At 40.8% G+C, this 72,089-nt stretch overlaps 4 protein-coding genes and 1 non-coding gene across 5 annotated transcripts; 1 reads left to right on the plus strand and 4 right to left on the minus strand.

Moving 5' to 3' along the window:
- Nucleotides 1-30,895: 30,895 nt before the first annotated feature.
- Nucleotides 30,896-31,678, minus strand: LOC145619816 (uncharacterized). Its single transcript, XM_081674509.1, has one exon. The coding sequence runs from the start codon at nucleotides 31,676-31,678 to the stop codon at nucleotides 30,896-30,898; it is 783 nt and encodes a 260-aa protein (XP_081530635.1).
- Nucleotides 31,679-33,799: 2,121 nt separating this feature from the next.
- LOC145621817 (small nucleolar RNA R71) lies at nucleotides 33,800-33,906 on the plus strand. The gene has a single exon (XR_014108612.1). It is a non-coding gene; the product is annotated as a small nucleolar RNA R71 (small nucleolar RNA).
- Nucleotides 33,907-47,198: 13,292 nt separating this feature from the next.
- LOC145619817 (uncharacterized) lies at nucleotides 47,199-47,615 on the minus strand. Its single transcript, XM_081674510.1, has one exon. The coding sequence runs from the start codon at nucleotides 47,613-47,615 to the stop codon at nucleotides 47,199-47,201; it is 417 nt and encodes a 138-aa protein (XP_081530636.1).
- A 572-nt stretch (nucleotides 47,616-48,187) lies between these two features.
- On the minus strand, nucleotides 48,188-48,817 carry LOC145619818 (uncharacterized). Its single transcript, XM_081674511.1, has one exon. The coding sequence runs from the start codon at nucleotides 48,815-48,817 to the stop codon at nucleotides 48,188-48,190; it is 630 nt and encodes a 209-aa protein (XP_081530637.1).
- Nucleotides 48,818-50,550: 1,733 nt separating this feature from the next.
- LOC145619820 (uncharacterized) lies at nucleotides 50,551-51,945 on the minus strand. Its single transcript, XM_081674512.1, has 2 exons — nucleotides 51,569-51,945; nucleotides 50,551-51,448 (listed from the first exon to the last, which is right to left on the minus strand). The coding sequence occupies exons 1-2, from the start codon at nucleotides 51,943-51,945 to the stop codon at nucleotides 50,551-50,553; spliced, it is 1,275 nt and encodes a 424-aa protein (XP_081530638.1).
- Between the last annotated feature and the right edge of the window lie 20,144 nt (nucleotides 51,946-72,089).

A 72,089-nucleotide genomic window follows, 5' to 3' on the forward strand; every position in this document is an offset into this window, starting at 1 on the left:
TTTCTGTAATTAAAAGTATTAATTTTCTACCTGTAATAAAATTTGAGAACCTCGAAGAGGTGCTTTTGGATTCCTTTTTTATTCATCTAAACCAAGCATGGTTTCTCCGACAATCAAAGGCATTGGATTTCTACCTGATTCAATTTGCTCCATGACAGGTGCTAAAATCTCTTGGCCCTCCTGAATATTACCACTTGTGAGCAGATATTGATTTAACATGCAAAAAAGGAAGGCTCTTCTCCTATAAACATGGAAAGACTAAGAGCGTAGTCTGTCAAAATAAAAACATGCAAATTCTTTCAAATTAACTACATTCCCATGCCTTATATCTTTTAAGTCCTTATCCCTAAGGTTATAAAAACGCTCAAAATCTTTTGTAAGAATACTCGCTTGCTTTAGGAATTACCGCAAGAATTAGGGAAGGGAAGCCTAGAATGGCACCAAATTCTTCCGGTAAAGGACAAATTTCGTCATAACCTAGTCTAAAGTAATGAGTATCTGAATCCTAATACTCTAAGGCTGTATGAATAAAGTCTGTGTCAAGATCTACCCCCATAATACCATATATACCCCCCAAGTGAAAAAAGTCAAGCTCTTTTCTCTCCTTAGCAGTCAAAGACCTACACCACTCACGAGTAAAATTGCTGAAACTCTTAGACAGGATTACTTGATGAGAAATAAAGCTAGAATTATTTTTAATCTGTTCGACTATACATAATCGACAGATTTGGGGGTTATTTATGCACAAAACTGACGTAAACCGAATCCTGAAAGGGTTCGGAAAAACGTCACCAGCGCTGTGCGACAGAAATCACGCACTGCGTGATGTTTGTCGCATCGCGAAAGCCAGGCACGTGCCACGCTAGCCTCACGCGCTACACTAATCAACTTTTTTTCGACTTCGACTCAGTTTTGTACTACGATTTTACGGTTTAACCTTTTTCAAAGCCTTATCCACTCAAATTCAACCTTCTCTCAAACACTTGTCCCATATTTGGTTATTTTGAGTTTAATTAATAAATTTAAGCTTATCTTAGTCAAACTCAATTTTTATTTTTTTTTCTTTTGGGGGAGAAAGTAGGATACCCTCCATTAATAATAAAAATGACGGATATTTTTGCGCTAATTTTTCACGCACTCACATACACATAAAATGAAAAATAAAAAATGCAAAGTGCTAAAATAAACATAGTAATCATAAGATATATATACAAAAGTGTCTAACACAAGTGATAAGTAAAATAAAAGTAAAGTCCTACAAAGTCAAAATAAAAATATACACAGGTACAACTATGATGGCGGAGAACGCAAAATGTGGAGGAACATCAAACATGTCAAAAAACTGTATAGTCCGAGGAGTCAAACCCTCGCCTGCAGCCTGATCAGTAGTAGCCGGGATCGAGAGAGTAGGGTCTGCCCATCTAGGCTCACCCTGCTGCTGGGCTCCCAAATGCTGAGGCTGATGTGGCTGTTGTGACGACGAGCCAACCTCGTATGTCCCACCACCCGCGGTGCCTCCTTGGCCGGTCGGCCTCCCTGATGCACCCTCAGACGAAGAGCCAGAGCCCTCTAGTCTAGCAGTATGGTCCGAATCTGCTCGACCGCCCTAACTACCAGCTGAGGTACGGCGACACCTCGAGTTAGACCCCGATCTCTCCCTCCTAGCCTCGAGTCTCGTATGGGTGTGCATCGGAGGAACAGACTGAAATAGAAAAAGCAAACTAAGTCAAGTACTGAAAGATAAATACAAACAAACATAAGAGGAGGTAAAGAAAAATACCTCTATGTCGTCACCACGACGACGACACATAGCTCGGTGGCTCAACCTCACGAGCTGGTAATGGAAGGCATCCATGCCTCTCGCCATCCTCGTCAACACCTCGCGAGAAAACTGTCAAGGTCGCAAAATCAGAGATAATCAAAGTATATATGCAAATAAGATGACAAATAAAGCGACTTACCGAAGTCTGGTGTCGAGGTATCGACTCCTCTATGAAACGCCATGGCTCAGGAGCCAGGGGAATCATCTCCTTAACAGGACCAAAGGTGCCCTGGTAGACAATGGATATCGGCAGAGGCAAAAACACTACAGTCGAAGCCTGTCAAAATAGATCTAAGTGATTAGAATTTGTTAGGGGGCTATCAAAGGAATGAATAAAAGGATACAAAAGGTACCTCTGCCCTCTCTGGCAAGCAAGGTGGTGGGGCCAAATGCGGCAAAAGCCTCTCCCCATAACTCCGGTTCGGATGGACATGACTCCGCCAGTCCGTACCTGCTGGCGTCCTAGCCGCCCGAGCCCTCAGCCTCGTCTAATCGAACATGTGTCGTGGAGGGCGAGAAGGAACAACAAGGGACTCTAAAGAGTGCTGAATCGCAACTCTCTCACCCTGGTACCACAGCGTCGTATGTCTACAAAAAATATCGACGCTGGGCGGTGTACTGAACGACCAACGCAGGTAAATCGAAATCAACCCATGAACGAAACTGAACGTCAGGCTCCTACATAACGAACATCCGTGAGATCAAATCCTACTAAGGGGTAACACAAACACGAGTGTTAAGAAAACATAACGAGAAAATCGACTCTCTAACACGAGCAGTAGCAGTCTGGTCACTATAGCGGCCTGAAAGGAATGGTGTCCTTCGAACAAGTTTATTATTCCGATAGAGGGTTCGGAATTATTAGAAAGCTAATTATTCAGTGAGGTCAAGTGATCAGAATGCCTGGGTGGAGGCCTCTTTCGATCAGTAATATTAATGTATAATTAATATTACAGCTTAATCTTGACTGAACCCTTCGGGTCACACCCAAGCAACTAACGAACCGACGCGGCGAATTAATTCGGAAGGAATTAATGAGTCGCCCGAGTAATTAATATTTAGACGTCGGAAATTTGAGCTTGAAGCGTTAGACGAGTCAAATAATAAAAGACGAGACGAGAAAATTACTAATAAATCAACAAAATTACCAAAATACCCCTAGCATCGGAATGCCCCGAGCAAACCGAGTGCTAGGGGCATATGGCCTAGCAAGGTGGCAAGCAATGTGTGCTAGCGCACCTTGCCTAGAATGGCCAGCTAGCAGCCCGCACCATGTGCGTGGCATGCTAGCAGCTGGCCGAGGCAGGCAGCCCGCACAAGGTGTGTGGCATGCCAGCAAACCGAGGCTAGCAGCCCGCACCAAGTGCAAGGCTTGCTAGCAACCTACAGCTAGCATCCCGCACAAGGTGTGTAGATTGCTAGCAGCAGGCTTCGGCCATAGCAGCCTGCACACTTGGTGCGTGGCCTGCTGGGCCGAAGGAGCAAAGCAGCGCTTGGCAACCCACCTAAGGTGCCTTGGTGCCCAAGTGGTGGGGTGCCACGTGGCGCAAAGTAATTGGCTTGAGGGTGGTGTGTTGGCCGGCTATGGGAGAGGAGTGGGGAGCAAGTTTGGTCCCCCTTTCTCTAGTCCTCACCTAACCTCTCTTGTGAGCATGCCACTTGTGGATTTATTAATAGCTTGGTTATTAATTTTATTTTTGATTTAAAATAAAATGGAAAAATCAATTCTCCCACATTGAATGATGGGAGAGCTTTTCTCTCTATTGTCTTTCCCTATAAATACCCAAGTTGGGGTATTGGGAAAAGCACTTGAGTAAGTGTTGAAAAAGGCATCACCATTGTGAAAACCTTTGAACACAATTAATTACTCAGGTTTAGGTCAGGCTAAGCTAACTCCTAAGCATTGGACCATTTTCGGTGCTCGGGTTGTGGGTGGACTTCGTTGGAGGTCCTCGTGTGAGCGAGGCTTAGAGATTTCGAAGTAAGAGCTCTTTTAGTGAGCGAAGCACGCGCCAAAGGTATTAATCTCTTTCTTAATCTTGTTGTTCAAGTTAATTATGCTTTATGGTTGAAATTATTGTGAGTGTGGTCTTTACTCGGGTTTTCTTCCGCGGTAAGTCGGACTCATCGAAACCCAACAGTGGTATCAGAGCCTTGCTCATTTATTTTTATAATCATAATTTTCAAGGTGTTTTTATGGCTTATTTTTTCTGGTTTTATGTTTCTAATTAGATTAGTAGCTTAGTTTTATTAATTTTAAGCTCGTATTATAGTTGTCTTCAGCCCAGAACCTAGATTTTCGCCTAAAAATAGTGAATTTTGGGTGGAAAAGGTGTTCTGGAGATGGTTTTATCTTTTTGGGATTGTGTTTTTAGCCAAAAAACGACCAGAAATGCCTTTTTCCAAGGATTTTTCGTTTTGACGAAAAATTTAAAGTCTTTCTAACCTTGAATCTTAATGGCATATTTATGGTGGTTATGTATTTGGTTCTTTCCTTAATTTATATGCAATTTTAAACATCTTTAAGCATGGTTACTTGGTAGTAATTGGTGCTTGAAAGTTTGGTTTGTATTTTCACATAATTGCAAATCCATTGCATTAAAGTGTGGAAAATTTGTTCTTTGTTGCTTCTAAGTACCAAAAATTCAATCTTTAATAGTTTTAAGTGATTGAAATTTGAGTTACTAAATTCCATGAATTTTTGGTTGAACTTTTGATTTAATCATGTATTAAGTAGATTGGAATCATAAAGTTTGAATCTTGTGATATAATTTTCATTTATCTTCATATTGGAAGATACAATTTTTCAAGGATTCACAAGTGTTAAAGTTGGAATCTTTAAATTGAACTTTGTGTTCATATTTCCAACTCCCCTTTTATTTAGTCAAAATCTCATGATTAATTTAAATTAATTAAATTAATAGTGAGTTATTGCCCTTATTATTTTTAATGCACCAAGTTAAACCAATTTTATAAAAGAATGGTTTCTTAGAAATAATTCTTGTTACATGCACCTTAATGAATTTTTTTAAATAAGTTGGACTTGTTTAATTTTTCACTTTGCTCATTGAATTAGTTCTAAAATTAATTTAGAATTAATTATATTTAACGCAAAAATCAGGTTGGAAACCCAAGGCTATGGCATGCAAATCGAGGCAAGAGCCTCACTTGGCATAGCAGCCCACATGTGGCTGCCAAGTGGGCTGCCTGAGCTTGCGTGCGGCCATATATGCATGGCTGCTGCTTGTGTCGGCATCGTGGTGCGCCATGGCAGCCAAGAGCAGTTGCATGGTGTTGTGCGCGCGCACCGTGCGTGCTATGTGGCTGGTCGTGGCTGGTGCGTGCATTGAGCATGGTGGGTGTGCGTTGCTTGGTGCGAAGGGGCAAGCAGCCTTAGTGCGTGAGCCCACTTGAATGCGGTTGGCTTCATGTTTGCTTATTTTTCCGTTTTAATAATTTTATTAATTTAATTTGGTTTTAATTATTTTAATAAATGTTGGAGGCTAGGCCTCGGTTTTTTGAGCGGCATTTGCAAAATTTAATTTTGGCCAATATTTGGGTTTACCAACTTATTTAATTGGATTAATTATGATGGATGCGGAATTTAATGGGTGCTTCAATTATTAATTGCGCTAAATTACATAATCAATTAAACAACTTTGACTTGTTTTAATTAGGCATGTTAATTGGATTAACAACCTAAATTAGTTACTAGTTTACGCGCGTTTTATGCATTATTACTTGTTTTTATCATTGTAAAACGCATGGGTCATTCACAATTAGTGAATGGATGAATGGAATGTATATTATTCTCTCACAGGTTTTATAAAATGGCAACTAGTAGGGCTTGATTAGGATAGAAAATACGGATTGCGATCCGTGATGTATATTTAAAATCTAAATACGGTCTGCGAACTGTTGAGTATATTTGTACCTTAATATATAGATTAGTCCTAATCGTAGATACTAGTATTTGCATAATTATGGTCATGTCTTGAAGACGGAGGTTCTTGGAAGACGAAGCCATGAAGTTGCAAAAGTCGTCCCTTGAAGACTTGAAGACTCAAGGGGTCATGCTAGTTGCCTAATGCATCTTTATTTATGTTTTTTGATATATATTTTTATGAGTATTTATATATGAATTATATGTTAGATGCATGTTTAGGATTTCTAAAGTTGTGATGATTAATTAAGTTCACTTAAATCAATCAACATAGAAACCCTAGGTCCCTAAAATATTGAGTGAAATTGCCATTCCAAAACAACACTTATCGACCTATTGAGAGTAGTGATGCGCTACGCCAAAGCGAGGCATCACTATTACTCCCTAGGATACATAAGGCATACCGGGTATTCAAGTTAGTTCTGGTTGTACTCAACGATATGAGTGATGGAGTCCTAACATGTCGTGGCAAAGTGGATACGTTGTTAAGAGAGCATTAGATGCGACAATTTATCCAACCAATAGTGGCTTGAAGCCATTAGCAAAGCATTGCTTACCTTAGGAGATTGAGTCCTAACTACTCTTTGTTTATTTGGATCTTGGAATCGACTTATTCTCACAAAAAACGGGGACAATTTTAATGTGTGAATAAGACGTTTACATAAGTTTGATTAAAATGAATGATTTCAATCTTATTTAAGTATTATGAATGGGTTTTCATTTCAAATTCTTTCAAATTGTAGAATCATGTCTTCAACCATCGACAACAATCTAATGTGCTCGGAGCTTCCCGAGAAGTTACCATTTAGCTTGAATTTGGTAAACTTAAAGGAATGGGAGGAAGAACTTCGTATGACCCTCCGTAATTGCTACCTAGAGCATATCTTGGATACACCCATCCCGAGTTTTTACTCAAAGGGGTTATGAGCGGTGAAGCTCATGAGGAGTGGAGTTATGATTGCAAGAAAGTCTAGCGACTCATGGCAAACTCCATTCCGGAACAATGGAAGAAGAAATTCTCTAACTACTTTTCGGATGTACTCCTCAAGGCTCTAGAAGATGTGGTCAATCTAAGGGTCACAAAGAGCGTCAGGGGCAACTATGACGGCCTTGTGGAGGAGGTGACTAGGTCACTCTCTAACATGAGAATCAAGCCACTGCAAGATGAGTGTCTCACCAAAGAGAGGCAAGAAGTATGGGCTAGGGTCTACAGTGCAAGACTTAGGCCCAAAATGCTACTTCAAGCCCATGTGCTCAAGATGACAAGGTTATTCAACCACTTGGAGCTAATTGGTAGACCGGTGGAGGATGAGCAAGCGGCTCATATGCTTTTAAGCTCACTCCGCTCGGGGTATGTTGCAATTAAGATGCGACTTACCAACAATCTTAAGAAACTGTCCTTGAAGGAAGTTGTCCAAGAGCTACAGAAAACTATTCTCGCAAGGCGGCCAAGTTTGCTCTGAGGCCTAACAGAAAGGAGTTCAAGAACAAAGCTAAGATGCGCTGCTTCTATTGTAGTAAGCAAGGACACTACAAGAGAGAATGTAGCGAGATCTGGAAGATGAGGCAAGAGGAAAAGGAGCCTCAATCTCAGGTATCATCTTTACACATGAATATAAGTAATTTATAAGGTATTAGATATCGGAAAATTGACTCACTATGTGCTCCTATTTTTGGATCAAAGTGAGCGGTGCTTTTCAAGTGGATATGAGTACACAAGTGGAAGATGAAGATAATCTGTCTAAAGAAAGTTTGTAATCTCATGTTTTTGTCTAGATCTAAAACTTGTTTAGTTTTATCAACCATACTTTGATCTCTTGGCGTTGGACGTCATTTTGACTATGATCACAAGACTTTTGTTTTATGTCTTGTTTATAGTTATGGAATGACACGTTTATGTGTGTTTAGACAAAAATTGTTTATTATTATACCAAAAGGGCTAAGACCATGGAGTCAAATCAGACGTACTTATGGCATTGTCGTCTTGGCCACCTTAACATCAAACGCATCAAGAAACTTCTACAAGAAGGTGTTCTTGACTCTTTCGATTTAGAATCGTTGAGAGCTGCAAAGGATGTTTATTAGGCAAGTTTATTAAGCAACCATTCTCCAAGTTGGGCGAAAGGGCAGGAGACTTGTTGGGTCTAATACACACCAATGTATGTGGACCTATGTGTTCCGCTACAAGAAACAGACATCGATATTTTATTACCTTCACAGACGACTATAGTAGATATGGCTATGTCTACCTCATGTCGCATAAATCTCAATCGTTTGAAAAGTTCAAAGAATTTCAGAGTGAAGTTGAAAATCAGCTTTGCAAGAAAATCAAAGCCCTTCGATCGGATCGAGGGAGTGAATACTTGAGCCAAGAATTCGATGCCATCTGAAAGAAAAGGGTATACTTTAAGAATTGACACCTCCAGGAACTCCACAATGGAACAAAGTATTCGAAAGGAGAAATCAAACCTTGTTATACATGGTACGATCTACAATGGGTCTTAGTGATGTTCCTATCTCTTTCTAGGGACACACACTTTTAGCTACGACAATAACACTGAACCGTGCTCCATCAAAAGCTGTATAAAAGACTACATACGAGTTATGGACGAAGAAACCTCCTAGGTTGTCTTTTCTAAAGATATGAGAATGCAAAGCATATGTCAAGAAATTGATTTCTAACAAACTTCATCCCAAATTTGACAAGGTTTACTTTGTGGGCTACCCAAAAGAAACCAAAGGGTATTACTTCTACAATAAATCGGAGAACAAAGTGTTTGTTGCTCGCGATGGTGTCTTTTTGGAGAAATAGCACCTTTCCAAAATGACAAGTGGGAGGAAAATCGAACTCGACATAGTTCGAGAGGACGAGCAACAAAATCAGAATGACTGTCAAAGTGCTCAAACAGCATCTGTTGACGCTGGTCAAAATGATCAAAATGTGCAAAGTCAAACCGACAATGCAAATGCTCAGTCCGTTACCCTACGTAGGTCTTAGAGGCCGAGATCTCAACCTGTTAGATATCTTGGTATAGTATTAACTGAGAATCATGACATCCTGATTATGGATGGAGATGAACCGACAACCTACAAGCAAACGATGGCAAGCACCGACTCTACTAAATGGCAAGAGGCCATGAGATCTGAAATGGATTCCATGTTTGAAAATCAAGTCTGGGACATGGTTGACTTACCCGAAGGCTACACACCTATCGGATGTAAGTGGATTTTCAAGTTGAAAACCGACAAAGATGGAAATGTATTCATTTATAAAGCTAGATTGGTAGCAAAAGGTTACAGGCAAGTTTATTTATTATGATGAAACCTTTTCTCTAGTCGCAATGCTTAAATCTGTTTGGATCCTCCTAGCGATTGCTGCATATTACAATTATGAAATATGGCAGATGGACGTCAAAACCGCCTTCCTCAATGGTATTTTGGAAGAAACTGTGTATATGACACAACCTGAAGGTTTTGTCGACCAAAACAATGCTGGGAAAGTTTGTAAGCTTAAAAAGTCCATTTATGGGCTAAAGCAAGCTAGCAGGAGTTGGAATCTGCGATTCGATGAAGCCATCATTAAGTTTGGTTTTATAAAAAATCCAGTGAATCTTGTGTTTACAAGAAGGTTAGTGGGAGTGACATCGCCTTCCTAGTCTTATATGTCGATGACATATTATTGCTCATTGGAAACGACATTCCGTTGTTAGAGTTTATAAAGGCCTGGCTCGGAAAGTGTTTTTAAATGAAAGACTAGGGAGAGGCTCAGTACATACTAGGCATCAAGATCTATAGGTTTAGATCGAAAAGGATGATTGAATTGAGCCAAAGTACTTATATTGATAAGGTACTTGCTCGATCCGGCATGGAGGAGGCCAAGAGAGGTTATCTACCCATGTCACATGACATAACCCTAAGAAAGAAGTAGTGCCCACAAACACCTGATGACCGGGAAAGGATGAATCAGATTCAATATGCTTCGCTTATTAGATCGATCGTGTATGCCATGATATGTACTAGGCCAGATGTATCGTATGCCTTGAGTACTACGAGCCGTTACCAATCAGACCCAGGAGAGGCCCATTGGACTGCGGCCAAGAATATCCTAAAGTACCTAAAAAGGAACCAGGATAAATTCTTGGTGTATGGTGGTTCAGATGAATTAGTTGTTGAAGGTTATACCGACGCGAGCTTCCAAACAGACAGAGACGATTTCAAATCGCAATCTGGATATGTGTTCTGTCTACATGGAGGATCGTTTAGTTGGAAGAGTGCCAAGCAGAGCACAACTACATATTCTACAACTGAAGCCGAATACTTGGCAGCTGCTGAAGCAGCTAAGGAGGCTGTTTGAATTCGTAAGTTTGTTGGTGAACTTGATGTTGTACCCTCAATCAAGGGTCTAATAGCCCTCTATTGTGACAACAATGGAGCTATTGCTCAGGCTAGAGAACCAAGGGAACATAAGAAGGTTAAACATGTCAAGCGGCGGTTTCACATGATTCGAGAATGGAAATTAAAAGGTGAAATTAGAATTTGGAAAGTTAGAACAGATGACAATGTAGCCGATCCACTTACTAAACCTTTGCCTCAAGTAAAGCACAACAAGCACATTGAGGCAATGGGAATCAGGCATGTTGGAGACTAGCTTTGATTTCTTTGTTTAGTGTTTTAGTTAATTTTTGAACATTTAATGTAAGAAACTAAGAAAAACCATTCAAGTTTTGGAGTAATTTAAATTTCATGCAATATTTTATCACTCCGTTTGCTATTTAATTGTGGTTTAGGATTAAATAATGAGTCCATTCAATTCAGAGAATATTCAAAATAGGGTATCAAGACCAGTCTTGGTAAGGAAACACCTATTAAGTGAACATTGAATATTATAATCGAGAATTATCCCTAATCAAGGTCATTTAAACGATGGAAGATTAATGACCACTTGAGATTAGTGTGTAATTTGATTTATAGCACCATGATGAAATCAATTGCACAAGTATTGGTTTAGAACCATACTGGATCGACCTATGAGAATACTTTAAGAGATTAAAAATTGTCATAAGTATACTTCTCATTATTACTATCAAAACCTTTTTCCTTGACCATGAGTATTGTGAGTTCTCTTGTTTGAGTACTAGTTCGTTTTGGTGTCGGTCAAACGTGTGCCGTACATGGAGATTATAAAGACGACATACGAGCGGCTAGGTCCTCTCAGTAAGAGAAGGTACATTACAAGACTGGGAATGTCCCCCTACTAAAATAAGGAAGATGTCTTTGTTGTTTACAAGGCCTCTCGAAAAGTGAGATTGTAAAATGCATGACCATGCTCGGATGGATTTTAGAAATCATCTGTTTATTGACAGTCGGACTCGGGATCGAGAAACACTTCTGGACATAATAAGGATGACGAATAAATCTTACCTTATAGTTTATGAAGAGACATTAAGTGACATAGGAAAAAGGATATACACTAAAAGCACACTTGTCTGGAAGGACAAGTGGGAGATTGAAAGGAATGGTGTCCTTCAAACAAATGCATTATTCTGGTAGAGGGTTCGGATTATTAGAAAGCTAATTATTCAGTGAGGTCAAGTGATCAGAATGCCTTGGTGGAGGCTGCTTCTCATCAGTAATATTAATGTATAATTAATATTACAACTTAATCTTGACTGAACCCTTTAGGTCACACCCAAGCAACTAACGAACCAACGCGACGAATTAATTCGGAAGGAATTAATGAGTCTCCCGAGTAATTAATATTTAGACGTCGGAAATTCGAGCTTGGAGCGTCGAAACCGAGCGTCGGAAGTCGAGTCAAAAATAATAAAAGACGAGATGAGAAAATTACTAATAAATTAACAAAATTTACCAAAATACCCCTAGCATCGGAATGCCCCTAGCAAACCGAGTGCTAGGGGCATATGGCCTAGCAAGGTGGCTAGCAAGTGCACCAAGCCAATCCTAGGCTGGCTGGTGCTTGCTAGCGCACCTTGGCTAGCAAGGCCAGCTAGCAGGCCGCACCATGTGCGAGGCTTGCTAGTAGCTGGCCGAGGCTGGCAGCCTGCACCAAGTGCGTGGCATGCTAGCAAGCCGAGGATAGCAGCCCGCACCAAGTGCGGTGCATTCTAGGAGGCTACAGCTAGCATCCCGCACATGGTGTGTGGCATGCTAGCAGTAGGCCTCGGCTAAACAGCCCGCATAATTGGTGCGTGGCCTGCTGGGCCGAAGGCTTGGCAGCGACTGGCAGCCAACATTTGGGTGCCTTGGTGCCCAAGTTGGGGGTGCCACGTGGCACGCATTGAATTGCTTGAGGGAATGTGTTGGCCGGCTATGGGAGAGGAATGGGGAGCAAGTTTGATCCTCCCTTCTCCAAATGGTCCTCACCTAACCTCTCTTATGAACATGCCACTAGTTGATTTATTAGTAGCTTGATTATTAATTTTATTTTTGATTTAAAATAAAATGGAAAAATCAATTCTCCCACATTGATGGGAAAGATTTTCTCACTCTTGCCTGTCCCTATGAATACCCAAGTTGGGGTATTGGGAAAAGCAATTGAGTAAGTGTTGAAAAAGGCATCACCATTGTGAAAACCTTTTAACACAATTAATTACTCGGGTTTAGGTCGGGCTTAGCTAACTCTTAAGCATTGGACCATTTTGGGTGCTCGGGTTGCGGGTGGACTTCGTTGGAGGTCCTCGTGCGAGCGAGGCTTAGAGCTTTCTAATTAAGAGCTCTTTTAGTGAGCGAAGCACGCGCCAAAGGTATTAATATCTTTCTTAATCTTGTTGTTTAAGTTAATTATGTGTTATGATTATATTTATTGTGAGTGTGGTTTTGGCTTGGGTTTTCTTTTGCAGTGAGTCGGACTCATCGAAACCCAACAAGGAGTCTGACCACAAGACTCCCATAACTCGCGCACTCGTTGTTGTCGCGGAATTGAAGGTCGAATAGCTGACCAATGGCCTCGTTTCCTAAGCCGTGGCAACGAACCCGATCGCCAGTCATCCCGAGCCGCACCCGCTCCTAGATGTGAAACTTGGGCGCAAAGTATAGGGTACGCTCGTCCCACTCGGGGAACTTCCTTAGACTGGTGGAAGCCCTATCGCCTGCGTCAACAGGCTCATCCTCCCTGTGAGCCCCGCGAGAACGAGAACCAGAACCACGACGTCAAGACATGCTAAATTATGCAAAGCAACAGTAAATCAAAGGTTCCATAGTATCTATGGTTCGCCTAGCCGCATGATACTATGTTTGAACAAAAAACATAATACGTAGTACTAAAACAGAGCATAATTTTGATTCGAGTAGAAATAGCAATTTCAAGCAATCAAACAATTTCTTGCAATACTGTGACAAGTATTGTGACAAATTAAGCATGAATAGCTAGAAAAAACATCAAGAACGAGCCACATTGTTCTCACGAACTCAAAGGGTTCAACAATGGCAAAATGTTCATTTCTTCACCAAATCGAGACAAACAAGTCTCAAAACACTCCCAAGACAATATACGAGCATAAATAAGAAAATTTGTGGTATAAGATTGAACGAATAAAGCAAAATAAGCATAATTGGGTTTGAACTTTTCGAAACCTGCGAACAAAACACACGAAATTCAGCAAAACCGAGGTAAGTTTGAGTAAAACTTACATAGATTGGAAAATTAGAGATGAAGAGCTTTAATTTGCAAAAATTTTGAGCGAATTTGGTTGACAAACGAGCAAGAACGAGTGATTCAATGTTTTTGCGAAATTTCGAGCCAAGAACAGCGAATGCAAAATGAGGAAGGAGAAGGGGTTTTATTCAGAAAACCCGACTCCAGCGCGAAACGGCAGAAATCACGCGATGTGTGATTCTTGTCGCATCGCGAAAGCCTCGATGCGCGACGACAACATGTTACAGCGTGCGCTGGCTCAGCGACGCAGCCTGTGGCCCCCATAATGATTTATGCAGACCTATTTCAGCAGTTTGGGTTCCTTAGTACGCTAGTTAGCCCCTACAAGCAAATTAACATGATTAGTAGTCGGCTTGAATACAATCGCAGTAAGTGATCGGCCTGGCAACGATCGTCTAACTTAGCTTAAGCTCCTAGGTATTGGCTCAAGCACCGAGGTAATGGTTCACAAGCAAGCACAAGGTACCGGCCCATTTACAAATAAAAATGCGCCGAGGTACTAGCACATCAAACAATTGTGGCAAAGCATCAACACAATAAGCATTCAAGCGAAGCATCAGCAGATGGAGGATCACAAGGCAATGAGGTCTTCTACGATTTTAACTAGGATGAGAAAGTTGTCAATTAAATGATCAAGTCAAGGCACATACGAGATTTTGGAGACAACTACAAGCTGCAGTCTTCGACGATGTTCCCTAGGATGTGGAAGATTGTCATAGAAAAGCTGAAGATGGCTACAAGCAGTTACGACCTTCGACGATGTTCCCTAGGATGTGAAAAATTGTCACAAACAATTGAGGATGGCTACAAGCAGTCACCTTCGAAGATGTTCCCTAAGATGTGGAGGATTGTCACAAACAATCGAGGATGGCTACTAGCAGCGATCTTCAACGATGGCGTTCACGAGGCACTGTGGAGGTTGTCACAACAAAATGCAGCAACAAAATCGGTTACCTCAGAGATGTGTGCTCGACGGTGCAATATACGCGTTTCTTAACTCTTTTATCTGTTTAACTAACGCTAGTTTGCAGGTATCGGCGTTACAAGAATGATTTAGGATCGCAGAACGTTCCGAATCATTCTCCGTCCCTATCGCTACTTTGACTTTTGTTTTTGAAACATGTGTTTCTCCAAACTCAGTTAAAGTGGGGGCTTCTGTAGACACCCAAATGTGTCTCCCCAATAACCAAACCCAGTGATGAATACTTTTTCACGTCATTGATTGTCGAACGAAGTGAAAGTGTGAAAAGTCTAGTGATGTGGTCGTTTTAATAAAATATCCTTCTTTCTTTTTTGAAAAATCTACTTTATTTATGAAAATAGCCTATCCAATTTAGTTTGATCCATGACAAGGGTCCAATAATAGTGTAATTGGATTGAGCTTAAAAAGAGATTTCTGATGATATATTATAAGCCCAATTCCGATGAATAATGAGGAAGTAATGGCCGAAATACTAAATTGGGCCTGAAATAGTTATGGCCCAATGATCTAGTGAAGGGCCCATTAATTAATATTCCTAAAATTATTAGGATTGATTTTAATCTTCTAGAATAATCTAGAAGGTTATTTAGAGTTCTAATAGAGTTAGGATTAATAATTATATCTTTTGAAAAATAAGGAATTTGATTTCAAATTAAATAAGTGTTTTATTATGATAAATTTGATTTAAAATTGATAAACGCGGAGTCTAATTACTTAATTGTATTGGGAAAAGGATTCCGTACAAAAGCGCGTTTTATCTTTTAAACCAGCGCCAAACAACAGAGCCTGTCGCCATGCGTGATCTCTGTCGTTTTGCGCTGGGTCTTGTCGTTCGCGATAGGAGATGTTTTATCCCGATTCAAATTCTAAGTCTTTTCTATCGTTTCCAGACTATTTTCTCAATAAATAGGTTGGTATTTCCCTGTTTTCAATCATCAACAATCATCATTAATTCTCTCAAGCTAATAGCTCATTCTTCTCTCTCTTTCTAAGCTTTCCGTTTTACAAAATACCGCATTCACAAGTTCTAGACACACTTAGCCAAACTCGAAGTTGCCTTTGCCAAAGACATGAAAGGTTGATAATTTTTGAGGATTTGGTCCCAAATCCCTATTTCAATTATTTAATTAATTGCATTATTTAATATTTTCCTTGAAGTTACTAACGCGTGTATTTTGTTATTAGAAAGAGATACGAGGCATCGAAGTAAGTAATTTAATTACTTTACTATTCTTTTGATATAGAAATCAAGTTTATAATTTTATATTAATTCCTAGAATCATGTTTAGGGTATAAAATAATATTTCTAATATCATTTATGTTGCTAGTATCATGTTTAGGATGCTTCCTATTTCTTCTATCATGTTAGTATCACGTTAGGAATAAAGATTTGATCTTTATAGTTTAGTGACAGTGAAAATTTGAGAATTTGGGGGAGTTTTTGTTCTCCCTTTTTTTTCTAGTTTTTTTTTCAAAAATCATTGCCCTCGCCTCTTTTAACTGTGAGCGGCTCTTTCTTTTATTCGAAACATGTGGCTTATTATGCCACTTATTACGCAAGATACAAATAAACCAATTCCCTAATAGAGTTTCATTTTGGGGAGGAGGGGAGACACATCAAGGGCACAAGGGACCGCAATTCGATTCAAACATATCCTACTTTGGGCAAGCTTGACAATATCTTATGCTAGACGTGCAATTGAGCATTCATCGGTTTTCATTTCATATGCTCTAATGCAATCAAGATTAATAGGCCTCTAAATGACCCCAACTCTTGCACACACTCTTCTAAAAGAACTTTTACTCATCACTCAAGAATCAAGCAAGCAAAACACATAAGCATCGTCATTTGAGTCTCATCCTTGGGCTATTTTTTTGTTTTTTTTTTCATTTTTTTTAGTTACTAGAAAGCAAGAATAATTACAAAGTTAAGCTAATTAAGCTAAGCATAAAAATAAAGCATAACTATACATCTAAATAAAGAGAGAAAAGAGGTGTTCACAAAGTAAGAGATTTGGATTTAGGGTGTTGGATTTCAAAGGGAGCAAATTTGGATTCAAGAGGTTTGGATGTTAGGGGAAAGGAACAAACAACATGCATATTCAATGCCAACACAAGAACACACATATACCAACATATGAACCGATTACTCGTGAGAAAGTCTCCCCCCCCCCCAAGCTATCATTAACATTGTCCCCAATGTTAAAAAAATATAAAGCACAAAGAAAGGGGAGGAAGAATACTAACTCAATGGCACGGGCCTCGTTGGGAGCTTGAGCCCCTAGGGTACAAATGCAGGTAGACGTTGCGAAATTCACCCAACTCCGATCTTAGACCTTTGAATCTTGTCCTCATATTATCATATGAGGTCGGTGCTCATGTCCTCGTGAGACTTTCTCATAGTCTCGAACTCGGTGCTCATACAGGTGAAACCGGCGTTCATTAGTTGCATTTGTTGCTAGAATGAAAGGTGTGGGTTTCCCTCACCCACACCTTGGCTTTGGTACCCCTCTTGGTACCCTTGTTGGTGCCCATGTTATTGTTGTTGATGGAATTTTTGTTGTTAGAATTGTTGTTGTTGTTGTTGTTGTTCTTCTTGTTGTTGTTGTGGTTGCTTTTGCTCTTCTTCCTCTTCACCGAGAAGCCAAGGGAGGTCCCTCTCAAAGACCCAGTTGCTCTCGTCGTAAATGTAGGCGTGCTCTGAGTCGGGTAGGAAGGCATAGGGCCGCCCACTCACATACAACAAGTAAGGGTGTGCCCCTTCTGCGTCACGACCCATCTCATAGTCCTCAACGATTGCATGTGAAGCTGTGTCGGCCCTGGACAAACCTCCTCATCTGCAAAATTAAGATTAAGAGCAGAAGAAATAATTGTGATCATGCCACCTATGATGATGCTACCGGACCCCGTGGCAACATCCTCTAGGTGGTCAACTAGCCAAGACTTTTCTTTCCCTGGCGATTTTTCTTTTGCTAGGGTACCTTGGGCCGAAGCGCTTAGGCCTTTCGGCTTCTTCGCAATTTGCTCCATTTCTTTTTCCTCCTCATCCTCCTCATCATCGTTAGAACGACTTGTGGATGGCTTGAGGTAGTTACATCTTCGGGCTTCCATTTGGCTGCCCTCAATTCTTTCGGGGTAGCCGGCGTCTGAAACGTAGATCATAATCTGATAGTAGTACTTGGAGACTACCCCCTAAATCTCGTGAATCATAGGTCTCCCCATGATCACGTTGTATGCAGATGGAGCGTCAAAGACCAAGAATTCGGCCAGTTCCGGTCGTGCGCCATCCAAAAGCTTAGTTTACCCTCCTTACGGTCATGTTATGCTGGGTATTCATGAGTTGGAAGGAAATGCGGCGGGGGGTTTTATTGTTGTCTCGAAGCACGTGGAGGGTAGAAAGGAACTTTAGGGTCAGTCTCTTATAGGTTGGGGCATGTAATCCTAACCAAGAACCCAGGCCAGCACCCTTAAACAACATCTCCACATCGTTCCCTACCCCTATTTCATTGGACACCTCATCATTGTAGAACTTAGTGGGCCTAATTCGCCTCCTACTAATCCTAAGGTAATTTGCCAAAAAGGTCGGGTCATTGAACACGATCCCCATAGTATCCACTTGTGGTGGATCAACGGGGGGAGGAGGAGAAGGGTTGCGGTACCTAGCGTCGGTGTTTCTAGGTCGGTTTCTTCTAGACATGGTGGGTCTTTATGCAATGCAATAAAAAAACCAAGACAAGGAAATCACCACACAACCACACAAAGAGTACTAGGTCACTAACACTAACAAGCACAACACAATCAAGCCAAGCTCTAAGTCCGCCACCTAAAACAAGGCAAGAAAATCACCAAACAACCAAGACTACCTTAATAATGCAATTCACAACAATTTCAACATTATTTTCATGCACTATTATCAAACAAACCAACTCAACAATTCACTTAAACAAGCATGTTCTTCATTCACAAAAAATCAACTCCTTAATTCCACACCTACTTACAAAATTTCAATTCTCACAACATTCACCAAATACCTTCAAATTCACAAATACTTGACTATTTCCAACAATCAATCACATACAACCAATTCAAACAAATTTTCCCAAGCAATTTCATACAAAAATTCAAGAATTTAAGCATAAAAGTAGTAAAAGGAAGGAACGAATATACTAAGCTTACCGTGGGTGTAAAACCCGCAAATGAACTTTTCTAACCCTTCTTGTGCTTGCTTGAACTTACTCCTTCAACCAATTGCCTTGAATTTCAACCCACAAGAAAACCCCCAAATCAATTTTTTTAAAGTTAGCTAGGGTTTGATAATTTGGGTGATTTTTGGGTTTAAATGTTGGAAAGGAGTAGTAGTTTGTGATTTAGAGTGAAAAGGAGTGAGTAATTTGTGAAAACTTGTTGAATTTGAGTGCAAATTTGAGTGTTTGAGAGAGATTTGAGTGAGTATGAAGGAGGAGGGAAGGAGTTTAGAGAGAGAAGGAGAGGAATATCGTGAGTTAGAAAGAGGGGAAGTGAATTTTTTTTTTTTAAAACTGTGCTGCCTGCTCGAAATTCTGGGGCTGCACAGACGTGTACCATTAGGCACGAACGTGCAGCCTCTGACAGATTGAAGGTTGTTTCTACCTCAAGGCGCACGGGCGTGCACCAAGTTGCACGGACGTGCAACCTAATCCGCACGGGTGTGCTTATATTGGCACGTCCGTGCCAAACTTGAATTTTTGAAAATGAAGTTCTTGTTGCTTCCGCCTGCCCCTGCACGGGCATGCGATGTTCTGCACATCCGTGCAAACCTGATGCTGTACGTATTTTGTCTACTTTTTTTTTTACTAGAAAATAACAATAAAGCATAATAATAATAATAATACAATTATTATTATCACCATTATTATTATTATGATTATTATTATAGCTACTACTTCACTTTCATGGATATTTTTCTCACTTCCTCTTCATCAATACCTACAAAAGATATTAAGAGAAAAGTTAGTAATAATAAAAATGATGGAAAGGACATAATAGTTTATGAGAGAGAGGTTGAGAAACTCGGGTTGCCTCCCGGAAGCGCTCTTTGACCATCACTAGCTTGACGACATTGCGGGATCAATGAGAGTAAGGAACATCAAACTCATCAAGGTGAACAACCTTGGCTTCTTCATGCACAAAACTGTCAAAGTATGCCTTTAGCCTTTGGCCATTCACTTTGAACGGTTAACCATTGTCATTTGAGATTTCGATTGCACCATATGGAAACACCTTATTAATGGTAAAAGGTCCACTCTATCTTGACTTAAGCTTACCCGAAAACAACTTCAACCGAGAATTGAATAGTAGGACCTTGTCACCTTCTTTAAACTCCCTTTTGCTAATATGCTTTTCATGCCAAGCCTTGGTCTTTTCTTTGTAGATCCGCACACTCTCATATGCATCCAATCTTAATTCTTCCAAGGCATGGAGGTCAAGCAACCTCTTTTCACCGGCACTTTGAAGGTCGAAATTCAATGTGTTGATAGCCCAATGAGCACGATGCTCAAGTTCTACCGACAAATGGCATGACTACCCATAAACAAGCTTGTATGCTGTGGTGCCAATGGGAGTTTTGAATGTGGTGCGGTAGGCCCATAGAGCATCATCAAGTTTCGTAGACCAATCTTTTCTAGACCTATCCACCGTCTTCTCTAGGATCATTTTTACCTCCCGGTTTGAAATTTTGGCTTGACCACTTGTTTGTGGGTGGTAAGCCAATGACACCTTGTGCCTCACACCATACTTCTCAACGAGAGCTTGAAAGGACTGCTTTGCAAAATGTGAACCTCCATCACTAATGACGGCACGTGGCACCCCGAACCTTGGAAAAATTACTCTTTTAAAAAGTTTGACCACCACCTTAGCATCATTAGTAGGAAATGCAACCGCTTCTACCCACTTTCACACATAGTCGACGGCTACAAGAATGAACTTATTACCAAAAGAGGTCGGGAAAGGCCCCATAAAATTTATGCCCCATACATCAAAAATCTCTAGCTTAAGAATGTTGTTCAAAGGCATCTCACTTCTTCTTGAAATATTATCGGTTCTTTACTAGTCACAAACTTTCACCACACCCCACTCATCTTTGAACATTGTAGGCCAAAAAAACCACACTGCAAGATTTTCGCCAAAGTCTTGTTAGCACTCATATGCCCTCCACAAGGTGAGGAGTGACACATTGTGATAACATCCTCAAGTTCATCATTCGGGACACACCTTCTAAAAGGGCCATCAACACATTGTTTGAAGAGCAAGGGGTTGTCCCAAAAGTATTGGCGAACATCATGTAGAAACTTCCTTTTTTGTTGATATGAGAGGTTAGGAGGAAGAATAGAGCAAGATAAATAGTTTGAAACGTCTGCAAACCAAGGTGTCGGTGCTTGAAGAATACAAAATAGTTGATCATCCGGAAATGAATCGTCGAATAGTAAGTTATCAAGATCACCTACAAAGATAGGCAACCGTGAAAGATGATCGGCCACAAATAGTCTTGTAAGAGCAAGACCAACCATATCAATCTTGGCTTTGGTTCCTTCTTGGGCAAGAGGTACTTCAAGGTCGAATGGTCAGTGAAGACTATGACTTTAGATCCCAACAAGTAGGACCTAAACTTCTCGATTGCATGAACAATGGCTAGAAACTCCTTTTTCGTGGTTGTGTAATTCCTTTGTGCTTCATCCAATGTTTTGCTAGTGTAGTAGATAGCATGGAGCTTCTTGCCTTTCCTTTGTCCAAGAACGGACCCAATGGCAAAATTCGAAGCATCACACATGAGTTCGAAAGGGAGCTCCCAATTAGGGGGTTGAATGATAGGAGCCGAAATCAATGCCTCCTTCAACCTATCAAATCCTAGCAAACAATCATTAGTAAACACAAAAGGGGCATCCTTTACCAACAATTGAGTGAGTGGCTTTGCGATTTTTGAAAAATCCTTTATGAACTGGCGGTAAAAAGCCGCGTGTCCAAGAAAGCTCCTTATTCCCTTCACATTTGTAGGGGGGTGGGAGGCGCTCAATTACCTCAATTTTGGCACGATCTACTTCAATGCCCCTACTAGTAATCACATGACCAAGAACAATGCCCTCCTCTACCATGAAATGACATTTTTCCCAATTCAAAACTAAGTTCACCTGTTGACATCTTTTTAACACTTTAATCAAATTCGTAAGACAAATGTTAAAAGATAAACAAAAAACAGAAAAGTCATCCATGGGTACTTCAATTGATGATTCAAGCATGTCGGAAAAATACACATCATACACCTTTGAAATGTGGAAGGTGCATTACATAGTCCAAATGGCATCCTTCGATAAGCAAAGGTGTCAAAAGGACATGTGAATGTAGGCTTTCCTTGGTCCTCGGGTTGGATTGGGATTTGGAAAAATCCCGAATATCCATCCAAGAAACAATAATGACTATGTGATGCTAGTCTTTCCAATATTTGATCAATGAAGGGGAGTGGGAAATGGTCTTTCCAGGTGGATTTATTCAATTTTCTATAATCAATGCTCATTCTCCACCCGATGACCGACCTCGTAGAAATGGTCTCACCTGTAATACCGCGTATTTTTATACGTATTTTATTTAAAATAAGTATTTGAGAAGTATTTAAATTAATTGAAATGTTTTATATAAAGTATTTTAATTATTCATTTTAATAAGTTTAGAAATATTTTATAAAAGGAAAGTTTATTTAACTAATTATTTTATTAAAGTTGGGGTTTATTTTAGGAAAGTTTTATTTTAGTAAAATTTTTATTAGGAAAGGGATTAGGAATAAGTAAAGAAGGAAAGTTTAGGTAAGAAGGGTTTCTAGAGAAAATGGGTATAAATATTCAACACTGGGCCAAATCAAACTTTGCCTTGAGTGAAGAAAACCCAAGGTAAAATCCTCTCCCTTCTCCTTTATTTTTCTTTTTTTTTCTTTCTTTTTCCCCTTCCCCTTCCTTTTTGGCACGGCTGGCCACCACCATCACACCACCGGCCACCACCGCAGGCCAAAGGCGCACGGCCAGCAGCCGTGCCGTGGTGGCTGCTGCTGCTCGGTTTTTCCGAAAAAAAAATTTAATTTTTGTTTTAAATTCTTAATTAATCTTGAAGCTAATTTCTAATTATGGGTTTTGTGATTTATATTATGATGTTTGATTATGATTAATATGTAATTTAATTTTCAGATTTTAATTCTAATTAAAAAAAGCCCCAATTTTTGAAACCCTAGATTCTTGAATTATTAATTATTGAATGATTATGATATATAATGATTTAAACCTTTGATTTAAGTGTTTTAAGGCTTAATTACAGCAAGTTTTCATTAAAATATAATGCTGGAATTTTTGGTAGTGCATTAAAAATCAAGTTCCTTTAAGGAATTTCAATTACCCATTAATTGGGATTAAATTATGATGTTTTAAATATAATTTCAGCTTATTTTAATTAAATTATGAGGGGTTTAATAATAGTATATATTGCTGGAAATTTGTGTACAGAGGATTTTAATACTCTTCTATGGTTTTAATTTGTAGGAGACTCCGAAGTGAGTGATTTCTATTAGTTGTGGTGATATTAAGATTGTATTCAAGGTACGTTTGCGTACTTAGCCTAATTTTATTGACGTAGTAGCATGCTAAAGGTGTTTAATTGATTACAAGTAGTATCATGCTAGATTTGGAATGGAAATTATGATTTGGTTGTTGTTGGTGATTGAGGTATGAAGCATGATTTATTTGTGATGGATTAATGGATGGAAAATTATAATTTGGAATATTTTATAATATGAACCACACTTTTATTTATGGCATGATAGAAAAGCATGTTTAATTAAACTAAGTGTTTAATTTGGTTTGGAATATTAAAAGAGATTTTGATTATGGTTCATATAATTTTTATTGTTGCTTTAAGAATGGGAAAAGAGCTATGTAAGTGTCTATGTACACGAGGAATAAATTATATGTTGGTGTCTTGGTGCACTTAAGGTATTTTTAGCACCGAGGGATAGGATTTGTGGCGCTTTATGCGTTTAAGGTATCATTGACACCGAGGTAGAATTAAAACAGGTTCAACATTAAATGCTATGTGGTCACTGATTATTCAAGAATTAAATTGGTATGTTTGGTAGTTTGAATAATTATTGTTCATTGAATGATTATGGTTTGAGAGTCATCACCAAGTCTAATAATATGTAAATAACGTAAAGTGAAAGAGATTAAGCACCAAAGCTTTTGGAACGTATATACCTTGAGTATGAACATATGGGGGGAGTTATGTGACTTTATATTTGATCATAACTTCTACTGGAGTACAAGACGCTGTACATTCCTTTTATTATTATTTTGCGCAGGAATTCCGCCACTTACGAGTGGTTATTGATGCTGGCACGGTTAGCTCCCGTGTCAGTAACCTCAATTTATTTGGGGGAGGTTAGTGGGGAAACCCGTTCGATGCGTAATCAACGCTAAATAAATTATGTAGTTGTCTTGTTGAGGAGTTTTGTTGAGTGTTGAATGCTTGAAAAACAGGTGCAACAAGGTAAGTTGTGTATTGATAGGTAAATGCATGTTAGTGTGTTAACTACGCTTATGTACTCACCTTGGCCCTATGATGACCCATTTTTAATGGAGAGTAGTTGTAGACACCCAAATGTGTCTCCCCAAAACCTGACCCAGTAATGAGTATTTTTCACGTCTTTGATTATCGAACAAAGTGAAAGTGTGGAAAGTCAAGTGATGCGGTTGTTTTTATTAAAATTCTCTCTTTCTGTTTTTGAAAATATAATCTATTTATGAAAATAGCAAGTCCAATTTAGTTTTGTCCATGATAAGGGTCCAATAATAGTAAAGTTGGATTGGGCTCGCAAAGAGCTTTCCAACGATATATTATAAGCCCAATTCCGATGAATAATGAGAAAGTTATGGCCAAAATACTAAGTTGGGCCCTAAACGATTTTTATGAGCGGCCCAATGATCTAGAGGAGGGCCTATTATTAATTATCATTCCTAAAGTTATTAGGATTGACTTTAATCTTCTAGAATAATCTAGAAGGTTCTTTTAAATTCTAATGGAATTAGGATTGATAATGATATTTTAAAGAGTTCTATTTGAAATAAAATAAGTGTTTTATGATAAATCTGATCTTGAAACTGTTTTACGCGGAGTTCATATTTAATTATATTAGGAAAAGGATTCCGCATTGAAAGCGCGTTTTATCTCTTAATTGTCGCAAAACGACAAGCCTGTCGCCAAACGACAGAGCTTGTCGCTGTGCGCTAATTTTGTCGCATGGCGACAGACTTTGTCGCTGGCGACAGGGACCAGTTTTATTCCTTATAGAACTTGAAGTATTTTCTATCGTTCTCGGACTATTTTCTTATAAATAGGGTCCTTGTTTCCCCGTTTTCAATCACTAACAATCGACAATTCACAATCATCAACAATTCTCTTCTCTCTATATTGTTTTCTAAGCCTCCCCTTTTCACAAAATTCCGCATTCACAAGTTCTAGACACACCTAGCCAAGTTCGAAGTTGCCTTCGCCCTAGACGTGAAAGGTTGATAATTTCTGAGGGTTTGGTCCCAAATCAAGTCTAAACTTTTTAACTCTTTTATTTCAATTCTTTAATTTAATTGTTTGATTTAATATTGATTGAAGTTACTAACGTGTGTATTTTGTTATTAGAAAGAGATACGAGGCATCAAATTAAAGTAAGTAATTAGCTTACTCCCTATTTATTTCAATGTAGAAAGCATGTTTATTATTGATTAATTCCTAGTATCATGTTAGGATGCTTCTATTTCTTTCTAGAATCATGTTTAGGGTGCTTTTTATTCTTTCTAATATCATATTAGTATCATGTTAGGGATAAATCTTTGATCTTTAATGTTTAGTGACATGCTAGGATTTGTTGTTAATCTTGTTAGTATCATGCCTAGGATCTTGCTATTAATATTATTATGCTTTTATGAGAATGTTATTATTAAGATCATAATTGTCATTATATTGCAAAGTATGAAGTGCTTAGCCTCCGTGCCTAAGTTACCGAAATACTTTCAAGATAGCCTAGGATATTGCACCCCAAGATATATAACATCGACGCGTATAGTTGTTTAAGCTCATTCGACATGCATCGTAACACTTTACTCCTGTCTTTTCGCGTCTTTCTTTTTCGGGAGAAAGTCGGTACCCTCCACAAAAATGATGGAAATTTTTGTTTTTCTGCAAGTGCACACATAAATCATGTACACATTGAGTCATGAGTCAATACTCTGCACACACGAGTCACACACAGTAAGTCATCATTGAGCCTAGTCAAGTCATGTGTGTCAAAATACTTTGAGTCGAGTCATGACAAGTCATAAGCATTATGCAATGAGTCAAGCAACACTAGCCTTAGGTCAACCCTAATTAGATGAGCAAAGTCCTATAGTCCAAATTATAAATGCAGGTACACTAAGTCCTTCGACGGACAGATAACCTCTACAAAGGATTTAAAGCAAAAGGACGCAAATAGTTTAGCAAATCAACTAGAGTCGGCCTGATTACAGTTGGATTGACGATCGGCCTGATGATAATCATGTTGATTGATGGAGCACATCCTGATTTTAATCAAGCACCTCATTGGGAATAGTAATTGGTCATAATCGCAAATTTCCCAAGATGGAAGATCTCTACGGAAATTAACTTGGACTCGGTAAAATCTTGAAGGATAAGGTTTACCACAGAATTTCAAGGCATAGGAAGCTATCACTTCCAAAGAGGAAACGAGCAAGAACATTCCCGGATTTTTCGAAAAAACGCGAAAGCCCTCAAGATAAAAGGAGGTTGAGCAAAATTTACATAGATTCACAAATTAGAGATGAAGAGCTTTGCAAAAGATTTGAGCGGATTTGGTTGAAAGGAAACGACCAAGTTGAAGATTCAAAGCGAAACATGAACAATAACAGCAGCAGCGAAATAAAGAAGGGGATTTATTCGAAAAATTCGACCCTGTCGCTAAACGAAAAAAATTGTCGCGTGGCGACAAAAGCAAATTACGGCGACAGCATGCTCTGGCGCGCGCCGGTGCAGCGACAAGATAGGTGTACCCATGAATGATTAGACGGACCTTATGCGGTAATTTCGGGTTCATTGGTACGCCAGTTAGCCCGTGTAAGCAGAATGATGTGATTAAGTTGTCGGCCTGATTACAATCACAGAAAGTGATCGACCTGACAAATGATCGTCTCACTTAGCTTAAAGCGCCTAAGTATTGGCTCATCGCAAGCACCAAGGCATTGGTCCAAAAACAAGCACATCACCAATACGACAATTTTGGATTGTCATATCAAACTGACAATATTTCCAAAAATGGATTGTCACGCATCTTCTTCAACGACAATTTTTCCAAGATTGGATTGTCACCTCTGGCAAAGTTTCCAATCATGGATTGTCGTGCTCCTTCTCTATTTGACAAATTTTTTTTCCAAGTTCAGATTGTTATCAAATCTTGGGCAATTTCCGAGAATGGATTGTCATACACCTAGTTCCCTATGGCAAAATTTCCCAACTGATTGTCGTAGGTCTCTATTCATCTTAAAATTTCGGCAAAGGTTCCTCAATGTGGATTGTCATTCATTTCAGTAAGTGGCAAATTTTCCGAAGAGGATTGTCGATTGGCTCTTTAGGCAAATGTTCCAAGACGCGGATTGTCAATTGTGGCTATATTTTCCTAAAAGGATTGTCTCATAGCATTGGCAAATTTCCAAGGTGGATTGCTTTCAAGAGTTATGTTCCAAGATGTGGATTGTCGATCGTAGTAAATTTCTTACTACTGATTGTTACGTAACGTTGGCAACTTTTCCTCAAATTTGATTTTGGCAAATTTTCAAAGATACGGATTGTCGATTCATCGTGGCAACATTTCCAAGGATGGATTGTTACGTGGCATTGAAAACTATCCCTAAAATCGGATTGTCGTACATCATTCAGGAGTTGTGTTGACAATTGTTCCTAAAGAAAGAGAGGATTGTCATCACCCCCAAAGTATCTACATAGCAAAAATTCAAGCGAAGCATTGAGGATCAACAAGCGGTGGTCTTCGGTAATTTTCCTCGGAAAATTATCACAACAAAACTGAAGATAGCTACAAGCAGCGGTCTTTGACGATGACCCAAGGTAGAGAGGAGATTGTTTATAGCGGCGAGGCACAGTCGTGGCGAGGTACTGCCACAACCTTGAAGATGGCTACAAGCAGTCACCTTCGACGATGTTCCCGAGGTACTGTGCAGGATTGTCACAAGCAGCTGAAGATGGTTACAAGCAACGGTCTTCGACGATGGCGTTCACGAGGCACTGTGGAAGTCGTCACAACAAATGCAGCAACAAAATCGGTTACTCCAGAGACGTGTGCTCGACGGTGCAAGATACGCGTTTCTTAACTCTTTTATCTTTTTAGCTAACGCTAGTTTGCAGGTATCGGCGTTACAAAAATGATTTGGGATTGCAGAACGTTCTAAATCATTCTCTGTCCCTATCGCTACTTTGACTTTTGTTTTCGAAACTTGCGTTTCTCCAAACTCAGTCAAAGTGGGGGCTTCTGTAGACACCCAAATGTGTCTCCCCAAAACCAGACCCAGTGATGAGTATCTTTCACGTCATTTGATTATCGAACAAAGTGAAAGTGTGGAAAGTCAAGTGATGCGGTTGTTTTTATTAAAATTCTCTCTTTCTGTTTTTGAAAATATAATCTATTTATGAAAATAGCAAGTCCAATTTAGTTTTGTCCATGATAAGGGTCCAATAATAGTAAAGTTGGATTGGGCTCGCAAAGAGCTTTCCAACGATATATTATAAGCCCAATTCCGATGAATAATGAGAAAGTTATGGCCAAAATACTAAGTTGGGCCCTAAACGATTTTTATGAGCGGCCCAATGATCTAGAGGAGGGCCTATTATTAATTATCATTCCTAAAGTTATTAGGATTGACTTTAATCTTCTAGAATAATCTAGAAGGTTCTTTTAAATTCTAATGGAATTAGGATTGATAATGATATTTTAAAGAGTTCTATTTGAAATAAAATAAGTGTTTTATGATAAATCTGATCTTGAAACTGTTTTACGCGGAGTTCATACTTAATTACATTAGGAAAAGGATTCCGTATTGAAAGCGCGTTTTTGTCGCTGTGCGCTAATTTTGTCGCATGGCGACAGACATTGTCGCTGTCGATAGGGACCAGTTTTGTTCCGTATAGAACTTGAAGTATTTTCTATCGTTCTCGGACTATTTTCTTATAAATAGGGTCCTTGTTTCCCCGTTTTCAATCACCAACAATCGACAATTCACAATCATCAACAATTATCTTCTCTCTCTATTCTTTTTCTAAGCCTCCTCTTTTCACAAAATTCCGCACTCACAAGTTCTAGACACACCTAGCCAAGTTTGAAGTTGCCTTCGCCCTAGACGTGAAAGGTTGATAATTTCTGAGGGTTTGGTCCCAAATCCATTCTAAACTTTTTAGTCTTTCTTTCAATTCTTTAATTTAATTGTTTGATTTAAATTTTATTGAAGTTACTAACGTGTGTATTTTGTTATTAGAAAGAGATACAAGACATCAAAGTAAGTAATTAGCTTACTCCCTATTTATTTCAATGTAGAAAGCATGTTTATTATTGATTAATTCCTAGTATCATGTTAGGATGCTTTTATTGCTTTCTAGAATCATGTTTAGGGTGCTTTTTATTCTTTCTAATATCATGTTAGTATCATGTTAGGGATAAAGCTTTGATCTTTAATGTTTAGTGACATGCTAGGATTTGTTATTAATCTTGTTAGTACCATGCCTAGGATCTTGCTATTAATATTATTATGCTTTAATGAGAATGTTATTTTGATGATGATGATTGTTATTATGTTGCTTGATATATATTATTGTTATTACTTGATCACGCCTTTTATGCATGTTTAAAGGGAATTTGTACTTGTAATCACGCTTAATAAGATAATTAATAATCTTGTTTAGGCTAATATGATTTTAATTCAAGTGATCGCCAATAATAGATTTGTTTGTGCATTAATATTCACCAACATAGATTAAACAGGTTTAGGATTAACCTGTTGATTGCATGTTAGTCAGAAAGCGCACATGAATATGAGAAGAATAAAGTAGAGGCCTTTTTTAGGGCGAGTTCTTTCTCTTTTAGATTGGATTCGTACCTTCATCCCCGAATATCCATTCATAGTTCCAGAACACTATGGAGTTAGCGATCTCATGGATCGTGAAGGGGTGTAACCTTCACCCTGTGAACAGTTTACAAGTTCCTAAAACTTATTGGCGACTCTTTTGCTCTCGTTTCCTTCCCTTTTGACGCCACCATACTTAGGTGTATGATCATAGTGGGGTTCAAGTTTTAGGATGACTTGAAATATTCCCTACAGTAGTGGAAACAAGTAGAGAGAAGCTTTTCAGGTGATGAAGCATATTCATGAATGGGCATGAGTGAAGAGTTGCCTTAGCCGTTTTCACGGTGGCGGTAATATCTTAGATATTCCTATTTAAAGTTTTAAACTGGGTAAAACATGTATTTTAAAAGAAAGGAATTTCAAGGGTGTTACATCACCCTTATCATTTTTTATGATGGTCATGCCTCCTTTTTTAGGCACAACTTGAACCGGGCTAACCCATTTACTATGGGTAGATTATGCCCGCTTCAAGAAGTTTTAAAACTTCTTTTTTCACTACTTCCTTCATGTTTGGATTGAGCCTTCTTTGGTGCTCAATCAAAGAAGCATGATCATCATCAAGTAAAATCTTATGCATGCAAATATTAGGACTTATCCCCTTAATGTCATCAATTTTGTACCCAATGACATCTCTATACTCCCTTAGAACAACTAGGAGTTTCTCAAGAGAGATATCATCGAGCTTGGCATTGACAATAACGGGATAACTCTCACTGTCATCAAGAAAAGCATATTAAGTAGAGGGGGAGGGGGGTTAAGTTCAAACTTATGAGGAGGCGTAGTCCTCTCCTCTTTTACTTCCACATTAAGCACTTCCACTTTCATTTCATTGTGGATTAAAGGTTGGTTGAGCAAAAGATCATACCCCCTTGTTTCTTCACCTTCCTCAACTAAGCCTCCCGTTAGGATAGCTTGTAAAGGATCTCCTTCAATCAAATTTTCTTGGAACTCCTCTAAGTCCCTTTTCAATGTGTCGATTCTATGAACTTCATCAAACAATGGCTTCTTCAACGTTTGTGAGAATGAAAATGAAATTTTCTCATCTCCCATATTCAATGTCAATCTTCCTTCTTTCATATCAATTACTACACCCGCGGTGTTCAAAAATGGTCTCCCCAGAATGAGGGGTACCCTTATATCTTCTTCCATTTCCATTACCACAAAATCACATGGCACAAATACTCTTCCAACTTGAACCGGTACATCTTCAAGAATTCCCAAAGGTAGCCTAACCGTGCAGTCGGCCAATTGTAAGGACATTCTTGTTGGCTTCAAGTCTCCAACTTTTAAACTCTTTGCAAAAGAATAGGGCATCCGCCCCGAGATCACATAAAGCATCCATAGCTTCCAAATCTCCAATCTTCACCGGTATTGCATAGCTACCGGGGTCACCAAGCTTTTGAGGAAGCTTGTTTTGAATGATTGCACTCACCTCCTTAGGAAGGGAGATGGTTGCACTCTCCTCAAGCCTACTCTTGTTGGATAGAAGATCCTTCAAAAATTTTGCATAGGTAGGCATTTGTGACATAGCATGAAGAAAGGGGATATTCACTTGAAGTCCTCTCATGACTTCAAGAAATTTTAAAAACTTCTCATTTAACTTCTTCTCTACAATCCTATGAGGAAATGGAATTGGAGGCTTGTATACTTTCATGGGGGGCTTTTCTATTCTTTCCTCACCTCCCTCATTTTTCTTTGTGACTCCCTCATCACTCTTTTGTTGATCCTTTTTCTCAACATCAACTATTTCATTTTCAAAATCATCCTCACCTCTCACCACATCTCCCTCATCTCTTTTTTGTGGCTCCTCTTCACTCATAACCGGCCCTTCATAACCTCTCCCCGATCTCAAAGTAATGGCCTTAGCTTGCTCCTTTGGGTTCACAACCGTTGAGCTTGGGAAGTGACCACTAGGATTGGAGGATGAACTTCCAACTTGTTGCGCAATTTGAGCCAATTGATTCTCAATTATCTTGGTGTGCGCTTGAAGTTGTTGGATGTTTTCCGTCATATCCGCATTGTTCTTACTTGTTGTGTCATTAAAGTTTCAAGCACGTATTCAAGGCTAGTCTTTTGAGGAGGTGGAGGAGGAGGAGTGGGTTGGTTATATTGTTATCTTTGTTGGTTTTGATCCCTTTTGTTAGGGTGACGGTATGGAGCTTGTTGGTTTTGAGGATGGGGTTGGATGTATTGGTTTTGAGGGGGGCCTTGGTTTTGTTGCTTCCATCCCTTTTTTGTTGGGGTTTCCAACTTTGATTGTAGGGTTGGGAGTATTGCTCATTCCTTTGCCCAATGGCCGCCGCTTGTTCTTGGTTCGTTGAATTGCAATAGGAGGACAAGTGATCATATCCTCCACAAGTCTCACAAGACATGACTTGTGAAGAAGGGCTTGGAGATGTAAGGGTGGCTTGATCTAGCTTGTGGGCTAGCATATCAAACTTTGATTATTTTTTTTAATAAGAAAAATACAAAAGTTAGGTAAGTCTTCTCTCAAGACTGTACCCTAACTTATCTAAAGAAATAAAATAAGAAAAATTTGCTTCTACATTAGGGTCTATGTTTACATAGCCTGAAACTTGATGGCCTATAGCTGCAACATAATCTGCTGCGCGATTAGCTTCTTGATACACATGGCAAGAAGAAACATCCTCAAAGTGAGCCAACAACTTCTTGATGTCATTCATTAGCAATTGAATTTTCCAAGGACAACGTGCTTTATCCTGCAAAATATTTATAATTAAAAGGTTATCACATTCAATAAAAAGTTTTCGTAATTATGTTCAACAGCTAAGAGAAGACTATTACGGAGGGCTGTAGCTTCTGCAATAATAGGAGTCGTGGTGCCAAGATTATAAGCACGACTAACAACATTATTTCTTGTATAATCTCTAATAACAACTCCGGCTGACCCAAAGTTATTACGAACTGAACCATCAAAATTAATTTTGAAAACACCAGGGGCAGGAGGGGACCAAGCTACTTGGATGGTTTTATGGTAAACAGGAGAATGGGTCTTGGGAACAATGTCATTAAAAGAATCAAGATGAGAACGAATATTCCATTCTGTAAATATTTTGAAAGCTCCAGAATAAATACTCATAATAGTAGAGGGGATACGATTAAAAATAAGAGCATTACGACCTTTCCATATACTCCATAAAGAAACAATAATCTTTTTATAGGAAGGTTAACATTATGAAGAATGTCCCGAAAAAGAGTAAGGAGATTTGGGGTATTAACTTGAGTTCCCATCCAATGACTAACTATATCTGCATCTCAATACTGTCTAATAAATGGACAATTTAGAAACAGATGATCTTGAGTTTCAGCATGTGAATTACAAAAGGGGCAAATATGAGGGACATTAATATTACGGTAAATCAAATTATTTCTAGTTGGAAGACCATTAAGAAGTAGTTGCCAAATAAATATCTTTAGTTTTGGAGCAATATCTAGTTTCCAAATCCAAGAAAATTCCCATTTTGCAGGAGAATTAAAGTTATGAGCTAACCAGGTTGCTGACTTAACCGTAAACTCTCCATTACCAGAAAAACCCCAACAGGGTTCATTAGAAATATCATTAACTAGCAAAGGAATACCTTTAATGGTCTGAACTATGTGAGGAGGTACACTAAAGAAAGAGCATCAATATCCCAAGAATGATCTTCAGTAATAAATTAATCAACCGTAAAGTCTAGATTTTGAATATCAGAAATATTTAAATCTAATAACGTAATCAAATTCGTAGTAGAACACCAATTATCTAGCTAAAAAAGAATATTTGAACCTGATCCAACTTTCCATCTCAGCCCCTTAAGAAGAAGAGGACGAACTTGTAAAATTTTTCTCCAAATCCAAGAGTCCTTAGCGTGGGGTTTACATTCAAAAAAAGAGCTATGTTTTAAATATTTAGCCCGAATAGTATGAACCCACAAATGGATTCCGCCCTTCTTTGCTTGAGGTTGTCTCCTATCACCTCCATATGCATAGTGCCTTTGCTACTTCTTCAATCATCTTGTATGCATCATCCACCGATAGCTTTTTAAGGCTACCACCGGCCCCGGAATCAAGGTTGGCCCTTGAAGTAGGAGTAAGACCATCATAGAAGCTTTGAACAATGATCCATGATGTGAAACCATGGTGTGGGCATTTCCTAATGTAATCCTTGAAACGCTCCCAAGCTTCACTTAACGTTTCATCAATCTCTTGGTTGAAATCGGTGATTTTTCTTCTTAGTTCGGCGGTCTTTTCAGGGGAAAAATACTTTCCGAGGAAAGCTCTAGTGACTTCATCCCAAGTGCTCAATGATCCCTCTTCTACCGTTCTCAATCAATGCTTTGCTTTGTCACGAAGGGAGAATTGAAACATGTGCATATGGATGAACTCTTCCGTAATGTTGTTTTTCTTGATGGTTGTGCACAACTCGAGAAAGTTGTCCAAATTAGCAAAAGGACACTCATGAGAACTACCCCCAAATTGATCACTTTGAATCAAATCATACATATGAGTTGAGGTGAAAGCTCAAAATTATTTGCATTTGTAGTGGGGAGACATATGCCACTCCGTAGTTGGAATGCGTTGGGGTGTTCATAATCTCAAAGCAACGGTGAAGGAGGAGGAGGATCATTATCACCCACGTTATCTTCTTCATTGTTCCCGATAACCTCTTCCGAGTCGGAATCCGAATAGACAATGGAGAATTTCGAAGTACCATGCAAGAGTCTGCTTACGTTCCTTAAGGTCTTGTTCAACTCTAAATCAACGGGAATAAGCGGTGATTGCTTACTCTTTCGTGTCATGCAAAGTCAAACAAAGCTAAGAAAACGTTAGCAATGACTATCACACGTTAAAAACACAAAAGCAAAAATAAATAAGAAAAATTATGATACAAATACACACACTTAGACTCATTAAACAATAATACATTCAATTTGACTTTGCCTCCCCGGCAAGGGCGCCGAAATTTGATAGGCCGTCGTCGAGCCTACCAAAGATAAAAGTCCTATCTTGGTCTCACTAGCTAATAGCAAGGGTAAGAAAAGGTCGAACCCAAGAGAGGCGTTGAATCAACCACTGAGATACTACCGTTTAAATAAGCTAAATGAAGTCAATATTGGGTTGGTTTTATGCAACATGAACTAATTCAATCAACTAAGAGTAAGGAGAAATTAACAATATTTAGAGGATTCTAGGGCTCGGGATATACCACTCAACTTCATCACAAATCACAAATAGCATGTAGCAAACAATGATAAATTAGGGGATAAAATAGGGGGAAGTCATCTAAAGCACCCAACTACTCTCTCAAGCTAGAGGGATTACTTGAATCATGAATATAACCTACTCTCGTGGTTACAAAGCATAAAACAAGTATTAAAGCATAATCATGATGACAAAAACTTTCCCTTGACTGGAAATTCCTATTCTCATGGCATTTCAAGCCAATTAAGCATAAGGGAGCTAACTCAAGTTCATCTCTCGATCCTTCGTTAAGAAAGCTTGGATAATAGTTCTAGCAATGGCCATATACAAGAACTAAGCAATTAAACCACTTAAGCTCAACTAATTAACATCCAACAATTACCAAATTAACACATGCAACAAGTAATTGGTGACTACATTGAGGGTTTTAGCCAAACCCTAGAAAATTAAACTACTCACAATCCATGGAGATTAAAGCAATTAAGGTTTTCAAGATACTCATGAACAAGATTGAAACTAAAGATTAAGCTAATTAACAATCTAAGCATATAAGAATTACGCAAATAATTAACAATTAAAGCATTTAAAATGGAAGAGAATAGTAAGAAATGTTACTAGAAGCTTCAACTTTGAAGAACAATGGAAGAACTTGTCTTCTACAATGATTGGGATTGAAATTTCCAAGCTAATAATTAAAATCTAACTAATGATTTGAGAGTATTTGTGTTTCTAAGATTACAAACTAAGAGAAAGCTCTCAAAACTTTGATGCCCGTACAAAAGAGCTAAGGGGAGTATTTATATGACCCCCAAATAAAAAGGACGGAGAAAACAAGAGTCGGGCTCGTCTGCAGGTCTGCACGGACGTGCAGCATAAGCTGCACGGACGTGCCACCTAGTGCACGGACGAGTAGATCAAGTGAGAAGGTCGGTTTTGGTCTAGGAAAATGGCACAGACGTGCAGGCTTCTGCACGGTCGTGCTTGGTGTCATGCACGGACTTGCTGCATTCTTGCACGTCCGTGCAATCTCTGAAAGAAAGATATGGCTTGCTAGAACACCCCTGCACAGACGTGCAGGATGTGGCACGGCCGTGCAGGGTCTCTTAGGCCCTTTTCTTCATCTTTTCATCGGTTTTTCTCCTTTGTCTCGGCTTCCAACCTCGGTTTATCATCCATATGCTTCAAAATGGTCATCCTTGGACCTAAAAACTCAACAAAAACACTAACAACCCGTGAAGCAAAGGATACACAAAAATTACACGATAATAGAGTAAAAGTGAACCAAAACACCAATTTATCAAGTAAACAAGGTTCAAAATCACCCTAAAATCATATCGAATAATAAGTTATCAGTTCTTCATGATAATCATCGTTGTCCATCTTTGTTTGATCGTGTTTGATACCCCCGTACCCCTAGCGTTGTTTATCTTTGGTTTAATCCTTTTTATCTTTCTTTCCTAGTTTTAGTTATTTTCTCTAAGTAGTGTCTAGTTGTGCCTCTCTCTATCTCATAACCTTTCCTAGTAGTTTAATTAGCATACATTGATACACTTAGTCTTCGTGGTTCGACCCTATACTTACCCCTATACTTGTATTAGGGTAGTTTAGGTTATAAATATTTAATTTGGTTAGGGCTAGTAGTCCCAACGACCTATTAATCCGCGATCAGTCATCCTATTGAAAAGTGTATAACACTTAAGGAGAAAATTATGCATTTGGTGAAGGATGGAACAATTGAGTTAGATGTCGACGAGCTAGTGACATCAAATCATGCCTCAGTAGCTATCGCGCCATCATTTCAAGCTCAAACTTTGCAATTTAAAATTTTGGAGCCTATGGTCATACTTGTGGAGAGTCAACCTATTCGACATGAAACCTCATTCTAGGTTGAACACCCTACACATGTTAATTCCCAAAATGAAGACGATGAAGAAGGGTGGACATTGGTGATGTATAGGATAGCTCCTGCTGAGCTATCACCAGGCTCCCAGACTGGCTCCCGTGGTGCGCACTAATCACTTGAAGGATAGCCAAAGGGGCTCCTCAGCCCGATAGAGTCAGCCCGCAGGCTAACCAAGTACGACTCTCCATAAAGGGTACGTACGCCTATAAATAGAGGGCAAAGTACAACGGAAAGGAGGTTAGACACACGAGTTATTACACTCTCTCTATCTTTCTAAGTACACTTTCTCTCTCTAAACACATTCTAACTTAAGCTTTAGAGGAGGGTTCCTCGAGCTACCCCTGATGGCAGTTTACGTGTGCTGCCCTGCGCAAGTCGTCGACGGGACCCAGCTCGTGCCAGCAGAACCCTTGGATCCACACTTGGAACAATTGGCGCTAGCAGGAAGGCAAGGATCATCTAACCTGAGGTTAACTAGCTGAGCAAGGGACTAGATGACGAACCGCCATGGCCGGAGAGGAAGCTACGCAAACACTGGTCTCTAAGATCAATGACACTAACCAAACACCACAAAAAACATCATCAATAACCCTCGATTCAAAAGGATCAACCGAAAAACCCAAATCCAGCATATCCCAGAAATGTAACCCCGTCGGATCGACGTTTGCTGCAACCAAAGCGGCGGCGAAACCAGCAGATCCGATAGGGTCTAGTTCATCTTTCAAGTTTGGAATGCCACCAACAGGCACGAACAATGAACCCATCATTTCAACACCAGTAACCCAGAAATCACAGCCTGTCAATATGACAGCCATCCTGCAGAACCTCTCTAAGTGCAGTAAAGAGCAGCTGGCAGCTATGACGGCAGTCCTCACCAACTTCGGTAAAGGAACAGACACCTCGCCAGTAGCTACAGCTACAAAGTCAGCCATGAAAAAGGCGACACCCATGACTCTCACCCCGGAGCAGGCAGAGTTGGTCCAGCTAAGGAAGAATGTGCTGGAGCTAGAGGCCAGAAACCTTAATCAGGAGTGGAGTGTGGATGAGGCGGCCCAGGAAAAGGGCAGCCCGGAGGTTCGAGTTACCCATAGCAGGTCACCGGCCTCTGAGCGGAGACCAAGCTTGGACAGGGAGAAACGAGCGCGAATCCAGGTTATTTTGGATGATTCCCCATTTTGTAGGGAGATTCTGGAGGAACTGATGGAGAAGATAAAGATGCCCAGCTGTAAGTACAATGGAACCACAACGCCTAAGAACCACGTTTCGGCGTTTGAGAATCACATGGTACTGTACACCATGACAGACTCAGTCTAATGTAAGGCATTCTCGCCAACCTTAGAGGGGCTGGCAGAGGAGTGGTACGGAGCCATCTCAAAAGGGTCCGTTTACTACTATTATCAGTTGAAGAGAATGTTCATGGAGCACTTCGTCACCCTGCTAGATCGTACGAAAATGACCACCGAGATGATGTCACTAGTGCAAGGAAAAGATGAGCCCCTAAGAGAGTTCATCACCAGATTCAACAAGGAAGCAACAACCATCCCGGACATGAGTCTGGAGGTAGCGTTGCTAGCAATGCAAAGCGGATTGCTGCCGGGTTCACCCTTCAGAACATATATGGAGCGGAAGAGTCTCAAAACGCTGGCTGAGGCGTTCGGGAAGGCGCATGAATTCATAAAAGCAGATGAGACAAATAGGGCAATGCTGAGCCAAAAAGCGCCAAGCGACCTAGTGAAGCGAGCCGAAGTAGCCGGGCTGAACAAGGTCGTAGGGACACAGACAGAGTGGTTGGGGTAAGAAGGTCAGACCAGAAGCGAGGAGGTAGAAAAGGAAGGTTTGACCATTACACTCCGCTCACTCATTCGAGATCTCATATTTTCAGCGTGAACAAAGCTGATGATAAGTGGCAGAGACCACCCAGAATGGTGAAAAAAAATCATGACCCAAGAAAATGGTGTGACTTCCACAAAGACCATGGGCACACCACAGGGACGAATGCACACCCCTCAAAGACAACATAAAGGACTTAGTCCGGAGAGGATACTTGAACCAGTTCAAGTAACATTTTGACTCTGCCAAGAAAAGAGAAGAGGACAAGTCTGGCCGCGACCGCGCAGAGGAGGTCACAGAGGTCAGGCCGAAGGTAGAGATCGAGACAGCAGACCAAAGGGCAAGGTATACGTGATCAATGGTGGACTAGTGCATGTTGGAACCGTGAATAGAGCGCGGGCTGATTTGCGAGTAATGATCCACCAGATAAATTTCAATGGGAAGCGCAAGTGGCCGCGACTTCCTCCGCAGCCCCGAGCTACGTTTGATGAGTACGACCAGGAAGGCATAATTTACCCCCATGACGACCCTCTGGTGGTGAAAATGAGATTTGCAAATTGGGAAGTAGACATAGTACTAATAGATGATGGTAGCTCAGCCAACATCATATACATTAGCGGATTTAAAGAGCTAAAGCTAGACAGAAAAGACCTAAAATGGGTGAGTTATGATGTCACCGGGTTCAACAGGTTCAGACCGATTCCGGAGGGTATAATTGAGCTCTCAGTCCGAGTAGGGGAGAGGTCAAGGCGACGTGATGTTCGAGTAGAATTCTTGGTAATAAATTCTCCATCACCATACAATGTGATTATGGGAAGACCGCTCATTCACAAAATAGGCGGGGTGGTATCCACCTATCACCTTGCCATGGCATACACTACCAATGACGGGCGGTCCGCAAAGCTCAGGGGAAGCCTAAAGATAGCCCAACAATGTTATATCACAGCTTTGAAGCAGTCGGCTAGGACTAGGCAACAGCCAGATCCCGAGCCAAGGTCCTTTAAGCAGAATGAAAGGAAATCAAGGAAAAGAAAGCGGGAGGAGTATCACAAAGAGAAGGATAAGATGAAGTTAGCAATGGAAAACTTTGAGCCCGCAAAGGAAGAGGCATCTAGGCCACTGCCCAGCGGGGAGCACATAACTGTTGAGCTCATGGAGGGTGACAATTCCAGGACGCTAAAGATTGGAAAAGATATTGACCCCGGAGTGGAAGTCCACCTCATAGAGCTGTTGAGGGCGAACAAGGACATTTTTGCATTTTCAGCAAACGAGATGCCAGGAATTGACCCCGCGGTCATGGTGCACAGACTTAATGTAAAAGAAGACATTAAGCTAGTTAGGCAGAAAAAATGGAGTTTCTCCACAGAGAAAAATTAGGTAATCCAGGAGGAGGTGGACAAGCTCTTAGAAGCTGGATTCATAGAGCCTTATGATTATTTAGAGTGGTTGGCCAACGTGGTCATGGTAAAGAAGGTGAATGGTCAATGGAGGATGTGCGTTGATTTCACGGATCTCAACAAAGCATGTCCAAAAGACTGCTACCCGCTGTCGCGGATTAACCGGCTGGTAGACTTAACCTGCGACCACGCTTTGTTAAGTTTCATGGATGACTTCTCAGGGTATCACCAGATCAGCTTGCACAAGCCAGACAGGCAGAAGACCGCATTCATCATCGAAGGGGGAGTGTACAATTACATAGCTATGCCCTTCGGGCTGAAGAATGCGGGGGCTACTTTTCAGAAGACAATGGATAGAGTGTTCATGCATAAAAAAGGAAGAAATGTTGAAGTATACGTTGACGATTCAATTGTCAAGATTGTCACACATGTGGGGCACATTATGGACCTAGAGGAAACATTTGCCACGTTGAATAAGTATAACATCAAGCTCAACCCGAAGAAATGTGTTTTCGGAGTGAGCTCTGGGAAGTCCCTGGTTTTCCTGGTTAGCGAGAGAGGAATCGACGCTAACCCGGAGAAAGTGGAGGCAGTCTTAAGCCTCTAAGAGCTAAAGTGCACTAAAGACATCATGCGTTTGACAGGAAGGATGGTAGCACTAACTCAATTCATCAGCAAGTCAGCTGACAAAGCTCTACCATTCTATCAATTCCTAAAAGAAAACAGGCAGTTTAAATGGGGTGCAGCAGAGAAAGAAGCTTTTGAGGGGATCAAAGAACACCTGACCAAAATCCCAACCATGATCAGCCCGAAGCTGAGCGAGAAGCTACAGGTGTATATCTCCGCCTCAATACAAACAATCGCGTCGGTCCTCCTAGTCGAGAGGCAAAACAGCAGAAACCAGTATACTTTGTAAGCCACGTGCTGATAGAGGCTGAACAAAGATACCCATTATTAGAAAAGCTGGTGTTCCAGGTGTGGATCCAAGAGTTCTACTGGCACGAGCTGGGTCTCGTTAATAATTTTGCGCAAGGCAACACACGTGAACTGCCCTTGGGAGTGGCTCGAGGAACCCCCCTCCGATGCCTAAGTTAGAATGTGTTTAGAGAGAGAAAGTGTACTTAGAGAGATATAGAGAGTATAATAACTTGTGTGTCTAACCTCTCTTCCGTTGTACTTTGTCCTCTATTTATAGGCGTACGATCTCCTTTGTGGAGAGTCTTACTTGGTCAGCTTGCGGGTTGACTCCATCGGGCTGGTGAGCCCCTCTAGTTGTTCTTCCAGCGATGAGTGCGCACCCTGGAAGCCGGGTGATAGTTCAGCGGGAGCTACCCTATAATACTAGCCCCTCAAGAGGTGGTATGAGGTCACTCATGCCGGCTCTTGTTTGCGCGGTGAAGCCTTTCTAGCTGAGGCCAGCTAGAAGGAATAGCTCAGTAGGAGCTATCCCCTACAACTAGCCCCTCAAGAGATGGTATGAGGTCGTTCACGCCAGCTATTCTGAGCGTGTAGCCTTATCTGTCGTTGCTCAGCGAGTCATCTAGCCAAATTACCCCGTATACTCCTAGCCCCTCAAGACTCTGGATTGGCGATGTGATCCTGAGACTTGGGAGGTCAAGCTGTAATTTGGTGATGACGAGGTTGTGCTGCTGTTTGTTGATGATGGCTCTCTTCTGCCTGTAATGTGCATGTCTCTTTGTGAAATGACGGGACTGCAAGGAGAGATTTCGATCACTCCCGCTGAAGTCTGAGAAATGACGAGCTTGCAGGGAGGAATTTCGATCACTCCCGCTGAAGTCTGAGAAATGACGAGCTTGTAGGGAGGAATTTCGATCACTCCCGCTGAAGTCTGAGAAATGACGAGCTTGCAGGGAGGAATTTCGATCACTCCCGTTGAAGTTACTTTTTTTGGGCGGGAATAGTGTTTTGCATGAGTGGCACACGTGTCGGCCATCCGATTCGTCAGTTTATTTTTAATGAAGTGACATGGCGGTTTGGCTTTATTGCTTGCCCAACCGCCTATTTACTCCCCATTTAATTCACTATCCCCTTTTCTCTTGTTTTTACCTTCATCATTTTTTCATCTTCCTTCTCCTTTTTATTTTTCAAATTTTTTCGCTCTTCGTCTTCTCCTTAGACGTGCGTCGTTCCTCCATTGTTGTTGTAAGTTTTCGTCTTTCTTATCTTCTTTTTTGCTTTATTTCCCTGTTGTGTTTGCTCGTCTTCCTTTACACTTCCTTTTCACTGAATTATTTTACTTTTTGGTTGCAATTTGAAACCCTGTTCTCCGTTTGGTTTCTTGGGCGCCATTGTTGTTGTATTTTGCTGCTTCTGCAATTTCTTATCACAAAGGTACTAACTTTGTACCTTTTCTTGTATGTTTATGCTCGATTTTGTTTCTTTTTGTGTCTTCCTTCGCAAAATTGCGTCTTTTGATCAATTTTGATTGTCTTCGTCCAATTCGCCCCCTTCTGTTGTTGTATTTTTATTCTCAATTGTTTTTCCCATTCTTTTGTTGCTTTCCTACACTTGCTGTTTTGAGAATAAACTGATTTTTGAATTTTTTAGTACCCCATTTTCTTTCTCTTCTCTAGGGGGCTTTTTTGTCTTTGTAGATCTTAAAATGTCTGACGCTTCTGACAGTCAGAATGTGAGTGAGCCTCGTTTGGCCACTGAGTCGGATTCTCCTTCCAGATCATCTCATTTAGGTGAGCGCTTTGCGCACACTCCTTCTGTTTCTCCTATTTCTTCCCCCATTCCCTTGCAAATGGTGATGCCTTTTGATTGTCCTCCCTCTGTGGGCAGGACGAGTACTGCTGCGACTCCTACTGCTGTACTTGGGTCGGGTAGTAGTCGTTCTGCTGAGAGCAGCGCATTTCGTCCTTCCCGGTCAAGGCCTCGCCCTGAGTTCTTTGACCCTTACTGTGAGTGGGTGCTTGTTTAGGATGGGATTCCTTTATCCCCATCTCATCCGTTTAAGGATGCGCGCACTGCCCCATAAACAATTGGCTGATGAAGTCAAGGCTAACCCCCCTGATGTGTCCCTTGTTAGCCCTATTCCCCATGTTCACCCTTTAAATAGTTTTACTTGGCTTGATGACATGGTTGATGTGAATTTATTTGACCATTATGTTATGCGGAGTGGCAGCGCTGCGACTTTTTCACCATCTCCCTCTCCAGATTCCAACTCGAGCAGGATGGCTGAGTTTCTCAGTGACCGCGCCTTTTATGATTGCCAGCCCTCTTACGTGATGGAGCCTGTGGAAGAGGGCAAGTCTGTCTTCTTTTTGGATGATAAGTGCCATGGTTCTAAGAACTGCGTGCTGGATTCCAGCTGGCATAAGGATGCCAGGAGGTTGAATCTTGCTTTTATGGGACATAAGTTCTATGGGTTTGGCCGGGATTATGAGTTAGTCCTGCTGGTTGAGGGTGCAAAGTTGTCTGCTCCTCTTACTGGTCATATTGTAGTGTTTGCTTCCCAGCTGGACTTGGGTTTAAGGTTTCCTCTTGACCCCACTCTTGAGAAGGTATTTCGTGCTTTCAATATTTGCATTGCTTTGCTACACCCTGCTTCTTTGCACACCTTGATATGCCTGTTGTGGTTTCTGCGGTTTCGGAGGTATCTTGAGCCTCTGCATCTGTTTAAATCTTTGATGAGCTTGAAAAGGTCTGCTTTTGGTTCCGAGTCTGGGTGGTATTACGTGGCTCTTAAGGAGGGTAGGGTTCTGTCTTACCCGAAGCTTGGTCTCTTTAGGGACTGGACTGGCAAATTCATTTGGGTTAAAGTGCCTTCCTCCTTTGTTATACCACGTAATTTTAGAGAGATTCGCACTAACATGGCTGGGGGTACTGTTTCTCCCTCTGATCTTGCTCGTAAGACAGAGGCTTTTGATGCCTTGCAGGGAGCGGGCACAGGTGATGCAAAGTTTCCCAAGATCTGGCTGCCTAACTCTTTGTACATTGTAGGCAACGAGCAGCTCTCTGCCATGCATTTGTGCTCTACTCATGAGTCTGGTAGATCTTGTTTCCTCTTTTGCGTACTTTCTAAGTGTTTTTCTTCTTTTGCTTTTGTTTGTGTTGAGCCCTTATGCTTTTTTTTTGCCCTCTTTTTCTTTTGCTGCCTGATTTTCAGGTTATGACAAGCTAAATAGGCGTATTCTTGGGTTGGATGACAATTGGAAGGACCCCCTTACTCCCACTCCTGATAACCCCCCAGAGCTCTTTGAGACCCTAGAGGTTTATGTTGGCTCTTTGAAGAAAGAGGTGTGCTTGGCTCCAACTGAATTGAGAGCTATCTACGGTATTGTGACTGCTACAGATCGCGCACGGTCCAGTCGTGCTGAGGCCGAGCCTTCCTCTTCTACTATTGGGAGTCGGCGAGAGACTTGCCCTGCACCTAGGGAAGTTGCTTCAGGGTGTAAGGCGTTAGTGGCGTAGGATGCTTCTCCTGAGAAGCGACCTGTTGCGGCTTTTGGCCAAAAGGCACCTTAGACTTCTGTGGCAAATGAGCCACTAAATCAAGCTTTTGATGATTCAAAAACTAATGCTGACGATTTCGCTGATAGTGTTCTTAAGTTCCCTCCTTAGGAGGTTGAGACTACTACTGCGGCAGGTGAGAAACCCACAACTTCTGCTGAGCATGTTCTGCTCTTTTCTGCCGGCATCGATACTACCGTTGCTGCTAAGAACGCTACTTGTCCTTTTGTTGATGCCTTTGATTTTCAATCCCCGATGAAACTATTATGGAGCTTCCCAAGATTCCACCTCTCCCTTCTAGGCTGCGAGGTCGTCTGCGGAGTGCTAGCAGGGGCGGGCACTCTTAGCCTGAGAGTTCTCACAAGCAGGATCAGCCAGTTATAAACTTGGAGGATGATCTTGTGACCTCTCCCACAGCTGATGCTGATCAGCCTGCTGCCAAGAGAGCTTCTTCTGCTCTTGACCCTTTTGTTTCTCACTCTGCCAACACTGGGCTTCTAGGTGAGAATACTGGTATGGAGGCTGGTACTCTAAACTCCAGTGAACTTAATCGTTGTGTTCACCAGTTCCTTGGTGATACCTTTGAGAACCCGCTTTCTACGACCTCAATCTCTATCGGAGGCACCTTTCGTCCTACTGGACCCATAAAGTTCTTAGAGGTCCCTATTGATGTTACACTTCGACCTGATGTATTGTGCCCTGCTGGAGCTGAGAATGCTCCCTTCCCGTCTTCAATGAATGTTAGGGCTGACGAGTCCTTGTTTGTGGACAACCCTCAAAATGGCAGCACTTTAGGGTACCGTCTAACTTAGGGAGTTCGTCTCCCTACAACTCTACCAGCAGCTCAGTCAGTCTCTCTGCTGCCACTGCGTGCCATGATTTGCAGAAGGTCAGCTTTTGCTCTTAACTTTTCTATTTTAACTTTAGCTTCCTTTTTCTGCTTATCTTCTTATTTTTGCCAAAAGATTGAGGTCGCAAACCAGGGTGCAGGCGTTACAGGCTGAGATGGCTGATCCACGGGCTAGGCAATCAAATGAGCTTGAGGCTGCTAAAAAGGAGGCACTTAGGTCTTTTGTGCTTTCTCCTTCTTTTGCCAAGCTGCTTGCTGATCGCCACGATGGAGGCTGGGAGGCCGCAGCCCGCTGTGTGAGTGGTCTTTATGGCGAGGGTGAGGAGCAACAGGCTCGTTTTAATGCCTCTGGGCTAGAGTTGAGGCTGCTGGGGAAGCTGGCCTGTTTGATTTGCCTTTTGTCCATCCTCGCGTTGCTAACTGCAAAGTCCCTGTGCCCTGACGTTGCTGAGGCCATCGGGGTGGAGACTTTAGCTGATGGGCAATAAAGGTTTTGGCGGCTGTCCCCCTCCTACTCCAACGGTTCATCTGAGTTTCCCTCACCCAAGTTTGTGGTTACCAGGTAGCTTTTGTTATTATCTTTGGGGTGTATAGCCGCCTAAGATTGTGTTTTCTGCGTGCTTTCCTATAACACTTTATCTTTTTACTGTTGGGCCTGTCCAGCTTAACTTGAACTTTGTATTTCTTTAACTATTCTGCTGAAGGTTTCCTCGTCCTGGTGAATGAGGGTTCAGCTTTATAAATATTGTAACTTTCTCGCTGAATGTTTACTCTGCCCTAGTGGGCAGAGGTTCAGCTTGTTAGTGTATGTATTTGATAACGTCTCCGTTATTTCATCTATTACTTGTCTCGTAGTCCGTGTGCTTGTTTGGATATGCTACTAGGTGGTGTAGTAGTACCTAAACCTCAGCTCAGCAGCCCCTTTGTCGTAGGTTGGGCCTCCCAGCTGCTCTCATTCGAGCCGTTTCTCTGATTTTGCTTCTTGTTTATGATGAAGGCTTATGCATTGTGATTAATTCATGTCATTCATCTTTTTGGCTGCTCGTTTTTATGTCATTCAGCTTATTTTGCTGCGACTTGCTTATGTTTATGTCCTTCAGCTTGTTTTGCTGCAACTTGCTTATGTCATTCAGCTTGTTCTGCTGCGACTTATTAGTGTCACTCAGCTTGTTCTGTTGCGACTTACTGTTTTGTACCTTCTTTTGTAAGGGCTTATTATTTGTCCATCTCCTCTTCTCCCCACGAAAGAGGTGAGCTGGGTGGGACTAAGAGAACCTTAGTGATGCCCGCTCAGCTCATCTTTTGCTTTTCGTTCATCCTTCCCTGCTCAAGTTGAACGAGTAAGGCCTCCCCCTGAGGTGTCCCAGAGGTGGCGCCCTGTTTTACTTTGAGCAGGTAAGTTAAACTTTAGGGAGGGGTGTTCTTCTCTACCTAACGTTGTTTTGCTGCACCATATAATGGTGCTTTCTGCTTTTAACACTTGTATGGAATTTTCTACATGTTAGTGTGTGATGCTATAGCATAACATATTTAAACAAGTTTATGCAATATACTCCTCACGTAGAGGATCGTATTTCATTGAATTTAAATGGCTTGAACTGTCGTGATTAACATGATATGGACTAGATAGAGTTCTTGCATAATTAAAGCAAATTTTTCCGATTTCTACTTAGCTACTTGCTTTTTAAAACAAAGTATTTCTTTAACACATCAGCATTTAAACTATTCCTTAAGACCTGACCTTCTTGATCTGGGAGGAGGAAAACGTCTAGCCGTACTTGCTCAGGAATGACGAAAGGGCCTTCCCAGTTGGCTGACAGCTTTCCGTGCCGATTTCCTCTCCCCACTACTATTGTCCTTCTAAGGACCAGGTCTATGGGTAGAAATTTCGGTGTTTGACTCTCTTGTTGAAAGCCTTAGAGATCCTGCTTTTTTGGGCTGCTAGCTTGAGAGCTGCTTTTAGCCTCATCTCTAGCAGAAAGTCCAGCTCCTCTAACATGCGCTTTTCGTTCCCTTGTTGCTCATAGTGCTGGATTCTTAGGCTGGGGATTTGCACTTCCACTAGAACTACTGCATCTGCTCCGTAGGCCAGGGTGAAAGGGCTTTTTCCGGTAGACTCTTTCTCAGTTATTCTGTTTGCCCATAATACCTCTGGGACTAGGTCAGCCCAGAGGCCTTTATGCTCTTCTAGCTTCCTTTGCAAGGCTGTTAGTATTAGCTTTTTTGCTACTTCTGCCTGGCCATTGCTCTGCGGGTGGCAGACTGAGGCACTTGCATATTTGGTGCCCATTTCCTCCAAGTAATCTTTGATGGTGTCACAGTAGAATTGGCACCTATGGTCAAAGACTATGCACTGCGGCACCCCAAATCTTGTTATGATGTTCTTCCATATGAACGTTCTCACTTGGACCGCCTTTATGTACTTAGTGGGCTCAGCTTCGATCTACTTGGTGAAATAGTCTACTGCCACTATGAGATACTTCCTGCCCGCTGATCCAATGGTGAAGGGTCCTAATATGTCCGTTCCCCACTGGGCAAACAGGATCGGGCTGAGAATCGGGGTCAACTCGTTTGCTGGCTGGTTTATGACTGGGGCATACTTTTGCACTTTTCGCACTTCTGAGCACTTCAACTCCCACGGCCTTTCAACCAATGTGGTTGGCACATATTCCTAGTTTGCTTCTTCCATGATTTTCTCTTGTTCCCATTTTGGGATACACCTTAGCAGTGGTTTTGAGAAACCTTTTTTGTTAAGCTCCCCGTTCATTACCACGTACCAGTTGGCGTCCTTCTTGACTTTCTTGGCTTGCACCACGTCATATGGCAGCAAGCCATGAATCTTGTAGGTTAGTATGTTGTGAATCATGCTCGATGTTGTCCAATGCAGTTCACCTGCTCGCTTTCTGCAATACTGCTCTCCTCCAGGACTTCCACCATGACTGTCCTTGTGAGGCTTTGCAGAGTGGAACTGGCTAATTTTGATAATGCATCGGCTTGGGAATTTTCCGCTCTAGGGGCCAAGTCTATCTGAAAATGCATTAGTTGAGCCACCAGTTCTTTCACCTTGGTTGTGTATCTCAACATTGTGGGCTCCCTAGCCTCATACTCCCCCTTCAGCTGGCTAGCTACCAGCTGAGAGTCAATCTGCAGGTGTACTTTTCTGGCTCTTGCTGCGATACTCATTCTCAGGCCTACCAGAGTTGCTTCATACTCTGCTTCGTTGTTTGATGCCTTGAACTTGAACCTAATGGCATATTCAAATACATTGCCCACTGGTGATGTTATTATAATTCCTGCTCCACTTCCTGTTTGGGCTGAGGATCCATCCACTACTACTTTCCAGATTCCAATTTCATCCTCTTTCTCCTCGTAAGAGGATTCCATTATGAAGTCTGCTAAGGCTTGAGCTTTAATGGATGCCCTAGGCTTGACCTTAAATTCGTATTCCGAGAGCTCTATGGCCCATTTTAGGAGCCTGCCCGAAGCGTCCATTTTTTGCAAGGCTTTTTCCAGCGGGTGATTTGTGAGGATTTTGATTGTGTGCGTGTCTAAGTAAGGCTTCAGCTTTCTTGCTGTTGTTACCACCGCCAAAGCTAGTTTCTCTACTAGTGGATATTTCTACTCAGCCTCAATCAGCACGTGGCTCACAAAGTATACTGGCCTCTACTGTTTTTGCCTTTCGACATGGAGAACTGACGCACTTGTTTGAATTGAGGCAGCGATATATAGATGTAGCTTTTCGCTTAGCTCCGGGCTGATCATGGTTGGGAGCTTGGTCAGATGCTCCTTGATCCCCTCAAAAGCTTCTTTTTCCGCTGCTCCCCACTTGAATTCTCTGTTCCCTTTTAACAGCTGGTAGAATGGTAGGGCTTTGTCGACTGACTTGCTAATGAACCGAGTCAGCGCTTCCATTCTTCCTGTTAGTCGCATAATGTCTTTAGTGCACTTGGGCTCTGGGAGGCTTAGGACTGCCTCCACTTTCTCCGGGTTGGTGTCGATTCCCCTCTCACTGATTAGGAAACCTAATAACTTTCCGGAGCTCACCTTGAAAACGCATTTCTTTGGGTTGAGCTTGATATTATACTTGTTTAGGGTGGCAAATGTCTCTTCCAAGTCCATGATATGCCCTGCCTGCATGACGCTCTTAACAATTGAGTCGTCGACGTATACTTCAACATTTCTCCCCTTTTGGTGCATGAACACTCTATCCATTGTCTTCTAAAATGTAGCCCCCGCATTCTTCAGCCCGAAGGGCATAGCTATGTAATTGTACACTCCCCCTTCTGTGATGAACGCGGTCTTTTGCCTGTCTGGCTTGTGTAGGCTGATCTGATGGTACCCTAAGAAGGCGTCCATGAAGCTTAGCAAGGCGTGGCCGCTGGTTGAGTCTACCAGCTGATAGATCTGTGGCAGCGGGTAGCAGTCTTTTGGACATGCTTTGTTGAGATCTATGAAATCAACGCACATCCTCCATTGGTCGTTCGCTTTCTTGACCACGACCACGTTAGCTAACCACTCCGGATAATCACAAGGCTCTATGAATCCCAATTCTAAGAGCTTATCCACTTCCTCCTGGATTGCTTGATTTTTCTCAGTGGAGAAGCTCCGGTTTTTCTGCCTAACCGGCTTGATGTCCTCTTTCACATTCAGCTTGTGAACCATTACTGCGGGGTCAATTCCCGGCATCTCATCCGCTGAGAATGCGAAGATGTCCTTATTCTTCCTTAGCAGCTCTATGAGGTGCACTCCTACCCCAGGGTTAATATCTTTTCCAATTTTTACTGTCCTTGAATTGTCACCCTCTATGAGCTCGATAGTTACATGCTCCCGGCTGGGAAGCGGTCTAACTACCTCTTCTTTTGCGGGCTCGTAGTTTTCCATGGCTAACTTATTTTTGTCCTTCTCCTGTGATATTCTTCTCTCTTCCTTTTCCTTGATTTTCTTTCAGTGTGCTCAACGGACCTAGGCTCTGAGCCTGGCGGTTGCCTGGTCTTAGTTGGCTACTTTAATGTTGTTATGTAACATTGATGGGCTGTCTTTTGACTTCCCTTGAGCTTTGCCGACCGCCCCTCGTTGGTCGTGTATGCCATGGCAAGGTGGTAGGTGGATACCACCCCGCCTATTTTGTGAATGAGCGGTCTTCCCATGATTACATTGTAGGGTGATGGAGAGTCTATAACTAAGAATTCTGCTCTGACATCACGTCTCCTTGACCTTTCTCCCACTCACACTAAAAGTTCGATTATACCCTCCGGGATTAGCCCGGACCCGTTAAACCCGGTGACTTCATAGCTCACCCTTTTTAGGTCCTTCCTGTCCAGCTTCAGTTCCTTGAACGCGCTGATGTATATGATGTTGGTTGAGCTGCCACCATCTATCATTACTCTGTCCACCTCCCAATTCGCAATTCTCATTGTTACTACCAGAGGATCATCATGAGGGTAGATTATGCCTTTTTGGTCATATTCATCAAATGTAGCTCGTGGCTGTAGGGGAAGAGGCGGCCACCTGTGTTTCTCATTGTAATTGATCTGGTGTATCATTGCTCGCAAGTCAGCTCGCGCTTTATTCACAGTCCCCCCGTGCACTGGTCCCCCATTGATCACGTACTCTCTACCCTTCGGTTTGCTGTCTCGGTCTCTGCCGTCAGGCTGGCCTCTGTGACCTCCTCTGCGGTCATGGCCAGACTTGTCCTCTTCCCTTCTCCTAGAAGAGTCGGAGTGTTGCTTAAACTGGTTCAGGTATCCTCTTCGGACTAAGCCCTCTATGTTATCTTTCAAATGCGTGCATTGATCAGTGGTATGGCCATGATCCTTATGAAAGTCACACCACTTGTTAGGATCACGGTTTCTATTAACCATCCTTGGTGGCCTCTGCCATTTCTCATCAGCCTTGTTCACGCTGAAGATGTGAGACCTTAAGTGAGTGAGCGGGGTGTACTGATCAAACCTTCCTGGTCTGCCCCCTCTTTTCGGGTCCGATCTCCTCACCCCTACAGCTCTGTCCGCGTCCCTGCAACCTTGCTTAGCTCTGCTGGGCTGGTCCACCCTGGTTGTATTCTCAGCCCGGGTGACTTCTGCCCGCTTAACTGGGTCTCTTGGTGCTTTTTTGTTTAGAATTGCCCTGTCAGTTTCATCTGCTTTTATGAACTCATGCGCTTTCCCCAGCGCTTCAGCCAGCGTTTTGATGCTCTTTCACCCCATGTACGCTCTGAATGGTGAGATTGGTAGCAAATCACTTTACATTGCTAACAATGCTAACTCCTGACTCATATTTGGGATGGTTGTTGCTTCTTTGTTGAACCTGGCGATGAACTCTCTTAGGGGTTCATCTTTTCCTTGAACCAATGACATCAGCTCGGTGGTTATTTTCGTACGATCCACTAGGGTGACAAAGTGCTCCATGAACATTCTCTTCAGCTGGTTGTAAGAGTACACAGATCCTTTCTGGATGGCTCCGTTCCACTCAGCTGCCAACCCCTCTAGGGTCGGTGGGAATGCTTTACACCACACTGAGTTTGTCATAGTGTACAACACCATGTGGTCTTCAAACGCTGAAACATGGTTCTTAGGCGTGGTGGTTCCATTGTACTTGCAGTTGGGCATCTTTATTTTCTCCATCGGTTCCTCCAGAATCTCCCTACAAAATGGGGAATCATCTGGAATGACCTGGATTCGCGCTCGCTTCTTCCTGTCTAGACTTGGTCCTCGTCTAGAGATTGGTGACCTGCTGCGAACGACTAATGTCTCCGGGATGCCCTTGGCTTTGGTTGCCTCATCCACACTCCACTCTTGATTCAGATTCCGAGCTTCTAGTTCCAGCACCTTCTTCCTCAGCTGGACTAGCTCTTTCTGCTCCGGGGTGAGAGTTATGGGTGATGCCTTCTTTACCGCTGGCTCTGTAGCTGTTGCTACTGATGGTGAGTTGTCCCCTTACCGAAATTAGTAAGAACCGCCGGCATAGCTGCCAACTTGTAGGGAATATTTCAAGCATTATGATAACCCCAAACTTGAACCCCACTGTGATCATACACTAAAGTACGGTGGCGTTCCAAAGGGAAAGACAAAGAGCAAAAAGAGTCGCCAACAAGTTTTAGGAACTTGTAAACCCAAAAGACAATCCAAAGGACCGTCAACTACTCCATAAGGTCTTGAACCAAATAGGGTCCGGGGATGAAGGTACGAATCCAATCTACAAAAGAAAGGACCCGCCCTATAAAATAGGCCTCTACTTTGTTCTGCTCGTATTCATGTGCGCTTTTCGAATAACATACAAACATTATATTGATCCTACCCTGTTTATCTATGTTGGTTGAATATTAATGCACAAATAAAACTATTATTGGCGATCACTTGAATTAAAATCACATTAGCCTAAACCAAATTAATAATTATCTTATTAAGCGTGATTTCAAGTACTAATTCCCTTTAACAACCATAAAAGGGTGTGATCAAGCAATAACAATAAATAATCAAGCAACATAATTATAAATCAATAACGATAATGATAATAGCATGATAAGGCATAATAAAGCTCAATAATAATAGCAAGATCCTAGGCATGATACTAACAAGATTAATAACATCTCCTAGCATGTCACTAAGCAATAAAGATCAAAGCTTTAAACCTAACATGGTACTAACATGATATTAGAAAGAGCAAAGGCATCCTAAACATGATACTAGAAAGCATAAATAACATCCTAACATGATACTAGAAAGCATAAAAAGCATCCTAACATGACACTAGGAATTATAAACAATAATAAACAAATCTAAACATGCTTTCTACATTGAAAGAGAGTAATAAGATTACATACTTTGAAGCCTCGTACCTCTTTCTAATAACAAAATACACAAGTTAGTAAACTTCAATGAAAATAATAAAGAACAATAATTAAATAATCAAAATCAAATTAAATAAAGTTTAGACTAGTTTTGGACCAAACCCTCAGAAATTATCAAACCTTGCACGTCTAGGGCGAAGGCAACTTCGAACTTGGCTAAGAGATTCTAAGTCTTGTGAATGCGGAATATTGTTTGTAAAAGCTAGTTTAGAAAGAGAGAGAGTTGATGAATGATGTTGGTAGATGATTATGAATGATTATTTTAGATATTGTATTTGAAAACAGGGATTCGGGCGCTATTTATAATGAAAATAATCCGGAAAAACATAGAATTTGATAAGGAATAAAACTCCACGCTGTCGCCAGGAATTGACTCTGTCGCGCGACGACAGGGTCTGTCGCGCGGCGACAGACTTGTCGTTTGGCGACAGCCTGTATTAGCGCGTTTTTCTTCACGCGGAATCCGATTTTTAATCAACTTGATCTACGGAATCCGTACAGAAGATAAAATATATTTTTAAGATAACAACACAATATTTTATTCCAAATAATAATCTTTTAAAAATAATTAATTATTAAATCTAACAATATTAGAATTAAAAGGAACTTTCTAGAAACTTCTAGAAAACTATAATTAATCCTAATAATTTTAGGAATAACAATTAATATTGGGCCCTCCTCTAGATCATTGGGCCGTATTAAAATAAATAACCGGGCCCAGTTTAGTATTTTGGCCATAACTTCCTCAATATTCATCGGAATCGGGCTTATAATATGTCGTTGGAAAGGTCTTTTCGAGCCCCATCCATCTACACCATTATTGGACCCTTATCATGGACCAAAATAAACTGAAATAGACGTTTTCAAATAAATAAGGTCATTTTCAAAAACAGAGAGAGAAGAATTTAATTAAAACTAAACCGCAACACTTGACTTCCGAACCACTTTCACCTAATTCGATAATAACACAACGTGCAAGGCATTCATCATTGGGTTTGGTTTTGGGGAGACACAAATGGGTGTCTACAGAAGCCCCCACTTTGACTGAGTTTGAAGAAACTTATGTTTCGAAAAACGAGAGTCAAAGTATCGATAGGGACGGAGAATGATTCAAAACGTTCTGCGATTCCAAATCATTCTTATAACGCCGATACCTGCAAACCAATCATTAGTTAAACAGATAAAAGAGTTAAGAAACGCGTATCTTACACCGTCGAGCACACGTCTCTGAAAGTAACCATCTTGTTGTTGCTTCATATGTTGTTTGTGACAACACCCACAGTGCTTCGTGAACGCCATCCTTGAAGATAACCATATGTCGTCGCCTTCAATATTCTTGGTAACAATCCTCCACAGTATTTCGGGAGCATCGTCGAAAATAACTGTATGTCGTCATTTCCTGGGTGTGGCAGTACGTCGCCACAGCAGTATGTCGCCGCTATAGACAATCTCTTCTTTACCTTGAGGGACCGCCGAGGGTGGCCTTAGCTTGCTTCGCCATCTCCACTATTTGTGATACTACCTCGTCACAACCGTACTTCGCCGCTAAACAATTCCTCTCTATGTTGAGACATTGCCAAAGAATCACTTTACCTATTGACCCTTAATATCATTATTTATCATTGTTTTTTATATTTATGCCGGTACTTTGGTGCGTTTGCCTTCGTGAACCATTACTTTGATGCCTCTATTGAACCATTATTTCGGTGCCTTAAACCATTATTTCGGTGCCTTGAACCATTATTTCGGTGCTTTATTATGAGCCAATACTTAGGCGCTTTATTATGAGCCAATACTTAGGCGCTTTATTATGAGCCAATACTTGGGCGCTTTATTATGAGCCAATACTTAGGCGCTTTAAGCTAAAGTGAGATGATCTTCTATCAAGTCGATCACTCAGTGCATTTTGATCAAGCTGACTAAATCATGTCAATTGCTCAAAGGGGCTAACTGGCGTACCAAGGAACCCAAACTACTAAAACGGACCCACAAAACCATACTACTTCAGGTGGCCGGGGTGGTGGGACGTTTGAGTTTGGCTCGTCGTCGCAGCAGCCTTTGCAGCCTCAGCCTCTTCCCGTCGGGTTTCAGGGTGAGGTTAGATGGCCTGGTCCTGAGCTGCAGTTCGCGCCGCCTAGTGGTTCAGGGGGCGATGATGGACCTACTCCACGGAGTAGGACATTTTTCGATACATTCGGCATCCCTCGCGACTTGCGACCTCCAGCGCCATAGTTGTACCTGTGTTTGTTTTATGTTTGACTTTTGTAGGACTTTGTCTATTGTATTTATATGACTTATGTACCAGACACTTGTATATGTATATGCATTTTATTATTTATTAACATTTTATTTGCCTGATTTATTATTGTATAACAAATGTGTCGTGCATGTAAGTGTGTGAGAAAGTGTAATTTTTGCGCAAAATTTTTCCGTCATTTTTAATATTAATGGAGGGTACCGACTCTCTCCCCCAAAAAAAGGAAAAAAGAAAATGAAGGAAAGTGTAAAAATAAATTAAGCTTTAATATAATAATAATAATAATAATAATAATAATAATAATAATAATAAGAATAATAATAATAATAAGAGTAATAATAACAAAAATAATAAAAATAAAAATAATAAAAATCATAATATCGAGGGTATGAGAAGAGGAATAGAATAATAAGCCAAGTCAAAGTCGAAATCAAATACGTAAAAACACGGTTTCCTACGCGCAATAGGTGACGCTACTAAGGAAACAACTGGCGCCGCGTAATCCATCCTGTCGCCATGCGACAGGCTCTGTCGCCACGCGACAGGCTCTGTCGCCACGCGACAATTTTGTCGCCTGGCGACAGACGCGCTTTCCTGTTTCGTACAGGAATTGAAGTCTGTCGTGCAGAAAAGGTTACAAATAGCCCCCGAATCATCCGTTTACTAAATAATTTAACCAGCTTATTAAACTAGTAATCATGCCTTTAGCTAAAAGAACCTTTTGTGGGTATATGGATGAATGGTGTCGTCACTTGACTGCTAAAGATAAAAAAGCATTAGATCTTTCTCATATGGGGGGTATGTTTGGAGTCAAGGGGATGAGCCTTGATATTGACTTTATTTATTCTGCCATAGACTATTGGAATATTGATACTCATTGTTTTAGATTTTTTTTCATGATGAAATATGTCCTTTACCGGAAGAATTTGGGGCCATTATAGGTTATTATTCCACAGACCTTGCGGTAATGCCTAGAATCAATGAATATTACTATAAAGATTTCGAACACTTTTTTGATTTGAGGGGGACTGCTTTGAAACACATAGTGCATGGTAACATAGTTAATTTGACAGAATTTGCACATTATTTTTATGATTATCCTAATCCCGATTTCCGTGTCTATAAAAGAAGGGCTTTCCTTTATTGTTTATTTAACCAATTGCTCTTAGTGAGTGGCAAAGATAATGAGGGGCAATCGATAATTATATCTGTTATAGAACAAGTTGAATCTGGGAGAAATCCAATGCCATTAATTGTTGGAGAGACTATGCTGTGGTTAGATGCACTAAGAAAGGATTCAAGGGAGCCTTTAAGAGGTTCTCCAATTTTATTACAGGTATAAAATAATATTATTATTAATTTATCAAGAACTAAAGAATATCATTTTTACACTGTAATGTTAATTTAAATACATATTTGCAGATATGGCTCATGGAGAGGCTGAAGCTTATTAATGCTCCCGATGATATTCACACATATGTTCCAAATTGCATAGTCCGCCGAAAGAAACGATTTTTGAAAATCGGTCGCCATGAGTGGAGCAAGGTGTTCGCTGCTGGTGACTTTACCATAAACTGGATTGTTCCTTGGTGGAGGATTGAGGCGATGATTGGTTGTAGTAATCAAGCATATTGTCGTCTCCCGAGCTTGTCGAGACTAACCTTTTACTTTCCTTGTAGAGTCATGAGACAATATGGTCTCGCACAAACCATCCCTACAGGAGATCTTCGCCGTCCCTATGAATTTCCTGTGTCACAAGAGATTGAGCGTTTTGATGGATACTGGAGTGGTAGGCCCTTATGGGAGGTGATTACCCATAAGGAACCACCTTGCTTGTCAAATAAAGTGAAGCAATGGCTTGATGGAAGATTCCAAAAACCTCAAGTTACAATTGAAAAGACCAATGTGAAGTATCGTCTAGGTGACAAGAAGATCCCTGCTAAGGAACGCCTAGGGGAGAGAATTGAGTTCAAGACTCCTATTATGCCTAGAAAGAAGAGTGCCAAGAAGAATCAAGGAAAAAGAAAAGTCGACTCTACTAAGAAGGAAGCTTGGGTAGAGAAGAAACATGGAGTCCTAGCGGAAGGAGAAACTATCTATACTAAAATAGAGTGTAGATCTTCTAACGGTTGTCTCCTAGCGAAGGTTATGGATCAAGAGGAAGAGAATGAAGACACAAATTGGAAAAGAATGAAGAAGGAGAAAAAAGATTAGAACATTGCTTTTCTTTTGATTTATTAGACAAAGTTAATTTGATTTAGTTAATTTTTCAGCTTTTATTTTATCCATAATGTCCTTTCTTTATTAATCAATAAAATTTCAGCTTTTATTTTAATTAACTTTCAATTAGAGCAATGAAAATAATTACAACATTTATTTTTCGGAGAATTAATTCGAGTACGAGAGTCGAATAAATTTCCAGAACATGCGAAACTGGTCTAGACACTCGCAGAAGACTGACGCTGCTATCTGATGCACTGTCGCTGACGATTGGGCTCTGTCGCCTGGCGTCAAAATTGTCGTCTGGCGACAAATACTATCGTCTGGCGCCAGTTTTGAAATTTTGCAGACATGAGTTTTTTACTTCGGAGATACAGAATCTGAAGAGATTAAAGCGGCCGCACCCTATCTGGGTTGCCTACGTATCCTTTGCTTAAGAAATCAGGCCAAACGTAGCTCTCTTGAGTATTTTACTCAAGTACTTATGGGTAGTATTTCTTAAGTTGGTCAAGGTTTGTCATGTTTGAAAATTCATTGCCATCCATATCAGTTAATTTAGCCGCGCCTCCTGACAGGATTGTTTTGACAATATATGGTCCAGACCAATTAGGCCGGAATTTGCCTCTCGGATCTAAGACATTTTTCCTTAATGCTTTTAATACCAAGTCCCCAACCTTGATATTTCTGGTCTTGACCTTTTTGTTGAAATGTCTAGCCATGCGGGTTTGATAACATTGAGTATGATGTAGAGCTTCTAGTCGTTTTTCATCGAGTAGGATTAGCTCTTCATATCGTGCTCTAGTCCACTCAACTTCATCGAGTTTACTTTCTAACGCAATGCGTAAAGAAGGTATTTCTAACTCTACAGGTTGTACAGCATCCATTCCATATACCAAGTTGAATGGCGTATTTCCTGTTGATGTTCGGATTGACGTGCGATAACCCCACAATGCGAAGTGAAGTTTGTCAGGCCAATCTTTATAATTTCCGTCATTTTCTCAATGATCGTTTTCAAATTCTTATTAGCGGCCTCAACTGCTCCATTTGCTTGAGGTCTATACGGGGAAGAATGGTGATGTTGAATACCATACTTTTGTAGCAATTCTTCACATTCTGCTTGAAAATGAGTTCCATTGTCACTTATCATTTCATGTGGGACTCCGTATCGACAAATTATGTTTCTTTCGATAAAGAGTGCTACATGCTTGGCGGTGAGTTTAGCATATGATTGTGCTTCCACCCACTTTGTGAAGTAATCTATTGCAACCAAGATGTATTCATGGCCTCCTGTTCCGGGAGGTGTAATCTTTCCAATTATGTCTATTCCCCATGTAGAGAAAGGCCATGGTGAAGTGTAGGTGTAGAGAAGAGATGGTGGGATATGTTGCAAATTTGCATAAATTTGACATTTTGGGCATCTTTTTACATATTGATGACAATCTTTATTCATGGTAGTCCAGTAATATCCTTCTCGCATTATCTTTTGGACTAGCATTTTGCCGTTAACATGTGTTCCGCATATACCTTCATGGATTATTTTCATAGCCCTTTGAGCATTTTTTTTGTCTACACATAATAGAGCTCGTCCCTTAGGTACCCTTTTGTGTAGTTCATTTCCTATGAGTACAAACTGGGAAGCTAAGAGTCTTAATGCTCTTTTCGCTCTTTTGTCAGCATGAGGAGGATATTCTCCTTTGGTGACATAATTCAATATATCTACGAACCATGGTTCCTCCTCTGGTTCTTCTTCTTGAATTACTTCGTCGTCTTCTATGGCCTGAATGTATGCTGGTTTATGCCTTTTTTCTATGGTTAAAGGCATTTGCTCAATTTCTTTTAGGTATTCTAACCATTGAGGCTAGCCTCGCCAAGGCGTCGGCGAATTGGTTTTCCTCTCTAGGTAGGTAAGTGTATTCCACTTTTTCCAATTGATCGGTGAGAGTTTCCAAATATGTTTGGTAAGGAGCTAAACTTTCACTCCTAACCTTCCATCTTTTGGAGATTTGATTAATAATTAGGGATGAATCTCCGAATATCCGGAGTTTCTTTACACCTAGGGCTAAAGCAGTTTCGAGGCCTACCACGCATGCTTCATATTCAGCTGCGTTGTTGGTGACGTCGAAATCTAATTTGATGGATATAGGGACATGTTCTTCCTTAGGTGATACTAATAAGACTCCTACGCCGCACCCCTTTTGGTTTGAGGCTCCATCAAAATATAGAGTCCATGTATCATCCTTTGTCATCATTAAATTTTCGTCCGGGAATTCATTCTCTTCTAAGGGTGTTGAATCTTCTATTGGGAAATCTGCTAGAAAATCCGAGACCACTGATCCTTTAATTGCTTTTTGAGGCATAAACCTTATGTCAAATTGGGCCAAATTTACTATCCATCTTGAGATTCGTCCATTAAGTGTAGATCTTTCGAATAGATATTTTAGGGGATCCATTCGTGAGACTACGTAAACGGTATGCACGAGCATGTAATGTCTCAATTTAGTTGTGGCCCAAACCAACGCGAGGCACAGCTTTTCCAATGGTGTGTAGCGTGTTTCATATTCGAGCATTTTTTTTACTTAAGTAGTAAATAGCATTTTCTTTGCTTTCTACCTCTTGTGCGAGCATAGCTCCCATTGTTTCTTTTGTGATGGTTAAGTATAGTCTTAACGGTATTTCGGGGAGTGCTGGGGCTAATACGGGAGGATTCGCAAGATAGGCTTTGATCTTCTCAAAGGCTTTTTGACACTCATCGTCCCATATGATTGGTACATTTTTCTTAAGCTTTTTGAATATTGGTTCGCATATCGTGGTTAACTTGGATATGAACCTACTTATGTATTGCAACCGGCCAATAAATCCTCGAATTTGCTTTTCGGTTTTGGGCGGTGGCATGGACATGATTGCTTTAATTTTGGTGGGATCTATCTCTATTCCTCTAGAGCTTATGACATAACCCAAGAGTTTCCCTGAGGTAACTCCAAAAGCACATTTAGAGGGGTTTAACCTCATGTTGTATTTTCTCAATCTTTCAAAGAATTTCTTTAAGGTTGTTGGATGTCCTTGGCGGTCTTTTGATTTTACAATCATGTCATCCACATAGACCTCCACTTCTTTATGCATCATATCATGAAGTAAGGCAGTTGCTGCTCGTTGGTAAGTAGCACCCGCGTTTTTTAACCCGAATGGCATTACCGTATAGCAATAAGTACCCCAAGGTGTTATGAATGTTGTTTTCTCCATATCTTCTTCGGCCATGAGGATTTGATTGTATCCTGCGTATCCATCCATAAATGAGAGAAGTGAATGGTTTGCTGTGTTATCTACCAAAATATCGATGTGTGGCAAAGGGAAGTCGTCCTTTGGACTTGCCTTATTTAAATCTCGATAGTGACACACATTCGAACTCTACCATCTTTTTTCGGAACCGAGACAACATTGGCGACCCATTCGGGGTATTTGGATACCCGGATGAAACCTGCAGTTATTTGTTTTTGTACTTCTTCTTTTATTTTAAGGGCCACGTCGGGTTTCATTCGACGTAACTTTTGTTTTACAGGTTTCATTCCTGGAATTAATGGTATAGTGTGTTGAGCTATTTCTCTATTAATGCCTGGCATATCTTCGTATCACCAAGCAAATACATCGATAAATTCTTTAAGTAGATTAATTAAATCGGTTCTTTCTTCTTTGTTTAGCGTCAGTCCAATTTTAACTTCTCTTTTAATGGTTGAATCTTTTGAGATATCAACCGTTTTTGTATCCTCAATCATTGGTGTCTTATTTTCAAGTGTTTCCATTGCTTTAATTATTTCTTTGTCATTTTTATCATTAGTTAAGCAATGCTCGTCATCTTTAGATAAAGAAAAACAAGAGGAATAAGGGGAAGAAGACATATTATTGGACTCAGAAATCATTACATCAAATAAAGAGATGTCCGTCGGGACTTGATTGCTAACTATCCTAGGAGTAGAAAAAGAAGGTGAGGGTGCTACAACTAAAGACTCAGAAGACTCGACGAGGGAAGACTCTAACTCAGACTCTGACTCAGACGACTCTTCGAATATTGGTCCTTACCCTGTAGTTATTGAAATCTTCTTTCCATTTATAGTAACTATCTTCACTGTCTTACGCCATCCAAGCTCTTGATCTTCTATTGGAGTGATAAGTTCTGAGGGATCGAAATTTTCGCTTTGGAGAACTGCTTGGATGAGTGAAGAATCATCTTCCGCATATCTTGATTCGTTCTTTTCCCTTCCAAAGAGGAGTCCCATGACATTAAAGTCGAAACAAGGGGGTGCTTTTTCCTTATATGTTGGGGCTGGGATCTTGTCTAGGAAACAACAATCCAAAAAGATTTCGAATCCAGGCTGCCTTATACCATTTACAACAAAAGGTTCAGGAAATTCGTGACAAGGGTAATCCTCTCCTTCTCTTATAAATTGCCCGTTTAAAGTGAGAGGATTTTGATCCATGGGTATTTCCTTTTTTTGTATACGGGCATTTCTTCGTGCTTTTGATTTTTCTTGGGCTCGTTTAAGGTCTTCGAGGGTTGGTTCAAAACCAAGTCCGAAAGTATCCAATTTAGGGAGGCCAGGTAAGCCCATGTGTTTAGCTACTTCTTTCTTCTTTCCTAGAGTCATTCCAGGAAAGTGTCCTTGTTTTCTTAGAATAGCATTTGTTATCATGTTTGAGTGGAGGTCATAATGAAGAGGGGTCCTTTCATCTTCCTCTATTAAGGAGACCTCTTCGCTAAAGCCCCACAAATCTTCATCGTTTTCGTCGTGTTCCACATTAAATAGTGGATTTTCTACTGTTTTAATCCTCATAGATGAAGCATCAATGGTTATTGGAACGCCTCCAACTATAGCTTTTACTTGTTGATGGAGAGACGAGGGGACGGCCTTTAAATCATGAAGCCAAGGGCGTCCTAATAGCAAGTTAAAAGATGCTTTGATATCTACTACTTGAAATGTAGTAGCATGTTCAATTGCGCCTGCAGTTACATTCATAGTGATCGTCCCTAATGCTTGACGACGTGAATTATCATAGGCTCTTATTCCTTGGGTTGATGGGGATAAATCCTCATCTCTTATTCCTAACATTCTTGCGGTTCTAAGTGGGCACACATTAATTGCTGACCCGTTATCCACAAGAGTCATAGGGACATTCATTCTTTTGCATATGACTGTGAGGTTTAGAGCTTTATTGTGTTTGTCACCTTCCGGTGGTAGATCTTTATCCGAAAAAGTGACCAAATTAATTGGACTTGGGAGATCGCTCGTGAGGAAGTTTGCAAGTCCCTCAGGAGTGGTGTCCGAATCTATGCCTACCTTAGCCAGTGCATCCATGACTGTGACTCTATGTTCTCGAGATGTGGCTAAAAGTTTCCATACGTTCATTTCTACTTTAGTCTTTTTTAGCTGTTTGACAATATCGTTGTCTTCTATAATAGGCACGGGAATTTGCTGAATAGAAGGTATGGGTTGTGTTGAAATGGGAGGTCGTATTCTTCCGGACCTAGTGAGGACATCTATGGGTGAATCCTCCTCGTCCCAAATGTCACTTACTGGGTATATTGTTGATAGAGGAGTTTCTTCAATGTCTTTAAGGTACACATCCTCATCGTCACTGTCCCATACTCCATTAATCATGGCATCTTGTGGAAGTCGAACTAACTTTTTCTCATCAATCAAACGTTGAACCAAGTCCTTGAACTTGAAGCATTGCTCTATTGTATGTCCTCCTGATTGATGATATGCACAATAATATTTGTCTGTCCTTTTCAGTGATTCAAATGGTCTTGGTTCGAGAGGTTGAACTTTTCCGTTCTCGAAGAGCATTTTGAACATGTTTGTGTATGATGTCCCAATTGGAGTATATTTCCTACTGTTCTTTTTGGGAGTGTCAATTACATGGAAAGGAAATGGTTTCTTTTTCTTAAGAGGAGGTTTATTTTTAAGCAACTCATTTTTCTCTTTTATGGCCTCGAAGGTTTGTGAGATTAATTTTTTCAATTCTGAAAGTATTAATGTCAATGCTACTACTTCTTGCTTAGTTGCGGGTTCCTGACCGGAGAATTCGAGAGCATCTTCGAAGATTTCTTCTTCAATGGTCTCGATAGGCTCTATGAGGCTAGATGGATCCTCTTGGTTTTCTTCGTCGGAAATAGCCAAATAATCCGATAGCGGTGCAGTATTGATACTTGGCTTCTTACTTGCAGGAGGTAATGGGAGCTTGTTACTATCAATCAAATCTTGAATGGCTTCCTTTAATCTCCAACAGTTCTCTGTAGGATGACCCCTACCTTGGTGATATTTGCAATGTTCATTTGGGTTCCAGCTAGCCGTTCTCCTTTCGACAGGTGGGTCCCCAAATGGTCCAATAGGAGTTATAAGACCTTTTGCATGTAAGCGATCAAATGCGGTGTCATAACTCATACCAATGGGAGTATAATTATTCCTAAATGGTTTCTTTTGTCCTTGATTATTATTCATTGCCAATACTTCATTAAGAGGAAAAGTGCTAACATTATTTGAGTGGGTAGATTTGGATGAAGAAGGATTGTCGTTCTTCTTATTTTTCCAGCCACTACTTGAGTTGTTATTAGCAGTTTTCTGTTTAGCAAGGTCATCTTCAATGTTAATTCCAATGTCATATACCGCTTTGAAAGTATTTAAGTTGCTTTGATATTTGAGATGCTTAGAATATTTTTCTTGGAGGTTTTTAATGAACATCCTGACGGATTCCTTTTCACTAGGCACTTCAACCATTTTTGCAGTGGTTTCCCTCCATTTATTGAAGAAGGAGGTAAAACCCTCGTTTTCTTTTTGTTTCAGCATTTCTAATTCTCTATGATCGGTTTCAACTTGTATATTGCATTTATATCTTTCAATGAAAGCGCTCACAATAGATTCCCAACTAGAAGTCTTTTCTTTATCAAGTGAAAAGTACCACTGTTGACATACAACTTCTAAGGATAGTGAAAATACAGAATGAAATGCCTTTCTATCTATCCCCTTAATACTCATTACAGTTTCAAAAGCTCTTAAATGAAAATAGGGGTTATCCATGGCCTTGAACTTAGGGATGTCATTGGGATTGAACTTTTGTGGAAGAAGGTCCTTATCCACCGAGACCCCTTGGGAGCTAATCTCTTGAAATCTAAAGTCGCTGGACAAGTTGCCCAAGCTTTCTTGGATTAGGTCCATTTGTTTTTGTTTTTCAGGATTACTTATTTGCAGCAATAGGTTTTGCAGCATTTCAGGCAAGTTGGCTACCTGTCCCTTGACTTCATTAAGTTCTTCTTGACTAGCCATTGCCTTCTTAGCTTTCCTTTTCCTACCGACTGGTTTGTCGAAAAGTAAAACTTGAACAAAAGTGTTGTCTTTGATTAAACGCCCTTCCTTTCTTAACCACGCGCTGTAATTTAAACCATATTTGTTTTAATATTTGACTCTAATTGACTTGACTTTATGTTTAAAAGATTTAAAAGAAAAAGTGAAAAAATGGGGTATATATTTTAAGGGAATTTAAAAATGGGAGGATAAATATCCGACTTACCCCCCTAAAAAAAATGACGGAAAACACGCATTCAAGACTCTCTAGACATGGTCATAATGTGACAAACATGTTATGTGTGTGCTTTATGTGTATGTGAGTGACATGCTTTGACTACTAGTGTATGACCATGGGACTTTAAGTGCCTAAACTCAATTAAAGACTTAAACATGATTTGAACCATTAACAAACTGATTGATCCGATTAGTAGACTGTTAATTAGACTCGTCGTGATGACTCGAGCAAAAGAACTGGACTGTCGCTTAAAACAACAGGACTGTCGCTACGGTTTAGAGCCTGTCGCCAGACGACAAAACTGTCGCCAGGCGACAGACGCTAAACTGCAGCGCCACAGTCCAAATTCCTGCGCCATTGCTGGAACATTAATCTGGACTGTTTCCAGTAATTTTACTCTAAATGGACATGCCTAAAGTCGTACTAGGTCGAATCGATTAAATTATTAGCCTTTAATTAATTCAAAATTAATTAATTAATTAGACAAAGTCCTTTTAGTCATTAGTCAATTTATTTAGTCTTTAACACAAGTCAAACAAACGGTTAGCACATATAATAAATACAAGCAAGGGTGCACAAGTAGTTCACATAGTCACAAGATGAGTTTGCAACCTAACCATGGCTCTAGTTCTCTAAAGTTCGAGGATATGGGTTAAGTCAAAAAGGTCCATGGTTAAGAATCCATATGCATTGCACACAAGCCTACCGGGAGGGTTGGAGCGAATGGACAGGATTCCGCGAGTGCGAGATGAACTCGGACTCGACTCCATGGTTTGGTGGATTCACAAACATTACACGTACCCAAATCTGAACTTTGCACATGATCGTGGGATATTCCATTGGGCAGGTGAAGCAGGAACCCCCAGAGGGTTATTTCCATATGTAGAACACATATGGGTTCAGAAAAGTGAGAAAATGACTCAATCAATAAGCAAAATCGAGCCAATAACACTAGAAATGGTCAAAGCAAGAAGACAGACCCCTGGCTCGGTATTGGAAGAACTGTCGCCAGGCGACAGAAACTTTTTACGGGCGACAAGCCCTGTTTTCTAGACGCTAGTTCCTACATGCCTTGGCAAGTTTCTGTGTCCTTCGAATTTTCCAAATTTCGCATCATCTTTTCGATTCTAGTCATGAAAGATATTTTCCAAATTTCCTACGTGTAAGATTCCTATGGATTGACTCATGGGGTACTCCCATGAGGACCTTTTAATGCATATGACAATAATGTTAATCAAATCACGCACATGAAATACTTAGAATTTTTCAAGTCTCATCCGCTCATTCTAAATAATTGCCAAAATTAAATAAATTTCAGGAATATAAATAGAAATCCTCCCCAGTGGAGTCGCCAAAAACTGTAGGGAATATTTCAAGCATTATGATAACCCCAAACTTGAACCCCACTGTGATCATACACTAAAGTACGGTGGCGTTCCAAAGGGAAAGACAAAGAGCAAAAAGAGTCGCCAACAAGTTTTAGGAACTTGTAAACCCAAAAGACAATCCAAAGGACCGTCAACTACTCCATAAGGTCTTTAACCAAATAGGGTCCGGGGATGAAGGTGCGAATCCAATCTACAAAAGAAAGGACCCGCCCTATAAAATAGGCCTCTACTTTGTTCTGCTCGTATTCATGTGCGCTTTTCGAATAACATACAAACATTATATTGATCCTACCCTGTTTATCTATGTTGGTTGAATATTAATGCACAAATAAAACTATTATTGGCGATCACTTGAATTAAAATCACATTAGCCTAAACCAAATTAATAATTATCTTATTAAGCGTGATTTCAAGTACAAATTCCCTTTAACAACCATAAAAGGTGTGATCAAGCAATAACAATAAATAATCAAGCAACATAATAATAAATCAATAACGATAATGATAATAGCATGATAAGGCATAATAAAGCTCAATAATAATAGCAAGATCCTAGGCATGATACTAACAAGATTAATAACATCTCCTAGCATGTCACTAAGCAATAAAGATCAAAGCTTTAAACCTAACATGGTACTAACATGATATTAGAAAGAGCAAAGGCATCCTAAACATGATACTAGAAAGCATAAATAACATCCTAACATGATACTAGAAAGCATAAAAAGCATCCTAACATGACACTAGGAATTATAAACAATAATAAACAAATCTAAACATGCTTTCTACATTGAAAGAGAGTAATAAGATTACATACTTTGAAGCCTCGTACCTCTTTCTAATAACAAAATACACAAGTTAGTAAACTTCAATGAAAATAATAAAGAACAATAATTAAATAATCAAAATCAAATTAAATAAAGTTTAGACTAGTTTTGGACCAAACCCTCAGAAATTATCAAACCTTGCACGTCTAGGGCGAAGGCAACTTCGAACTTGGGTAAGAGATTCTAAGTCTTGTGAATGCGGAATATTGTTTGTAAAAGCTAGTTTAGAAAGAGAGAGAGTTGATGAATGATGTTGGTAGATGATTGTGAATGATTATTGTAGATATTGATTTTGAAAACAGGGATTCGGACGCTATTTATAATGAAAATAATCCGGAAAAACATAGAATTTGATAAGGAATAAAACTCCACGCTGTCGCCAGGAATTGACTCTGTCGCGACGCGACAGGGTCTGTCGCGCGGCGACAGACTTGTCGTTTGGCGACAGCCTGTATTAGCGCGTTTTTCTTCACGCGGAATCCGATCTTTAATCAACTTGATCTACGGAATCCGTACAGAAGATAAAATATATTTTTAAGATAACAAAACAATATTTTATTCCAATTAATAATCTTTTAAAAATAATTAATTATTAAATCTAACAATATTAGAATTAATATTCTAGAAACTTTCTAGAAACTTCTAGAAACTTCTAGAAACTTCTAGAAACTTCTAGAAACTTCTAGAAACTTTCTAGAAACTTCTAGAAAACTATAATTAATCCTAATAATTTTAGGAATAACAATTAATATTGCGCCCTCCTCTAGATCATTGGGCCGTATTAAAATAAATAACCGGGCCCAGTTTAGTATTTTGGCCATAACTTCCTCAATATTCATCGGAATCGGGCTTATAATATATCGTTGGAAAGTTCTTTTCGAGCCCCATCCATCTACACCATTATTGGACCCTTATCATGGACCAAAATAAACTGAAATAGACGTTTTCAAATAAATAAGGTCATTTTCAAAAACAGAGAGAGAAGAATTTAATTAAAACTAAACCGCAACACTTGACTTCCGAACCACTTTCACCTAATTCGATAATAACACAACGTGCAAGGCATTCATCACTGGGTTTGGTTTTGGGGAGACACAAATGGGTGTCTACACAACTGCTCGTTACTGCACTTGGAGAAGTTCTGCAGAATGGCTGACATGATGACGGGCTGCGGTTTCTAGGTTACTGGTGTCAAGATGATGGGCTCATTGGTCATGCCTGTCAATGGCATTCCAAACTTAAAAGAAGAACTGGGCCCTATCGGATCGACTGGTTTTGTCGGCGCCTTAGTTGCAGCAGACGTCGATCCGACGGGATTGGATTTTTGGGAGATGGTGGATTTGGGTTTTTAGGGTTAATGATGGTGTTTGGTTGGCGTCACTAGCCTTGGAGATGGGTGTTTGCACAACTTCCTCTCCGGCCATGGCAGTATGTCAACTAGTCCTTTGCTCAGCTGGTGAACCTAGGTTAGATGATCCTTCCCCTCCTTCTAGCGCCAATTGTTCCAAGTGTGGATCCAAGGGTTCTGCTGGCACGAGTTGGGTCCCGTTGATAACCTGCGCAAGGCAACACACGTGAACTGCCCTCGAGGATGGCTCGAGGAAAACCCCCTCCGATGCCTAAGTTAGAATGTGTTTAGAGAGAGAAAGTGTACTTAGAGAGATATAGAGAGTGTAATAACTTGTGTGTCTAACCTCTTTTTCGTTGTACTTTGTCCTCTATTTATAGGCGTACGATCAGCATTGTGGAGAGTCTTACTTGGTTAGCTTACGGCCTGACTCAATCGGGCTGGTGAGCCCCTCTAGTTGTTCTTTCAGCGATGAGTGCGCACCCTGGAAGCCGGGTGATAGTTCAGCGGGAGCTACTCTATACAACTGGCTTTTGTAGTGGTGACAACAGCAAGAAAGCTGAAACCCTATTTTGATGCGCACACAATTCAAATCCTCACAAACCACCCGCTGGAAAAAGCCTTGTAGAAAATGGACGCCTCAGGCAGACTCCTGAAGTGGACAATAGAGCTCTCTGAATATGAGTTTGAGGTCAAACCTAGAGCAGCTATAAAAGCTCAAGCCCTAGCAGATTTCATAGTAGAAGCCTCCTATGAAGAAAAGGAAGATGAAATCGGAATTTGGAAAGTGGCAGTGGACGGATCTTCAACTTAAACAAGCAGTAGGGCTGGGATGATAATAACATCGCCGGAGGGCAATGTATTTGAATATGCCATTAAGTTCAAGTTCAAGGCATCAAACAACGAAGTAGAGTATGAAGCAACTCTAGCAGGCCTTAGAATGAGTATAGCAGCAGGAGCAAAAGTGCACCTGCAGACCGACTCTCAACTGGTAGCTAGCCAACTGAAGGGAGAGAATGAGGCTAGAGAGCCTACAATGCTAAAGTACACAGCTAAGGTGAAAGAGTTAGTAGCCCAGCTGATGTATTTTCAGATAGACTTGGTCCTCAGGACAGAAAACTCCCAAGCCAATGCATTATCAAAGCTAGCTAGTTCCACCTTGCAAAGCCTCACAAGGAAATTCATGGTGTAAGTCTTGAAGGAAAGCAGCATTGCAGAAAGCGAGCAAGTGAACTGCACCGGACAACAGCGAGCATGGTTCACATACATACTAACTTACAAGGTGCATGGCTCGCTGCCGGATGATGAGGCGCAAGCCAAGAAAGTCAAAAAGGATGCTAACTGGTACTCGGTGATGAATGGAGAGCTCAATAAAAAAGGCTTCTCAAAACCGCTGCTGAAGTGTATTCCAGAATGGGAGCAGGAGAAAATCATGGAAGGAGCACACTCGGGAATCTACGCCAACCACATTGGTAGAAAAGCCCTGGGAGTGGAAGTGCTTAGAAGAGGAGTATACTGGCCAACGTTGACGCATGATGCCTTAGCATACGTCAAGAAGTGCAAAAAGTGCCAAAAGTACGTCCTAGTCATAAACTAGCCGGCAAACGATCTAACTCCAATTCTCAGCCCAATCCCGTTTGCCCAGTGGAGAATGGACATATTAGGACCCTTCACCACTGGGTGAGCGGACAGGAAGTATCTTATAGTGGCAGTAGATTACTTCACTAAGTAGATTGAGGCTGAGCACACCAAGTACATAAAGGCAGTCCAAGTCAGAACGTTCATGTGGAAAAACATCATAACAAGATTCGAGGTGCCGCAGTGCATAGTCTTTGATCATGGGTGCCAGTTTGACAGTGACACCATCAAGGATTATTTGGAGGAAATGGGCACCAAATATGCAAGTGCCTCAATCTGCCACCCGTAGAGCAATGGCCCAGCGGAAGCAGCAAACAAGCTAATCCTGACAGCCTTGCAAAGGAAGTAAGAAGAACACAAAGGCCTTGGGTTGACCTAGTCCTAGAGGTATTATGGGTAAACAGAACAACAGAGAAAGAATCCACTGGAAAAAGTCCTTTCACCCTGGCTTACGGGGCAGATGCAGTAATTCTAGTGGAAGTGAAAGTCCCCAGCATGAGAATCCAACACTATGAGCAACAAGGAAATTAGAAGCGCATGCTAGAGGAACTAGACCTTCTAATGAGGTGCGGATGAAAGCAGCTCTTAAGCTAGCAGCCCAGAAAAGAAGGATCTCAAAGGCTTTTCAATAAGAGAGTCAAGCACCGATAAATGTTTCCTGGAGACTTATTCCTCAGAAGGACACCAGCAGTGGGGAGAGGAAATCAGCACGGAAAGTTGTCAGCCAACTGGGAAGGTCCTTTCATCATCCATGAGCAGGTAGGGCCAGGCACTTTCTTCCTCGCAGATCAAGAAGGTCAGGTCTTAAGGAATAGTTTCAATGCAGATGTGTTAAAGAAATACTTTGTTTAAAAGACAAGTGGTTAAGTAGAAATTGAAAAACTTTGCTTAAATTATGCACGCACTCTGTTTAGTTTATGCTGTGTTAATCAAGGACACCAAGGTCACCACCTCGAGGACGCCTGAGGGGGAGACCTGACACGTTCTACTTGAGCGGGGAAAGGTAAACGAAGAAAAAGAGAGTAAACTGAGCGGGAAGAGAGGGAATAGACCAGCTGAAAGATCTTACGAAAGACAAGTAAGATGCATAAAGTAATAAGTCACAGCAAGAGAAGTTGAACAACATAAATAAGTCGCAGCAAAGCAAGCTGAATGACATAAGTAAGTCGCAGCAAAATAAGCTGAATGACATATAAATAAACTACAACTAAAAAGCTGGATGACATAAATTAGCCACAACAAAGTAAGCTAGGTGACATGAAAAAGTCATAGCAAAACAGGCTGAATGATACACAAGCAGACTACGACCAAGCAAACTAAATGGTGTGCAAGTAAGTGTCTACAAAAAATAAGTAGAGGACACAATGAGTGAGCTTCCATCACAAGCAAGATGAAAAGCAAAAGTATTGGCAAGTTCCCACCAAGTCAGACAGAAGGCCAAAAAAGTAAAGGCCCCATGCAACTAGGTTAGGGAAAAAAGTAAAAAAAAATCAGTTCGAGCAAGAATAACAGAAAAGCCCAACCTATGAGGCTTCACCTGGAACGACAGAGGGGCTACTGAACTAAGGCTTAGGTACTACTACACCATGGCTCAACAGCATGTTCAAGCAAGCAAGCAGACAACAAGATAAGCAATAAGCAAAATAACACGAAAAGTTATCAAGTGCA

The sequence above is a fragment of the Chenopodium album genome, chromosome 27 (genome assembly GCF_948465745.1).
Source record: "Chenopodium album chromosome 27, dcCheAlbu1.1, whole genome shotgun sequence".
NCBI lineage: Eukaryota > Viridiplantae > Streptophyta > Magnoliopsida > Caryophyllales > Amaranthaceae > Chenopodium > Chenopodium album.

Bases quoted from the DNA above. Each gene is read 5' to 3' on its own strand.
- LOC145619816 (XM_081674509.1), bottom strand. From the start codon at position 31,678: ATGACGGAAAACATCCAACAACTTCAAGCGCACACCAAGATAATTGAG.
- LOC145619817 (XM_081674510.1), bottom strand. From the start codon at position 47,615: ATGGGCACCAAATATGCAAGTGCCTCAGTCTGCCACCCGCAGAGCAAT.
- LOC145619818 (XM_081674511.1), bottom strand. From the start codon at position 48,817: ATGGACGCTTCGGGCAGGCTCCTAAAATGGGCCATAGAGCTCTCGGAA.
- LOC145619820 (XM_081674512.1), bottom strand. From the start codon at position 51,945: ATGGAGAAAATAAAGATGCCCAACTGCAAGTACAATGGAACCACCACG. The intron at 51,449-51,568 runs GTAAAGTGATTT...TGAAACTGACAG, and splicing joins GAGTTAGCATTGTTAGCAAT to GGCAATTCTAAACAAAAAAG.